The 72089-nt window shown below is 39.9% G+C and overlaps 3 protein-coding genes across 4 annotated transcripts; all 3 read right to left on the reverse strand.

Moving 5' to 3' along the window:
* Positions 1–12214: 12214 nt before the first annotated feature.
* On the reverse strand, positions 12215–42894 carry STX7 (syntaxin 7). Of its 2 annotated transcripts, none has more exons than XM_082756506.1 (10): positions 42784–42894; positions 35853–35998; positions 23133–23202; positions 21586–21676; positions 19741–19878; positions 18989–19041; positions 18148–18238; positions 16779–16851; positions 15809–15891; positions 12215–13629 (listed from the first exon to the last, which is right to left on the reverse strand). In XM_082756506.1, exons 2-10 carry the CDS (start codon positions 35932–35934, stop codon positions 13537–13539), a joined length of 774 nt encoding a protein of 257 aa, XP_082612632.1. In that variant the 5' UTR covers positions 35935–35998; positions 42784–42894; the 3' UTR covers positions 12215–13536. The 2 variants fall into 2 exon arrangements, with proteins under 2 accessions (XP_082612632.1, XP_082612633.1); XM_082756507.1 differs by lacking the exon at positions 42784–42894 and adding an exon at positions 37605–37706.
* A 7196-nt stretch (positions 42895–50090) lies between these two features.
* LOC309876182 (trace amine-associated receptor 5-like) lies at positions 50091–51225 on the reverse strand (the record flags this gene model as incomplete). The annotated part of the gene is made up of 1 exon (XM_082756181.1): positions 50091–51225. One exon carries the CDS (start codon positions 51223–51225, stop codon positions 50197–50199), a length of 1029 nt encoding a protein of 342 aa, XP_082612307.1. The 3' UTR covers positions 50091–50196.
* Positions 51226–64509: 13284 nt separating this feature from the next.
* On the reverse strand, positions 64510–66825 carry TAAR2 (trace amine associated receptor 2; the record flags this gene model as incomplete). The annotated part of the gene is made up of 2 exons (XM_082756182.1): positions 64510–65198; positions 66471–66825. 2 exons carry the CDS (start codon positions 66823–66825, stop codon positions 64510–64512), a joined length of 1044 nt encoding a protein of 347 aa, XP_082612308.1.
* Between the last annotated feature and the right edge of the window lie 5264 nt (positions 66826–72089).

Genomic DNA, 72089 nt, shown 5'->3' on the forward strand with positions numbered 1-72089 from the left:
AGGGTTCATGTACTAAAAAGATATTTAAGAAATTGAAAATATACAGGTGATTACTGTAATACTCACTGAAGGTCTCGGGTTTTGGGCTGCTATAAGTGTCCTATTCTTACTGAATCTGAGCAGGGTAAAAAAGTTACTGCCGCAGCCAAGTCCCAGCTACTCACCATCACTTTCCTAGTCAGGAGTTACCACTGTTCTCCCTACTCTCCCTTCCATCTCTATGCTGCTTGTGCTAGCCCTTGAAAAAAAAAATATTGCTTTTAAAATCCTTCAAGTTAGCCTACCACATTCTTGTTTTGACAACCCCCCCCCCCCCCCCCATCTGTTATATAGTTCTGCCCCATATTTGTGTGTGGAAGTCCGCCCTATAATCTCCTTGCAGTGTCACCACTTACTTCAGAGTAAAGCATGAAGCTGTTCAGACAGAGGTCTGCACCAGGTGGTTTGGGACTATAAGGGAATGTCCTGTCTAGTAAAATAGGCTTGGTCATTTACATCTTACTTTAAACAGACTTATTTATAAATATACATTGTTATTCTTTTATACTATAGCTATGTTAAGGATACAGTGTCATCAGTACATATTATTTTTGAATCTTTGCTCTTTTTTCAGAGACATTATGCAAGTGTTGCAGAAGAAAGAATAAGTATCATTAAAAGATTTCTAGACTCTGAGAAAGTTTATGTCTATACCACAGTGGATCTCAGACAGTTCTTTTAAACATCAGGAGAAAACAGCTGTCAAATGCCCCCATATGAGCACTAACTGTAAAGATTTTCAGCCATCTGATGTTCATAGGCAGAAATATTTTCAAGTTAGTGCTCACTTCAGCACAGTTAGTCTTCCAAACAAAACAGAACAAATCATTGCATGTAGCACACCATACCAATCCAAAGCATGCATACATATTATTTCAATTTTCATTGATGACAGGTTTGCAAATATACCCATGAGACCAAAGCCCAAAACACATACTCATATAAGCAATCTTTCTACATGTGGCCGTACCAGCTGGACATGACATCCAAAGACCATTTGCAGAGACTCCTGGGTGGAGCTGTATTTAACACTTTCTGGTGGTGGTATGAATATGGGTCCTTGTCTGCATTATATCCCCTCAGATGACTGTAGGTATGGTAAACTGAGAGAGTGTTAAGGTCTTCACAAAGATCATTGGAAGCAACTGCCTGTTTGCTGGCTTTTATTTTAACTGAAGCTCTAATTCCTTTTTTATTAGTCATAAGTCATGATATTAACAAAATATCATAGATTATCCCATTATGTCAAAACATTGCCGGATTGCGGGAAAAAGAAACTACCTCTTCCCATAACTGAGCTTGCTCTAAACTTCCAGGAAAGAAAAAGTATTTTACGAAAATGTTTACTTTTAATTTTGAAGATCAACACTACTCGATTGCTAAATTTACTTCAGGTCAGGTTGTGTGGTTACTTCACAGTTAGGGGTGGGAGAAAGCAGGGAAAGGTCCCACAGAAGTGCCAAAGCAGGGCCTGCCATTTACCCCCTCCCAAAGAGTCTGGCAGAAAAGCATACAGACAGAAAAACAGCTCTGATCCCCATTCCCACAGGCCTTTGGCTTAGAGCTGGCCAGGCTGCAAGCTGTAAATGTGCTGGAGCACTACTTTGGCAGAGCCAGAGGCTGTGGGGGGCACGCTGGGTGCTGGGTGAGGGAGACATTTACCTTAACTGCACACACAAACTAACAACAGTGAAAATATCAGAGCAGTGCCTTTTGTGCAGTCTGGATGTGGGAATACATGTGTACAAATCTGTCGTCTCAAATCTCCCTCACAATGAAGGGAAGGTAAAAGGCATCCCCAAGCTGCATTTTTGCAAAGGGCTGCTTTAACTAACTGTGTGCCTGCTCCACTTAGGTGCAAGGATTTCAAGCAGTTGAGTTTGTTGCTGCTATAGCCTGTGAAACATCTTGCAAGCAAAATTCTTCCACTGTCCAAGATTTCTTTACAGCATTTTGAAGACAGTGATACATTATTCGTGATGAAAACCAGAGTTTTGTTGCCCCCTGCCCTCTCAGTGTTTTCCAAGCTTCCTTTAAAACACCAATACCACTACTGCCAGCAGACCACGAGTTGTTCTGACACTGTGATGCTTCAGAGCTTGCACACCTGGACCCACAGCAGCTCTGCTTTGGAAGCAGAGCTCACCAAGGAAGCCATGACTTCATTGCTCCTCCTCAAAGCCTTTGTGGGAGCTGAAAGAGGCGGTCACTGTACACATCCGTCTGTGGCTACAACCTCAGAAGTCTCATGTGATACCAATGCTGCTGTTAAACCCTCCTTTCCAGCCTCATTGCACAATGTGTAATTTTCAGTAAGTAGTGGCATTTCATAGACTTTAAATCACAATGGCTTTTCTGTTTAGCTTCATTCATCTCTCCCTATTCCTATAAGCCTGACATCACAACAGCCAGGCTCTCAGCTTTACATTGAACAGATGATCTGCAAGTAATGAACTTTGGTTCATCAGCACAGAACTGTAATTTTGTAGTGCTAAGCACAGATCAGAGTTTGACTCCTCAGCATTCTTCAGGAGCTTCTCAATTATTTTAACACCATATCCTTGTTATGTGTACTCCAAGCCCCTGGTAGGATAGGAGGTTACATTCCCAACCCAAACTTCCCTGAAAATTGCCTGTTTACATGCTCACAGCCTCTTCTCAGAGATTTCTCTGTGAAGTACATCACCACTATTTGAAAAAGAAAAAAATAATAATAAAAAAATCCACTGTTACTTGCTTGTTCTGACAAATCTTTATCAAGACTGATGATGTAAAAAACAAACAAAACCCACCAAAACAAACAAAAACCATGAAGATTTCCTAGCCATTGTTTAGACATCTCGGGCCTTTCTCCCCAGCCTTTCCATCACCAGTCTGGTCTCTTACAGCTTGGGGAAAAAATGTCATCAAAGCCTGATGGCTTTGTAGATTGTCCAGGTTGTATTGAGCTTTGAGGGAAAAGACAACCAAGATAGGAATGCCCACAGATTTTCAGGCTCTATTACTATTCTGCTGCCTTAGTTTCAAGCAGGGTTTATTTATTTATTTATTCATAATAATCATTTTCTCCATCACAACTGTGGAAGCAGCACAGTTCTGAGGTGCAGTTGTCACCTCTTTATTCTCACCTGACACAACACCTTTGCATGAGCCCAGACCAGTCCCAGCCTTGCGCCATCCTGCTAAACCTATTTCATCCCATTGCTCACAGCATCTTAAAGTAAACACTCAAGGTACTTTGGCACCCATTAAAAGCAAATCAGTACTACTGGCACTCTGATGACTACTAGCCATTAAGTACTACTCAGCACAGTGGGAAGTATTCTGTAATGCACATCCACAGAAAATGTTACAATCCTGGACAAGTAGGAAAAAAAAGTCATAAAACAAAATGCTCTTAAAAACAACTTGTGCTAGAGGCTGTGTTAAACATTGTTAAATTTGCATTCTCCTGTCTCATGTTAATTTACAAGTCCCATACATTTTCTTTTTTTCTATAGTTTAGAAATTCTTGATCAAACAAACGGTTTCATAGAATCATTAGGGTTGGAAAAGACCTCCAAGATCATCTGGTCCAACCATCCCCCTACCACCAATATCACCCACTAAACCATGTCCCTAAGCACCACGTCCAACCTTTCCTTAAACGCCCCCAGGGACGGTGACTCCACCACCTCTCTGGGCAACCCGTCCCAGTGCCTGACTGCTCTTTCTGAGAAGAAATGTCTCCTCATTTCCAACCTAAACCTCCCCTGGCAAAACTTGAGGCCATTCCCTCTATCACTAGTTACCTGTGAGAAGAGGCTGACCCCCAGCTCCCCACACCTTCCTTTCAGGTAGTTGTAGAGAGCAGTAAGGTCTCCCCTGAGCCTCCTCTCCAGACTAAACACCCCCAGTTCCTTCAGCTGATCCTCACAGGACTTGTGCTCCAGGCCCTTCACCAGCTTCGTAGCCCTTCTCTGGACACACTCCAGGGCCTTGATGTCCTTCTGGTAGTGACGGGTCCAAAGCTGAACACAGCACTTGAGGTGCAGCCTCACCAGAGGATGCAGGTACAGGGGGATGATCACCTCCCTGGTCCTGCTGGCTGCACTATTCCTGATGCCAGCCAGGATGCCGTTGGCCTGCTTGGCCACCTGAGCACACTGTTGGCTCATGTTCAGGTGAGTTTCGATCAACACCCCCAGATCCCTTTCCTCTGCACAGCTTTCCAGCCACTCTGCCCCAATCCTGTAGTGTTGCATGAGGTTATCATGACTAAAGTGCAGGATGGTATTGTACTTTTTGCCTTTGTTAAAAATTTCTGGGCTGAATTTGTTAAAGAAATCATCAAAAGGTCTTCTACATATCTATACTGCAAAGTCTAACCAGGAAAAACTGGATCCTAGGATTTTTTCTCCTTCTAGGTATAGGCCCTAACCTCAGGGCTACAGATTCATGCTCCCCTAGTCCCAGGACTTATTTGGGGTGAAAGAGCCCCAACTAGGTGTCCTAAGAGCAGTCTCTCTTCAGAAGAGCATCCAGATTTCCAGGGACAGGCAGCCTCTCTCTAGTGCTTCCAGTAATTTCTTCAGCCAGTCCATAGTTCCACACACTGGCTGGGTGCTCTGAAACCCATTGAGAATCGGATTTCATATCTTTGCATCACTGTGGTATTATACAGGACAAGTCATCACCATTTCTTCTTCCTTCATCACACATAGAAACCATTACTGCTACATTTTTGGAAAGGTCACAAGCTGAGGAGCTTCCTCCCTTTTTCCTCAAGAGAAACTGTTGACAACCAGCCCAAATTTGAGGTTTCATAAGTCTTAGCCACTAGCCTGATGCCAAGGAAGCCTTAAGTAATTGGAAGAGTAGCACATCTTGTAAGCGTGGTACCTCATCAGTACCTGCAGTGGCATTGTGAACATACGTTTCATAAATCAGTCTTGCCAATGTTTCAATTAGAGAACACAGTTTGGGACATGGCTTTTGCTAGAAACATCCCAACAGAACAGCATAGGAGTAGTACAGGGGAATCATAGCAAAAAGCCCAAACGAAGAAAATATCTTGATAAATTAGACATCTGGGCAATTACCAGCCAGAACAAGAGCAAGAGTCACATTCTGAATCTGGGAAGGGGCAACCCTAGCTGTAGGTAAAGGCTGGGCAGTAAGAGGCTGGAAAACAGCCCTGCAGAAGGGGATCTGGGGGGTTCTGGTTGATGGCAAGTTGAATTTGAGTCACAGGATGTTCTCAAATGAAATAGATTTATGCCACTTGAAATTCTGAATCTGATTTAATAAAGCATCTGACTTGCTAAATGTCTAAATTTTGAGTATGGTATATATACTTTTTAATGGTAACTCATGCACAGCGAGACTGAATTATGCCTCTGTATCTCAAATTTCTTGACATCACTACAATGCATTTATTTTGGTCCCCTTAACCTCTTACAAGCCTTGCAAACACATTTTGCCCCTGTTCCAGTGCTCTTCATGTTTTCACTGAGAACACAACCACCCGAGAAAACAACATAATTGGGAAGCCAAAAAAAGTTCAATGATCGGAACATGCCCCTAAACTCATAGCTAAAATGATTTCACCAGATTACTGAAGCCTTAGGATACAAATGAAGCACAATATGCAGAGCAGCTCCCGCTTTTTTCCTCACAGAGCGGTAAAACAAGAAGAGCAAAGATACATTTTCTGGCTGTATTAAAGGATAGCTTTAGAAGGCTATTCATAGTAGAGCAATTTTCAAAATTTGAGTCATCTGTATTGGGTGACAGTCAGCCACCATCTACTGCACAGAACAATGTTGCATAGTGTTTTCAGTACAGCCCTCTGCAGTTGCATGCAGTTTCTCAGACCTGCAGTTGTCATATTTATTTCTGTTCTTCTCAATAGTACAAGCTATAGAATGATCCCTTTTTGTCTCCTCTACTTCATCCTACCCTCTCAAATATTTTTCTTACTTTCTTTTAGTCTTGCGGTCTTCATGCAGTATTTATTTCAGAGCTCTTCTAGTCTATGCGCATATGTGAATGGTTTAACAAATATTCCTTTAGCCTTTCTATCCAGAGCTGTGTGTGTAAACGGATGAATCACTTTTCAAAAAATAAAAAATAAAAAATAAAAAACCCACAACCAAACCCATGAGGTTTGTAAGTTCTACTGAAAATCCAGAGATCTACAGTTGGCTAGAGGTTTTATGCATTTCTTACTTCTTTGGGGAAAGAGAAACTTTAGGTCAAACTTCTGCTGTCCTAGCATTGTTCGGAAGAAAACAGTCAGGGACAACAACAGACACAGGCCTGAAGGGTGGAATTGCAAGGCATTTCTTGGTTGCAGGTGCAAACCCGCCATAAAATTAGAGCTGTAGGGATAAAACAAGCAACAACAACAACAACCCCCACCAAGAGCCTCACTCCTGTGTCTTCCAGAAGAAACAGAAAGAATTATCTTTTTCACTGAGAAGATCTACTGTGAGGTCAAGGCTATCACTGATTGAGAAGTTCATGGAAGTTACTGAATTGATCATGCCAAAATGATCCATCACTGAATGCTTTTGAAACTGAGTGAACAAAATGTTTGCTCCTACTCTTGAACTACTGGTTTAGGTTAGATGTTAGGAAGAACTTCTTCACTGAAAGGGTTGTGAGGCACTGGAACAGGCTGCCCAGGGAAGTGGTGGAGTCACCATCCCTGGAAGTCTTTAAAAGACGTTTAGATGTAGAGCTTAGGGATATGGTTTAGTGGAGGGCTGTTAGCGTTAGGTTGGACTCGATGACCTTGAGGTCTCTTCCAACCTAGAAAATTCTGTGATTCTGTGATACTGGATTTGCAGAGTAATTTTGTAGTCAACATAACTAACCTTATTTTAAGAAAGAAGATTATCACAACAGGATGGGCAGGACCTTCATGGGCTTCCAGGTGAAAGCCGGAGCAGGGGAAAGTTGGGTCTCAGTCCCTGTCTGGCCCCCTCTGTCACAATCTGTCCCAAACCAAGGGTTATAAAAATCATATTGAAACAGCACATCTTTCCAAATGTTGCTTGTCTAAAGTTATTGCAACAAGCAATGAAAAAAAATCTTATACGCAATTACTCATGCATATACTTATATGCAAAATATGCAAGTCATATTTTTTTTGTTTTGTTTTGTTTTCTGGATACATCTAAACATATAATCCACCACCCTCAATTTATATGAAACTGAAAGTAAATCTGTATATTTCAAAATACATTTTATATTACAAATATATTTGTAATTAGGAGACGGTGATTTCCACCTTTTATTGAAACACCCAGATACCAAAACCACGAAAGAAACTTCTACAAAAGGAATACAAAGCAAATTATTCTTCACTCATCTCAAGGCACCACAGATTCTCAGAAGAGTGATTCCAACACCCATCTGCAAAGCAACTATTAAAAGAGGTTATTGGCAAGAGACTTTTGTGTATATTTTCTCATTGTAATTTCAGATTGTTCAGATGCTCAAACACTCAACTTTATTCTGATTTGTAATCGGTAGAAACTTAAATATCTTGCCCCAGCATGTGATGGCTGACCAGGCTGCAAAAGAGACACTTCCCTGAGTTCCAGCTCATTCAGGCATAGAGAGAGGCACACATCCATTCTTCTTGCAGTGACTAGTATTTAATAAAATTTCATCTTTTAAAGGAAAAATCCACTTTTGCCTTGAAACTTGAAAATTAATTACACCCTGTATTTCTGTCTGGCCACTGTGGTGCCAGCCTGCCCCTTTCAAGGGATACAATTGAGTCTGCAGTAGTTAAAAAAAAAAAAAAAAAAAAAAAAAAAAAGTGTGAAAGGATAGTTGGTTATTCCTGCAGAGACAACCCCTGTAAAGCTTGAAGATTCACAGTTCTCCACTTGGAGGTTTACAGTTTGTAAACTGAAAGAAATCATGCAGATCAGGGACGAATCCTCTAGTCTTCTCCATTTAAAATTCTCTTTTTATTATTTTAAATAAAGAATGATTTGCTGAAGACATCAAAACTGAGGATGACAAAGAAAGCTTTAACTTGTTTTATCAACTTACAGACAGCTTAAATCTACTTTTTAACAAGCATTTCTAATCTTCAAGCTTTTTCAGCCTAATTCTCACTGACAACACAGTGGCTAGTCTCCAAGATTATATTTATTCTTTATCTGGTTGAAGAAGAGCTGTCAAGGAACAGCAGCGTACAAGACAATGATATTTCTTGCTATTTTGGTGACGCTTAGCAGGACAGTTCTTGAAGAGAAAGAAAAGTGAGGTCTAATTCTTTCATTTTGTTGGGTTCCAGGAACCTTATTTGGGGTTTTCATTTCCTTCTCTGCAGAGAGAACATTTGAGCTTATGTAAGAGTGGGTGGGAGCACGCATGATGCAGATGGTAGGGAATATATTTAACTACCCTCTCCACAAGGCTAATGTCCTCCCCTAGAAAAGAGGAGATGCTTTGCTTGTCTCCACTCACCTCTCAGACAAAGATCCACCTGCTGGGCAGGACTCAGGAGCACCTGCAGTTGCAGCTGAGGCACTCACCGTGGGTCTTGAGTAGAGGTGAAGCCTCTCATAAGCTTGGCAATTGCAGTAGCTTCAGCAGGTTTTTGAGTAAAGGCAAGGAGGAGTATTATCATTCAGACTTCTTGGATTACTTGGTTTGCCTGCTCCTTCCCACCCTTGTTACTACAGGATTATTCTTCAAGCTTCAGTCTGCATTGCCAAAGAGCAAGTATCTTCTGCTTAAACATTGAATAAAGGAAAACTTCTTCATAAACCAGTCCAGGATGAACCTTGAAAAACATTGAGGGTGTGGGGGGAAGAAAAAATGAATCATGCTGCTAGCAATTTATTCCCCTCTCTCCCTCTTTTTGCAAGGCACGTTTGAAAATGTTATAATAATAAAAACAAAGCTGCAATCTGATTTATTATCTTGTGCTAACAAGCCTTTTAATTTATTTTTTTCTTAAATCAGAAAAATATCAGTAGTAGCAGAAAAGCACTGTATTTGTGGACAAAGACATGATTATTAAAGAGCAAACACTGTTCAGAGTATTCTTACAAATATCAGCAAGTGTGATATTTTCCCTTGCCCTTGCTACTTTCCAAGTAGCATTTGGAACAGGAGCAAAATCACTGCAGCTGTGTTCAAGCCTAGACATTCAAATCCCCTGTGGGAAAAGTACACCAGCAATTGTATAAATATCAAGTTATGGCATCATTTAGTGCTCTCATGATGTTCTACTTGAGTGAATACAACACATCTTTCAAAAATGAATATTATGTAACTTTTTTCTGGTTATTTCTGGGTTTGTAGAGTCCCTTACTATTATGCAAACACTTGGCTTCCTTGATCACCCAATGTGTTCAGGGCACGCAAAGAACTAAGCGAATCCTTCAGTTCTAGAAATTACTGCAGCTTTAGGAGCAATGTCAGAGGGAGACACGTACAAGGACAAAGGTGCCTGAAAGCTGATCATTTTCAGGTATTTACTCTTGAAATTGTACATTGCAATAGCACCAAGAGCAGCTCTGCAGGTGGGCACCTCATCAGAGAATAATTACTCCTCACTCCAAAACAGCTTTGCGTGAGATGCTTGGACTTAATTGCAAACTGAAAGGAAAGCTGCATGCTATTCTCTTAAGCATCACTTACCACTGCAGGTATCCTAAGAAACAAAGTCATCAAATGTTGATGTACGGCAAAACAAGAGGTCTCTGCTCTTTCCTCTCTCACTAACCTTCTGCTCCTGAAAGCACCCAACAGGTTCAACCAGGGCTAAGAAGCAAACCAAGTCTTTTCCAAACATGACTCTGAGCAGCACAACCAGTCCTTGAAACAGCCCCAAACAGTGATCAGCTACAAAGAGCATTTGGTCTTTCTAACATCTGCTGACAGATAATGCACTTTTATCCCTTTGCCCTATCTCTTGACCCTTTTCTTCCCAAGATTAAATATTGTTTTGTGGTTTCAAACTATTTTGGATGCCCAAAATCCACCTTTATCTCTGACATCAAACATTTGCTGACTATGCACGGTGGACGTGAGGGTGACCTAAGAAGGCTCTTGGATATAGTTTGGCAATATTGTGTACCCTGTTGATTATCAAGAATGATTTCCAAGGGGGAAGGTACAGGAAAACAAACAAGAAAACCACAAAACAACCAAAAAAAAAAATAAAATAGAAAGCCTTTACAAAGCTGTCTGCCCCTGTGATTTCCAGTCCTTTAGAAAAGCAGGAAAGAACAGAAAGGCACCCCTGGTGTGTGGTTTAGATAACTACAAAGGAACTATTCTTACCAGGTTCCTTCAGCAAAATGAAGAGTGCTTTGATTGCATTTCTTTGGCCTTGCTAATCTGACAGATATTGATGGATAATTTGGAACAGCCAAAATCTTTGTTCTAAAAACATTGACTCATACATGTTGTATCCAGATGTTTTACTAGATTTTTAACAGGTATCAACACTTTTTTTTAAATACTTGGAAATTGCATTTTGTATAGATGAGAGCAAGTATGCACAAGAGGGAAAAGACAGAGAGGAGCTCCGTTAAGAGCAACTTAAAAATGAATACTTATGCCTCCCAAGATGGGCATGCTAAGCAAAAAAAAATCAAACAAACAAACAAAAAACAACCAAACACACACCACCATAACGCTTTCTGCCTAAAGAAGACTGAAAATTAAGAGCACCAAGCTTCTTAATGAGCAATTAAGGCCTTGTGGGCTTCTCTTTCCATCAGATACAGGAGCCTGCGTGTGAACACTACGGTGCTGGCTTCCCCCCTACCTCCTGCCTTGCACAGCAGCAGCAGAGGCAGCAGCAGTCTAGCCTGCCTTGCATCAATTCCAGAAGTAAGGGCCTCCAGTGCTCCCCCTCCACCAGAACTGAAGAAAGGAAGGCTTTTCTCTTGAGGAGTGTGTCAGGGAGGGACACCCACCCAATAAGCTGTCTTTATGAGTAGGAGGCGTTGAATGAAGCAAGCAAGACACGCACCGCAGTTTGCAGCAGCGCTCTCTTCTCCCTGACAGTGCCTAAACTGCTAAGACAGGAGAGCAGCTGAACAGATCAGGCACAATTTATCTGAAAATAAAGCACCCACTGCACATGACAATAAAGACATTCAGACAAATCAAACACAGAAGAGCAAGAACACAGCATGGATATGAGAAATGCAATGCTGTGCAACTCACAATCTCTGTGACTCAAAACTGCTGTCCCATCCTGCGTGGCTCCTACTGGGTGAAACCTTAAGCATTGTCTATTCTGCTTTCCAGTCGCTTACTGCTGGATAAACACAATTTGCAAAATGTGAGCAGATCTGCCAGGAGTCAGAGCTGAAGAACTGCTGCTGAAGTGCTGCATTTCCTCACCAAGTACGTCAGTGTGTTCAAACAGTCACTGACAGAAGCATCACATTTTGCCATAGAGGAAAGGATCTCCTGGGCAAGTAGGATCAGGCTATTCTTCCCTGCAGCTGTTTGTAGTAGCATAAAGACTGTTAAACATTAAGGCCAAGAAACTTCCAAAGTCAGTTTTACTTCACTAGTAAGGAAGCTATTCAAAGTGCTGACTGCTCTTCTAGTTCAGACCAGTGGGGCCTGGAACCAAAGAAAGGCATCAGCACAACTACTGCTAGCATTGCCACGGCTGCCAGTGCCCCAAACCATATCTGATGGTTACTCAAAGGTACGTAGAGTCCTCGCCTCACTCTCAGCACAAAGGCAGCCACACAAGTACAGCAGCTGGGACCACAACCCATGTCCATACTACAACTTACATGAAAATTAAATTCCCCGTTCAGTCTCAGAGGTGTTTTCCACGTTAAGTAGACCACAGGTCCACAGGACTTATTTTTCCTCCCTTGCTTTTGGGATCCAAGAACAGCAGCACAAGTCTTCTTCCCAGATTATGGATTCCTGTCCCTCCAAAGCTTCATGCTGTGCCAAAGGATAACTTAACACCCGTGTCAGCAGCCATATAGAGCAAGCATCCTTCCCTAATGCTGGGGTCACAGAGGTGGGGAGGCAAGACCCATTTCTATTTCTAAGTGAAGAGTATCACAGGAACAGCAGAAGAGCTGGAATTCTCTCGAGTTGTCAAGAGATAACATTGAAGACAAAATGCTTGTAAAGACAGATTCTGAAAAAAGGAGCTACTAGAAAAATGTACTCTTTAAAAGACCTTTATTTTGGTTGCACAGTTACAATTCCGAAGTCTATTTACGCTTACAGTTAGATTGTTCCCAAACAACATTTCATAGTTCACTATGTAAACAGTGCTTTCTCTATCGGTCGAGTGTACAAGAACTTGATAAAATACAAATCGATTTTTTCATCTGTACACTTTTCAGATTAGTTCATCAATGTCAATTAAAAATGCAAATAGATCAATTGGCAGAAAAAAGTGTTCAGTTACATTTTTAATATATTAGTACAAAATGGCACAAAAGGAAAAAGGTCATATTAAAGGCTATAAGCATCACACTTCTTAAGCAGTTTGAGTAAGTTCAACTGATTAAGAAATTATATTTAAATATGACCATTGAACTTGGAATTTAATTTGTAATCTTTTCTTCATCTGTATGGAAGACCTCACACAACATCAGATCTGTTCATGGAAACTGAATCCTGACAGTTTCAGAACAGTAACATTCAAGTGCAGTTAGGAAGCTGGGAATTTCTATTCTTCCCAGTAAATTAAAGAACTCACAGACTAGAACTTATTTTCATCTAGCCAAGCTCATTGATACACACTTCAGATGCAAAGATATCAGGCGTATGCACATAAAACTTTATTTTTAATGCAAAAACTGAAACAAGAAATCCAAAGAATCACATCATCCACCCTACCTACCTTTGCAGAAGGCTTCCAGGCTTAACCACACTTAATGTTGAATACAGAGATATATGAAGCATCTGAAAGGTTAGAGGCAAACTGAAGGCTTAATTTGAAGGCTTCAGTTAAAAAGGGAGATCACATCAACTTCAGCAACCCACATTTTGTTTTTGAACCACCCATATCAAATGGGCAGGTAGGTGAGATGGAACAGAAAAAAAGATGGACATTACTAGCTTAAAACTAAATTCTGAGTTGTGAATTAGTTGCCTCAAGCAACAATTCAGGAGTTTGTTTTGGCAGCAACATTTAGCAATATCTCAAAGATAATCCACTCCTCCCCCACCTTCCTTCTATACAAGTTACCAGGATTTTGATAAAAACCTCTTAAACTTTAAGAGGTTTTCAAGTTAACGGAACAGTTTATGGCGCTGACTGGTTTTACTGGTAAGACAGCACTCACATCCAAGAGGGCAGGTAGTTATATGGACAGTAGAACTGAGAACATTACTTCTTGGGTTAAAACAAAGTCTTATAAAAATAAGTGTGATGAAGTACAGAAGAACCATTATTTTACTTAGCTACACAATCAGCAAACCATGACTGCAGAAATTTCCTTTCATAATTTAAATATCAATTACAACACCTTCTCCAGATACTTATTTTAGAGAAAAATATAGGCCAATTACAAGAATCAATGCTCCAACAGCAAGTATACTAATGAGGATGCACATCTTCTTTCGAGATCTTTGCTGTAAATAGAGAAAAGAAAGTTGATTGAAAACTGCACTACAGTATTAGAAAACAACTCAAATGTCTTTATGGTCCTGCTGCTATTCAGGAAAATGATTTCAATAGTGTTTTCTGGCATAAGTAACAAACTAAGCAAAGAGAATGCAGTAACTTAGACAATGAACATTTACAATTATAACACTTGGGAAAGAAAATGTGTGAAAACAGGTGGCCTTGTACAGAAGAAAATGGACAATCCATCTGCAGGAGGAGGCAGAAATGGCCTTCTATAACAAATATTAAAAGAGTATAAATGTATATAAAGAAGGGGACAAAGGACTGCAGTTTTAGACTTTCACACGATTGACTTTGCTTCTATTCACAGTTATTTAGAAGTTGTTTTTGTGAGGTTTCTTAGGTTCAAACTGCTCAAAAAAAAAGTTGTGAGTAAGAGACTCAACTACAGAGGTGTCATTACAATATAGAGTAAGTTTTAGGCACATCCAAAACTTTGTCAAAACTTTCATCTCCCACACAGCATATAGCTTGAGATTCCAGAGCAGCCAGGACCAGGAGTAGGTTATCATCCTTTATCTGAAGCAGCAAGAAATTAATTAGAATACTTTACTAGTGGGTTTTGCAAGCTTTTGCTAGTAGCCAAGGGATGATAACAAATCTTGGGATTCTAGGTCACAGCCCCAGAAGCAAAGCCAGGCTCTGCTCCTTGTTTTTAGCAGAGCTTTATGTCTGCTTTTCTGTTGTTTTTCCTGCAGAAAAAAAACTGTGCCGGTTTTTCACTGGAGTAGCAACTTCTCTGCCCAGTACCACGCAGACTACTAAGTTTCTTAGTTATCTGTTCTCTTCTGCTAATCTTGCTGTGTTGCTACCACTTCTCCCATTGTCAGCCTAAGATTTCTCCCCCTCAGTTGTTTAATTATTTAACTTGTTAGAACTCAGCCCTTTGTTAGTGTCCCCTCCTTTCCTCATCTGCTGCCAGATTCTCTCCCTACAACTCTTACACTCCTGGTTTCTTTTCCATCCTGGAGACCACCTCTTACCAACACTGCATAGAAGGAAAGCATTTTTCCCTGTAACACTACTTAGTCAAGGTAGTGAAATAAAGACATGGAGATCTTACTTCCTTGTACACCTTGTAATGTTCAAATCCTAAGCATACTACACAATTCTTTCAAACCCAAGCCAGTTCTCCCATGTGACAAAAGCTTGTCAAAAGCCTTGATAACCTTCCTTTCAGGTCAAAAGAAGTTCATCCTTTCCTCTTCGAGGTACATTAGCACAAAGTTTTAATTTTCAATTTCAATCCCAAAGCTAACACTTTCCACAGAAAATTTTGACTGCTACTATTTTTTTTTTTTCTTTATGAATTTTGTCATTATCAGAAGAGCCACCAGTCACACACAATGATGCATTGTGCCAATTACTGCCACCTGGAATACAATTCAAGGATGTGAATCCTTCTTTCTCCCAGAGATCTGCAAGCAATCCTTCAGACATTTTGTCATCAATGTACTGTCCTAGCTACTGCTAACACACAAGAGGATTAATAATAATAATAATAATAATAATAAAATCATCTAAGGACTAACTTTGACTAAAGAGGGAAGATTTACTTGAAATAATCTTATTAGTAACAAGTGTCAAAAATGTTAGAAAGAAGTCACATTAAAAGGTCTTTTCAAAGGGGCTTTTCAAACTCTCAAACTTTTTTTTTTGAAATGCTTTTTGTAGCATCACCATAGCAATTAACAGAATCAGGACATACACAGCTTCAAGAAGATTTTATACAGCAAAAATTAATGCTAGCTGGCAGCCTCTTCAGAGGACTGCTCTACTCCTCCATTGACCTTTAGAGACTCATTCCCCACATGAAGGATCTTCTTCCTTATTGAGTTGTTAAAGGATTTTGTTTGCTTGTTTTTAAATAACAGTAAAATTCCAGGTGTTCTGAAACAACCTAGCTAATTTCACAGGAAACCCAAACTTTCAGGTCACTGACTTTTGTTTCAGTGACCTAGCAATACCATCACAGTCTAACAAACACCTTCAGGAGAGCTTTGAGGAAAATGAAAATCAAATTCTGAACTGCAAAATTAAGTTTAAATTGTGACAATTGAGAAAGAACAGTTAAACAGAACTAGCCGTTGGTAGTTCTAACCGATGTAGTTCAAACTACATTACCTGGTAGTTTGCTGCTCTTGACAGCTGCTGGTTTGCTTGTTGCACATGTACATCTGCATTTTCCACATTGGCTTCTATGCTGTCTATATTTTAAAAGAAAAGATTTCAAATTTTTGTTAGTCATATCCCAGTCAAAGGTTTGGAACGCTGAAATACACTTGAGAGCACATGTCACAGCTGCCTCCACCCCCCAAATGCCCATTTCTTCAATATCCACATTTTTAATCCAAAAATCCAAAATCCAAAGTTTTTTCCACTATGGAAGTTGGCCTTTCTTATATTTACGCCTGAGTTCATTTCTGAAACGCCCAGGTTGAATTCATCTGAGTAAGAGCCCCCTGTTCTACAAGCTAGGCTGAGACTTGGAAAACTACCAGAAGAAAAACTTTCAGTACTTTTCTGTCATCCAACTTGCTACTGACTTCTAACCTCTACTCAAAAAAAAAAAAAAAAAAAAAAAAAAAAAAAAAAAAAAGGAGGGGATCTTAAAAATACTATGGGATAAGGTGACAGAAAATGCCCAGCAAATGTATTCTGGGTTTAGAAAACAGCATGGCTTAGCAGCAAACTCAGAAAACAAATTTTACAATCGCATTTATTTAAAAGAATAAGCTTTTCTGCCTGGAGTGTAAAGCAGGAATTTTTGCTGAAGCTGCAGATCACTAGTCAACACACTAAAATTCCCCCCACAAACTCTAATTTCATGAACACACAATTCCAAAAACTAAACACTTCTTATACACATTTTAAAAAGACATAATTAACCATGCCTTTAAACTGTTTTAAAAAAACTTTTTAAAGTTGATCCCCCATCACCTCAGCCAGTCTACCCATTATTAGGTTGCACCTGATTTGCTTTAGCATTAACCTTTACATTACAGGAATTTTTCCAGCAAAAGAATGTACTACACTGCTGCTTCCCAGAGACAGAGAATAACAACTCTTCAGAGAATATTTGAATTGGACTTACCTATCACATCACCTTGCTCATGAATCATCATTCCTAAGTCTTTGAAAATTTCATTGATGTCCATAATATCAGCCTGAAAGGAAACATCACATTAATTGTCATACCATAAAACAAGATCTCTGTAGGTCTAGATAAAAATGCTGTTCCTTTTCCTCCTGAATATGTGCCCAAGGTTCTTTACTCTAAATGGGAAAAAAAAAATAGTACTTATTTGGAAGACTTTTTGTATTATGAGTCAACGTTTATAATAATTAAACCAACTGAAGATGACCGTGCACAAAGAATACTTCATATCACTTCACAAAGAGGATCTCTCTGCTGTGGGCTCGTCTACACACAAGTTTGTCTCAGGTTAACTGAAAGAACAGGTACATGCCAGCTTGGCTTAATAGATTCATTTTGATTAAACTGGTATAAAAGCATATGCATTGTGTTTTTTTTTTTTGCATTAGCTTTAGTATACCCATTAAATACACACAAATGTCATAAGCACCACAATTTATAGAAATTGCCTCTATGCCATGAAATCAGGACACTGTAAGCATGTGACATTAACCTATTGCCATCTGGTTACAATGAATTCATAAATGTCAACTTGCCACTGTGCAATCTCTTCTCAACTAATGACTGATATATATTTATATGAGTGGCAAGGGAGAGATTATCACAAAGTTTATTTTTAGAACAGAATGGAGATTTGTATGTCTTGATAAATCCCAGTTACAGCATCTTTGCTGTTAAGACTAGAGATGTGCATTCCAGGTCACCTAGAAAAGTTCCTTTTATCTTCACGGAAGTCTCTTGATGTCATTATTTCAGCACGCATGACAATTGGTGTACATTACAACTTGATGCTATTTTTTTTTTTTTTTTTTTTTTAATTTTTGGATGAGCCCTTAATTAAAAGTTTGAATGAAGTAGCACAACTGTTTACAGAAGTGTTCAAAGTACAAATGAACAAAAAAACTTAGAAAATGATGATGAACAACACATTGGGAATAACTGGATAGAAAGGCACAGCTTTGCTTCACTTATAGTTTAAAAAACAACAACAATACACAACAGCAATAATCCTTTTCCTCATAAACAAACAATCACATTTTAATCATCAACTGAACCACTGAGGTTAGGCACAGTATCAAAACCTGGCTTTTCTACAGTAGATTTCTAATGCACATTTCACATACCATATAAAAGACAGTATTTGTAGATTTGAAGAAAAAAAATACCCATAAACAGTCCCCAACCCCAATTCCCCAAGGATTTATTTATGCCTGCAATTAATGCTTATACCAGTATAAAACTGTTTTTATTTTGTTTTGTTTTTAAAGCATATTCTGAGATCTGCTGTAAAACCACTTACACTTACCTCTAGCTGCCTAATGGAAGATTCCCTCTCCTCAATAAGACGGAGGTCATCTTCTGTGATTTCTTCATCTTGCACTTGTGCTTGAGGTTGACTGTCAAAACAAAAACCAACCAAACAAACCCAGAAGTCACCATGAGAAATAACTCAGAATAAGAAGAATAAGATGACAGGCAAATACATACTGCACCAACTTTATCAGTTAACAAAACACACTTTTTTAGCCTTGCATGCCTCGCCAACAGGGAAGGTCTAACAATCACATCTTTGATAGAGGAAGTTGCTGCTGTAGCAAATTTGCACATAGCATAGAGCTAGCTCATTGGAAATTCCAAGCATGAATGCAAGGACAAAGTTTCATCTGAATTGCGAAGTGCAGAGTTTAAATCCATTTTAGGCAAAAATAAAATGACCAACACCAACAGAATCTGAGACTGCCGTGTAGTTCTTGTAGAGTATGAAAGCAACAGGAGATCCCACATGATCAACCAAAACTTAACAGTTGTACTCTATTCACAGACTGTGCTTTCCTAAGTTTGGGTGTCACAAAGCCCAGACATGGACTTGGGGAAGCCTAAGGAGATGTTTGAAACTGAAGCTTGGAGAAAAAAAAAGAAAAAAAAAAAGGGGGTGGGAGTGGAAGATAATGGGAACTGCTTGTTTTTCTTCCCACCTATCCCAACGAGAAGACTTCTCCACACTTGCCCTGTGGAAGAAAGCCCCTGACTAAAAACCAACCTATTCCTACTCCCTCCTGAAAAAGGCAACTGATCAGAAAGTCAGCAACTCTTCCCTGCAGGCTATTTATTAATTTGAATTAGGTTAAGGCTTAAATTCAGCTTACGTGTCCCAAGAGACAAGTGTTCCTTCTTTGTAGTTGTCTTCAGGAGCACCGCCCTACAATTGGTGTATGAAAAAAAAAAAGTAAAAACATTATGGACCTGAAAGGAGCACTGTCAGCATTTCGACAATGAGAAAATATTACAAGATTTATAAGTCAACTACAAACTGAAACACGATTTAACATGTTCATTGCCCAATTTTGCTTTATGCATGCATAAAACTGAAGTACAAGCAAAAACATTCAGCTCGCTAAATGCCTGTTAAAATTTACAACTACAGCAGCATGTATTTGGTACATAGTAAAAGGGCAAAATTGATATGCTAACAAGGAATATCTCAGCTTCTCAACACTTCTTCACATCAATACTGCATAGAGATCCAGCAGGTGGTTCTTCCTGGTAGGAAAAGTCCTGATATCTAAATGTCCAGCAAAAGTATTTCAAGATCTACTGCAAGGCTAATGTACAAACATAGGGGCAGTCCTTGCTTTTATGTGATAAAGACAAGGAAAAAGTAAAAAATTTCAGAAGTTATCGTTTCAATGCAATTCAGCCTTTACTATAAAATGAAATATGTAACTCAGCTATGCATAGAAGTAAGCAACAAAAGCCACTACGCTTATATTGCACATGTTCTGCAGTATCTGCAGTCAAATATGAGCCCTTGTAAAAAGCATTACAGAGCCAAGTTTGACACTGAACACCACCAACACCACCGTAAACAGAGCATAATAGCATATTTCCCAATACTTACAGATACCCTCGAGCTGGCTCTTACTCTGGCTACAAAGTCTTTTTCTTTCTCAGCAGCTTGCCTTTGCAGCCTTTGGAAATTTGTTAGTGCTGTGGTGAATTCCCCCACAAGACGATCTTTCTGTATTTTTCTTTGACGCTAGATGAGAGAAAGTTTTACAAAGTCAAATGAGCTCAGGCTTTTCAGAACTCTGCCATTTGCAGGCTGTTCAATGCTAAGTTACAGACTCTTTTTCCTAAATGGGTATTAGGGAATGCTGCCTACAAAACCATTTTCATGGACAAACCTTCCTTCCCTCTGGAAGCATGCAACTCTGCCACAATTTAAGCCATTTAAAGAGTAAACCCATGATGTAGTTTCATTTAACAGCTGGACATGGGCAGGGACAGGTCATACAGTACTCCATATGCTGATACAGGGAAACCTTCTACCTTCCTTATTATCTCTCAATTATTAAATTAACTCAGTCATTAAGTGTGAAATATTTTCATACTGTGAATTCTAAAATATGCAGAACAGACTGAATGGAGGCAAGGGTACAAAAAAGAAAAAAGGGCAAGGGCAGAGCACTACACACCTGTTTTACATAAACACTGGAAACGTGTATTGAATGGCATACTGAAGTGGGTTCACACTCCCTTATAAGTCCTTAAAAACTGTTCCAAAGATACATGTTCTAACTTCTAGTTTTGTTCTTCTGAGGAAGATGTCAGGGAGGGAAAAGGAACACAGGGCATTCCAGACAGCCTCAATTTCCCTAAATACATACATCACACCAACCCTTCCTTCCAAATTTGTAAGAGGCCTTAACTTTCCATTCATCAACCCAACATCTATGTATTTCATTGAGTTATCTTCAATGAAAGCACTCATGATAAAAGGAGTAAAACATCCCACTGCCAACTTTTCAGTTTCAAGACAGAGCATAAAGCCTGAAAATGCCATAAAGCATAAAAATTAAATGTCTTAAAGCATAAAACCTCTATGCCTGAACTAGAGGTTAATACTAAAACCAAGTTATAAAACCATCAGAAGTTCACAACTTGACAGGCAGAACACGCACAGAACACAATCTACCATTTGAAAACAGTTTTGGGACAATTCATTTTCCTAAAGGCTCCTTGATAACAAGTCACAGACTAAGCAAGTTGGTTTAGTGACAATAATCTGCATCTATGTTTTCTGGGATCCTGTTGGTCTTCCCTTATTTAAGCCATGGATTTCTTTACAATAAGAAACAAAGGATGGTAGTCAGGAGTGTGCTAACAGGAGCGTGCCTTTTCAGAGATAATCTCCTGCCTGAATTTCACACAGACCTGGGAAAGAAGCAGCTTAAAGACTGCAGAAATTGGTTTAGTAACACCTTCTGCCCATTCACCCTAAGAAAGGAAAAGCCCATGGACAAGGCATAACATCTATGCTGATCTGAGATATAAAGGGCAGAAATCATTTGTGCACAAATTATTTGGATGGTGTGCAAATGTATCCGCCCACCTGCCTCACAGTTATGGCAAGCAACAACTCCTTGCCACTGGAAGCATTCAGAGCACCCAGTGAGTCAGAGCTGGCATCACTGCTACAGATTACTAAGTGGCCAGCTACCAAAAATCATAGGCACAATGCACGGTCTTGATTCCTATCCTTTCAGTGAAACTACCTCATTCCTGATACTTAAAAACAACTTTTGAACAAGTCTGGGCTGCAACAAAAATACTTGTGTTGTGATTGTCTCTGTTTTGCAAATGTCATGACCAGCTAAACACTGCTTTGAAAGCCTGAAGTCACTCAAATACTCTACATAAGCCAACATGATAGTCAAACAAGCCATGCTCTTTGTTTTTATACCTGTTCACTTGTTGCAGGCAAAGATCCAAACTCTTTGATGTATTTGTCAGTTTCTTTGGCAAGCTGGTTTGTGTACTGCTGCTTTTGTTGCCTAAAACCAAATGCAAAGTTTCATTAGAGGCTGCTGGTTAAATCTGTCTGAATTTCACCAGTTCTCAGAAACCGTGGAAGTAACTGTTCACTGAAGTACATGAAGCCATTTTATTCTGCTCTTCACTGCGTGTGACAATAGATCACCACAGATTCCAGGTGAGACAGATGCTGAAGGAATGTTTCTTGGTTTGACAGTACAATTGCTCACTTTCTTCACTGTTCTTTTTTTTTTTTTAAAGGTTTCTTGATTGTTACTCTAACATGTAACAACAAGGTCCCAGTTATTGTGAGCATCTAAACATGAAATATGCTCTCCCACTGTCTATCTGAGGCTGTCAATAATTTGAAAGCACATGAAAGGAAAGGCCAAGTGTTCAGAAAAGTGAAGAAGTGACATATGAAAACTCAAGGAAACTTAGCACACGTTACCTTCATGGACGGATTGGAAAGAATCCTTCAAACATTTGCTAGCATTTTTAGTTGTGAAATTGTGTCTAGATCCTGCCTGGTTACTGCACAAACTGTGTATGTTGATTCAGTCCCCAGTAGGGCATCCACTGTGGGTTGTACCTGGCTAATGTTATGAACCCTGAACTCAGGCTACCACGAAGCAATTTGGCTGTTCACACAAAATGAATGCAATGCCTTCAGTCCAATACACACTTCCTCCTACTATTCAATGGCCACAGTGCAGCGTTAGCCACACTGAAGACTGCCAACTTTCTCACCCACAGGGTTTGCACAACACATCATTTACTTGCATTTATGATGCTGAGATTAATGTGGTAAAGGAGGTCGATTAAAAAAAAAAAAATCATACTAGTTTGTTAGACTGAGCTGAGAAGTAGAGAGCAGCTGACTGGCATATTCATGAAAGCCCACTTTTAGGTGACTGAAGTATAAAGCACAGCATCTGTGCTTCAGTTTTATTTCTTTTTTTCTTTTTTTTTTTTTTATTTTTTTATTCTACAGTATCATTTCTTACTGTAACTTTCCTTATTACAAAGACATTCCCCTTTCTCCACCAGTACTGTATCTCAAAAAAAGCCCACAAAAAATGAATACGTCACCTTGTGAAACTGATATAGACAGATTTGAAGAGCTGGCTGTGGAGTGGGGTGGAGGTTTGGGGGAGCGCTTGCTTTTTCAACAGTGATATTGCTTTCTGGTCCTGCTGCTTTTCCTTTGCTGACATACAGAATAAGCTTTGTACATGTTTTGGTACTGCAGGCAGTGTACACGGGTAAGCCACCTGACTAGTGTACAAAGGCTATCCAAAATTAATTTAAAGAAAAAAGAAAAGGCTTCTCAACATTTAAATTTCAAATATTTCTCTATACTTAATTTTCTCAGTGAGATCAAGCACTCTGCCTAACAAAAAAAAACACCTGATCACCTTCCAGGAGATTGTTTACAATGCAATGAAATTAAATGTTTTTATGTGAAGTACTCACAGCTGTTGCCTCAACTCATGTGTGTCTTGTGGTGTCCCGAGCTGATGTAGTATCCTCTGTATTTCAGCAGCTGTTTGTGAAGAGGAAGAGAAATTTTAATGGTGCACATAAATTTCCAACTTATTTTTATGCATTTTTGCTTAATGGTTCTAAAACAATAACAGTTGACAGAAACTGATATTCAAGACTTCTTTTTAAAACCTACTAAAAAGATTCCACTAAGAAGTCCCAGAACAGCTAGTAAATATTTGTGCCAAGTCAAAAACAAAGCCTAGGGTTTCTTACAAAGGAAGGGAATATATTCAACTGTCTAGGTAGAAATAGGCAATGTAAAGGTCAGCAGTTTTAATGCAGTTAGTATAAATCAGGCGTTTTAGTTATAATTTTGTAAATAAGTAGCACAATTCTTTTCTAGTTTAATCATATTTTATGCATGTCATTTTGGAAAGCCAAATTAAAGACTCATAAGACACCACTGTACAAACAAGTAATTCAGAACCAGTGCATCAATGAAGAGGTAGCAACAAAGCATTCACAAGCCTACCACACTTTAAAAAAAAAAAAAAAAAAGTAAATAAGGTATCCAGGTTGAAAGTTTAATTTTGAGATCATTGTTCTCGATATGTACTTACATTTTTAGATGTGGGATATAAACCACTTGTGATTTTTAAGTGTATTTCATCCAATGCATTAGTTTTGAACTACAGAAGGAATGCTACATCTAAGCCATTTTTTCAGGTTACTAAATTTACTCTCACATGAAAAAGCCAGGGGGAAAGTGGGCAGTCACTTCAGGACATTGAGTTTTTATCACACTACAAAATCAAAATTCTCAGTGTGCTCTATCTTGGCTTAACACCCTCATATACTCCAAAAAGAGAGAATACATATACCAAATAACTTATTTTTGCTCATCCACAGTTTGGATCAGACTTGTCTTCCTTGTATTTCTGTGGTGCTTTCCAGGCAGACTGGTACACCTCTACCACTGTGCACATCCAGGTAATAAAGATACAAACATAATGGGGAAGTTGGTAGTCAAGTTCTATATGAGTTTAAAATCAAGTATTTCAAGACAGAAGTCTTTGGGGGAAATTGAGAGGACACAACTAAAATTTAATCAGAGAAACCGCACTGTAAGATGGGTTTCACACAGTTTTCACTGTTGTTGAACTGAAAACCACCAAAACATAAGTGAAAATTCTTGAATGCTTTCTACAGTCAAAACCTACCACCAGGAATCAGTTTCTCCCTGGTACCTGCTGGGGCAAGGAAGCTCTGTGCAGCCTCCTGGACATCAATGCTTCTGCACAAAGCATTGTGCAGAATTGAGCCCAAACAGGCACCAGTGGCCACGTGTACTGGTAAACAGCTGTTTTGACTAATTAAGCTTTCTTTTTACGTTAAGTATTTTGACTAAGCTTTCTTTTTATGTTAAGTATAATACATTGTTTAAAATTTAAAAAATGTGACTGTCCGCTTATCTTTTGAATTCAGTGATAAGCTTTAGCATCTGTAAGCTTAGAGAGTAGTTTGCTTTCAGTTGTATTTGATCAAAGACATTCTCCCCTACGATTCAAGGGCTCAGTCTGGTTGTGTTTACACACGGCGTAAAAACCACCTGCAAGCACTGTCCTAACATCAATTTTTGCAGACAGAAAGAGTAGCGTATTTTACTGCCACCTAGAGGTATTTAACTACAAATGGAAAAGTGAAATTTGTTTTAAAAGAAGGGCTCACACCTGAGAAATGCTCTGAAAGAAAGCCTGCATTTAAGATATTTTCATATCAGCTTAATTAGATATTTACCCTATTTCTGAAAATGAACACAAGTAGATGATTGAGAGGAAATTAAAAGCCAGCACTTGGCTGGACACTACACGGTTCTAGGCAGGGGGAAGTTCATCCCGGTTCAGGTCTCGTGATTCAAGAATTCAGCACAAAATTAAAACACGTTTTTTACCAAGAATCCTGTAAGCAGCATCAAGAAACATCAAAATAACCAAGTGCTAACAGGCTTTGTAATTTGTCCGGGAAAAATAAAATAAAAGAATGTACATATCAAGGACTGAACTGACACCAATTTTTCTGGGCTTCCTTTAATTTAGGATTTTCCTCCTTAACCTTTCACAAGGATATTATTTAGAAAGAAAACAAAGAAAATTTCTTTTTCAACCTTTCAATCATGGGAACTATACAGCACTTTGAAACATGAAACACTGCTTATACAAGTAAGCCTACAGAAAAAAGGTAAAGTAAACTTTTGCCAAGTCTTCAGCAGCAGTCTTGACACTGTCTTCGTAAGAAAGCCAAAAGTTTGTCGTGTTGTACGGCCACTAAACAAGTTGGTAGGGAAAGTAGAATATAGAAAGCAAAGCTGACCTAACCTTCCTGCAAAATTTACAGTACACACCTGCAGGTTTACAAGGTAAAGAAATCCATCCTTTGTACTCCTTCACATTAATATAAGAAATAAGTTTTTAAGCTTGCATACACTGTAGTTTTTCTTATATTGTCTTATAGATTTTGTTATTACAGATTTCTTACTGTAGCTAATTCTCACTTTGACATTTCATACATTATAGATATAACTGTAAAACTGCCTAAACCACAGACATTTGTCTGGACACATGAACTCGTACAAATTTATTGATAAAAAACGAATTTGAAATAGATTAAGACAGTGCCACCTGGATCATAGAGGTGAAGCATCTTGTTCCTTCAGACATACACACGGTGATCTTAGGAGAATTTGATTTTAAGCAAGAACTAGCTTCAGAACTTTCAGGTAAAAGTCACCATCCCTTCCCTTCCTCAGCAGGAAAGCGTGGTAGCCACAGCCTCTCCTCCTGAAAGCCAGAAACACCTCTGCTGTTCTGTTTCGGAAGCAAGTACCGAGATGGCCTTGGCACTGAAGAGGAAAAGTGAAACTGCTGGAAACTTAGCAGTACTTTTTGTAAATCAGAGGCCCCTAAATTTCCAGCTTCACCCCTGATCACAGCATTCATAATGCCTTCCTTGTTTAACCAGCTTTTTGCCCCTGTGCAGGGAATTCAGGGTGGCAAAGCACCCAGCTGCTCCTTAGGTGCCTCTCATTTCATCGGCTCTGACACTCAGGTGTCCCTGAGAGCTGAAACACAGGCCTAAACCATAAGGCCATAGGGCCTTATATACACAAATACACTGATAATCATCAGAAACTAAAGATACAAGCACAGTTTTGACTGGCTCCTAGGTGACCTCATCCCTCAAGGTGTTTTTCTTTCCCTACTCCCTGATTGTTCCAGCTTCCCACACCTTGTGGCAACGACCAGGAACTTGTAGTCAAACAGGAGTAAATCTTTCTACCAGAGGTCCTTTCTGCCCTTCTGGGCACTACCAATCCCATGACAGAGCCTGAATGGATCTTGCACACAACTTGAATCCATTCCAGTGCAAAGCTTGATGCCTTAGCTCGTGCTCCTTGCATATGCAGAAGTAGCTGCTGGACTTTGCTCTGGAGCTGCAGAAGCACACACGCTGTGTGCACACAGTCATTTTTTCAGAAGTCGTCAGAGGCAGGCTAAAGACTGCGGCCAGCCCTGCGCTGAAGGTCGAGGTAGGTGTTGGCATGGAGGGACGCCCAGTGGTTCTTTCAGAGCTCACACAGCAACCCCAGGGGGAGCAGCACCTTGTCAGCCCAGGTTGGCAGCAAGCCACCGAAACCGGGAAGTCCTGCAGGAAGCAGGCTGCACAACACCACTTGATCCAAATGCATTTTCTCCAAGCAATTGCCATCTCACCTGCCAAAGGAAGCAATCTTTCCACCTCACATTGAGGTATTAGAAAGTAGCAATACTATATTAGTAAGATTTTTCATTCCTCTTCCAGCATTCCTTACCTGTACTTCCTAATATGTAACGATTACCTGTTGAGAGGTACTCGGCCACTCTGAGCAGTCACATGCTCAGGAACAGGTCAGCCATGGTTAATGATGAGCCAGAGGAACAATTAAGACCTAACCTGAATTCCTATGGAGAAAATTACTTCAGAGCCAGCTCGTGTTTACTTTTACTAGGCCAAACAGTGGTTCCATTTATAGGCAGCGGAAGATCTTCCTCCAGGTGAAGAGAATAAAAAAAGGGCACAGAAAAGAATAGGAATGCTGTTTAATTTTCCCTATGTGAATTGCAGGGGTATTGAGATTTACAGTGGAAATATGTATGTATATTTTTATTTTTTGTAAAGGTAGGATTATTTGAGAAGCATGCTCCTGACAGATTTGCAACACATGGTATTTATTCCATAGATAAAACGTATTTCAAATATTGGATCACACACCATACTTGACTAACCGCTGACTTTTAGCTGGCTGGGGAAGAAGAAAGTCTTACCTCCTTTCTCCTTGCCTTCCCTTATTTTTCAGATGGCTCTGCAAAATCTTTTCCATTACTCCAAGTTAACCCACACAATTGATTGTTCTGCTGCTTGAATGTGATAATGTTTAAAATCACATAGGAAGTTTCAACTTGAAATAAAAATAAATAAATAAAACAAAGATCAAAATGTAGACAACTTCTTGCCTCTATCAATATAGGAGCAAATGCAACTATCCCCAGCTGAGAACTAACCATCACTAGGCAGGCTGTAACACCAGTGTATTCTTGCAGAAGGAAAAATAAATAAATAAATAAATAAATAAATAAATAATAAATAAATAATCCTTGAGTAAAATCCTAACGTTGTAAAGGCCTTCATCCACTGAGAGGGGAATGATGAGAGGACAGCAGGTCACCCACCTTCTTTGGTAAGACTGAGAGATGTCCAAGCACTACACTCATCTCTAGCATGAGACAAGGGACGCTGAGGATGGTCCTGAGTTCCTGGTGGTCCCTAGATGGTCCCTAGTGCTCCTGAGGAGCACTAACCAATAACTCCGACTACAGGAGAGATGCCTTCCCAACTTACCTATGATCAGCCACTTTCCCATTCAGTTTTATGTTACTCAGTCTAGCATTTAGAAAACTAAACTTTAAAACCCTCAATTGACTGTGAACATCTTCATCTTGTTGCAGCTTCACAGCTGAGAAGTGAGGTGTATCAACACAGCCCACAGAATCCTTAAAAGGAAGCCACAACACAGAAACGTAAAACTGGGGGAAAAAAATTACTTAATAAGTGCTGCTTATTACCACTTCGCAGCCTGAAACTCACTTCTTATTTGGATCACACACCACTGCATTGTAGCCATGGAGCAGCAATTTCCCTAAGTGCTACAGTCCAAGCCTGAACAACCACATTGCCGGATTTAATAAAGCTACTGCCTAATGATTCCACAGGATGTGCAGCGCCCACTGGGCACGCACGGAAAAATCACGAGCAGCAAACACCAGGTATCAGCCTACAAAGAGGACAACAACCAGCCAAGCAGGCAGGGCAGGAACAACGAAATCTGCACTGCAGAACAGCAACGCCTAGGACCCGTCACAGGAAGAAGGAGCGCTGTTTCAGCCAGCACCTACAGCTGCTCCTGAATGTGAGCTGTAACAGTGAGGGGTCACCCCCCTGCCGCTGTCTTTTACTAAAAAAGGGGCAGATTGGGTTTTAGTCAGTGCAGAGAGTTCATAGATCTAAATTCAGAAGGACTGAAACTATCAGTAGAGATTTAAAGTCACTGATTTTTAGTTATTATTCTAGCTCCTGAGCCCAAAGAGAATAAACAGGATCAGCAAAGCACTCCTTCGTACACACAAAAGGGAAAGTCTGCTCCACATGAGGCTCTGGCTCAGCTACGGCTTCACGGGGCAAATAAGCACGGTGTACAACAGCAGCACGCTTACCTTTCAGAAATGCATTGTCAAAGATCTTACACACAACACCCGTGGCTGGGTAACTATGAAGAAGTTACCTACTCGTTTCCAGTCGACCAAGGGAGTCAACAAACAGCACACCCGGTTGCAGACTGCGTGGAATCCAATCAATTCTGGAGTCACTTCAGAGCACATTATTGGAACAGGAGAATTAATTGTAAAAATGACACCACTACAAATTGTTTAGCTTTTGCTTGGGGGTGACAGACTTCCTCAATTTATTCAAATCCAATTCAATGTGTTTTCCTTCTGTGCTTTGACTGAAACTACTTGGCTAAGGACAGATACCGCAAAAACATTCGTGGACTGATCTTTTATAAACCCTGTTGCATATAACAAACAGCCTGGTGTAGTTGCAATAAAATCAGCATATTGGAGTTTGCTGCAATGAGCAGAAGTACCTCTTTAGAACTATTAGTGCAGTTCACATTCACTGAAGATTTCAAGTAAACCAACACTCCTGTGCCATACATCTTGCTAACCCTACTTTGCCCATGAGTAAGAGTTCAACAGTAATTAAAGCCAAAAAAACCCTAACCTAATAAAAACCAACCCACCTGCTCCAAGAGCACACTTAATTGCAATTATCTAAAAGTCAGCAATTTGATTTCAAGTTATTTATCTAATTCTGTCTTAACTGAATGTATCACACTGATTATTTTAAAACAGAGTAATACATCAGTGCAGAGGAACAGTACCTGAAGTATTTATGTAATCAAATGAGGGATGGAATGAAGATTGTCCTCAGAGCTCTAAGGACTGAGGACTTGATTGGTACAAAAGAGTGAGAAAACACTAAGTCTTCTACCCTTTCCTCTTAGGTTTTATTAGCTTCTCACATTTCTAAATAGAATCATGCCCCCAAGTGACCAGAAACATACATGTAAGTAGCGGTGTCTGGAGTTGAGGATCTGCCTTCAGTTCTTTCAGTTGAACTGTAATCATTTCATGTAGAGTACCAGCATTTCCAATGGTCTTACAAAGAAACCGTCAAGTGGGATTGAAGTAATGCCTGTTCTCCTAATGTGGGTGTAAAGCACACTAAATGCACATTTTTGGGTAAACAATATTTGACCATGTGATCAATCATTACAGCTCAGCTGAGGGGAAGTCATTAAACCAAGCTGCAATCACTTAGTATTCATAGCCTAAATTCTCCCTGGAAACTCCCTGAAACCCCGAAGTCTGAACTTTTCTCTAAAGAATAATTTATGTTTTGTAAGTGATGCGCTATTCTGCAGCGTCCAATAGCTGCACAAACACCATAACCCCAACCCACCTAGGCAAAGAAAGCTTGTTCATTAAGAGCTCAGGCCATTAACACAGGAAGCTTACTCAGGCATTGACAAGGAAGCTGGGACACGCAACATCACCGCCTGGCCAGCACAGGGAAATACCTGTCACTCAGGGGGACAATTACAGCCAACCACGGCCCTGGGTTTATTCACAGCCCTTACAGATGGGCAGCATATTGCACACCAGCTTTATGGGACATTTGATAGAGGGCTCTCTGGATAACCAAACTGCCATGCATTCTCCTCTTTTCTTGCCCACAAAGGAGGAAAATCCAACAGAATTGAACTGGATGAAGTATTTTAACTACCTTAAAGAGGCTCTGAAAATGGACTGTCAAGGGATAGGAAGGAGCATGAGGAGCCCAGCACCAGAAAGACACTGACCTGCTGGAGCAACAGTTGCTCAGACAAAATTGCAAATGTCTCCACCGATCATAGTGCTGTTTGCAACTGCACAGTGATTTTACAATCCCTATTTAAATCACTTCCAAATTAAAATGGCTTAATTTACAGAGATCTTTCTTCCCCACCTTCCCTAAACTAGTCAGCTACGGCACAGCAAAACAATGCAGGACAAGGCAAATTCTGCCTTTTCTGCACACGCTGACACAAATAGTGCTCTGGGGTCTACATGGAAGATCCATTTTTTCCTCTATTCTGCTACCAACATAAATAAATCCCTCTCCCTCTTGTGCAGTCATCCACATAAGGCACAGTTTCATATGCCATTTTCCCCACAGAGCCATAATGTTTTAACAAACAAGACAAAACGTAGAACAACAAAAAAACTCTCCAAATCCATAAACAAATCTGTTAGGCATACTACAAATATAAAAGCTACTTTACACCGAACAAAGCCTCTAGGAACAGCAGACACACAATTCATGCTTAAAGTTTTCAGAGATGGTTTGCTTCTAAAAGAACTGTGAGGCTTCATGACTTCACCTCATTACAGAAAGAAACACATTTAGGAAGATCTCAAGTATCTGAATCCCTCCTCCTCCTCTTACCCTTTACATTCAGGTTACGATTTGGATATAGCAGATTCAATCAAGTTCAATTCCTCAGCTTTGGGAAAGACCACAAAAGGAAATGCAAAGGACCACAACTTAACCTCCTTAAGTAACCAGCCTTTTCCTGGTTTTACTGAAATCAGTTAAAGAGTGAAATTTCACCCTAGATCCAAGAAGTCTTCCTGATGACAGCACCAACAATAAAAAAAAGGTATATTTCAACTAATTCCCACAAAGTCCAGTTCTCATTAACTGCAGCTAATTGGAAATTTGTAGCAATACCATTGTTATAGTCTCAGCAAGCCCTACTTGCTTTAAAATCACACCTGTACAAAACCACACTGTACACATAGACAAAACAGAATTCTGTTTTCTTACAGGCTGTGATTTCAACACCTCGGTGATTTTATTTACCTTTCACATGGCCATCTGTGTCCTTCTTTAGCTGAAAAATATTCATGTGAATCTGTTGGTGATACAAACATGGTGGAAGAAACAGTTTCTCATGAATGTTTCAGCCTGTAAAAGGCATAGAACAGAACTCTAATATTCCTCAGGGCTTAGTCTATGGTTATGATTTTCTACAGTTACATAAAGCAAAATGGAAAGTCATATGATGCATGTAATTCAGCTCCTATTTTAACAACATCCAGTGAAAATACTGGCCTACAGAATGCTTGGGATGTACCAGAAATTAGACAAACTTGCTGTCACAGGAGAGGCATCACATGATAAAAGAATCACAGAAGGCCATCTCTGCCAGTTGAGGTCGACCTTTTGGGAATGTGTTTTATGCGAACTGATGATTGTGCTGCCTCAACAAACAGAAAATAAGTAGTCAGCTGAATGCAAGAGTCTTTATGAGAAAGAATCTCTCAAAGCTAGACAGACTCACCCCAGCCATATCTGATTTTGGCTACTGAATGACTATTATTATTATTTTTAAATCATTTTTGGTGTGCTGAGCACGTGCTTCTCCAGCAGGGCTGATTTTCAGTGTACAAGAACAAGTCAAATACTCTATCGCTAACCTTGTCAGAACCAAGCAAGGGTAGATTATGACATTCTTACCAACTTCACAGCTACTGTTGGGCGAAACCCTACCGCAACCTTTATGAATTCGGGGAGCTGGGAAGGGAGGAGCAGTGAGGGAATAGGAGTGCCTCAGCTGCACTGGTGTGAGTTCTGTATCTGTTTGATTAGCTTCTGTACCGGAAATTCCCCTAACTCAAAGACTGGTTGTGCTTTATCAACACCAGGCTTTGTTTTGAGCTCTCTATCAAAATGCAGCATGCTGCTGTACTGCCTCGAAAGCAACAGCTCCTAAGCACAGTCTGCAGACATCAGTGGAGCCACAATAGTTACCTACGTAGCCCGTGCTATTTTTGGTCTTTGGGCATTGTACAAAATTTTGTAGCTCTGTGCAAAAACAAACAAAAACGACTTAGAAGCAAAGCAAAAGCACAGAAGTCTGCTTCCTCAATGACCCACACATAGGAGAGAGGCTTGAGAAGAACGTGTGTGTGTGTGTGGGGGGAAAACAACACAAAACCCACAGCTAGCTACTTCATCTTGCATAGTCCCTGTCACAAGTGCACAAATCTCTCCAGCTGAGAAGGGGCACCTACTCCTTCAATCCTATCTTTCCTACTCTTACAGCTGTGCAACTGCTCTTGTAAATTAATGCAACTCCCAATCTGCTTCAATTTGGAGCTTGTTTGAAAACCAAATGTTTTCCCTCTTTTTGCTACACACAAAAAAAATTATTCCGTCAGATTCAAATAACTGTTGACCTTCATCTTCACACTTTCAGGAAGCCTGAAATAAACATATTTTAAAGCTTTTAAATTAGGCTTTTTGTTTTACTTATTTTAATCTCAAGTTTCCATTTGCTGAAAGATCAGATTTTGTTTTGTACTGAGAAAAAATTTTAAAAAATCACAAAATAGACTCAATGCTCTCACCTTAATAGGCATATCCCTATTATATCCCTACATCCCTGGCAAAAATCTGTAAGCAGGCGGGACTTGGTCTGCCATAAAGAAATATTTTTTTGCTGGCTCATCTCGCTTCTGTGAATTACTCTCTTCTCTTGTCTATCCAGTTGCAGTAAACGAGCGACCAATACGAAGTATTTGAGAGTGGTACATCCTGAAGGAAGATAAAAAGGTTTTCCTTACGTTATAGCAGCTGTCATTATGCTACCATGTAGGTGAGAGTGTGACCTATGAAACCACGTTCTGTTATTACTGCTCCTTCAATAAAACTGATTAAAAAACCTTGATAATAGGTACACCACTTGCAAACCAGACAGGCTGGAGCTCTCTATACCTCTCTGCCTCTTCTGCCTAAGGCCTGCCACTCTGCACTGAATACCAAAGAGAGCCTTGAAGCCTTTATTTTTGCAATTCCAACTGCTTTTAACAAACAGCATAGAGAAATGCTCCAGACTAGTTCCCTCAATCTCAGCTCACAGACGGTGCTGATAGGCAAAACATGAGTTTGGATCTTTTCAGGCTGAGGAAAGTAGACTCCACTCCCCAGACGTTGTTATGGGATGTCATAATCACTTTTTTCTACAGAAGTGTTGGAAATGTAAAACAGAGCAAGGATCCTTGCTTTCTAAAGAACAGCTGAGCAAATCTTTCCATAGAACCTTCTAGAGGTTGAGACATCCAGCTGCCTTCCTGGCTTAAGTTTCCAAGAGAGTTTATAGCTTCAGGGTCCTTAAAAATCACCAATCAGTGCACTCTTTCCCAAGGAAACTTGGAGAGCCTATTACAACCAGCATCAACTGTACCAATTTACCAGCAGCTTATTCAAGGCAAAAGCAATCTACAACTCTTAACACGCTTTCAACATAAATCAACTGCATGATTGGATCAACAGATCAATAAAATCTGTTCCTTAAAGTTAAAAGAGTGCTAAGCTAACCCAGCTGTTACCTGATTTAAATGATCCTCTCCATTAACGCAGAACAGCCCAAACCAAAAACAAATACCTCCAGTTGATTTCACTACTGGTGTGCTTAACCAGCACAGACCTTTGTTGGTCAGTAACAGTGGGCTAACGAATTAGGAAAGACAGGAGGTAAGGAACACAAGTATCAATATAGCAGCGGTAGCATGCAGATGCATTACGAAGTGCTTGATGTTTAATGTATGCTTTTGATCTTTTATATGTGTGGTATATTAAAGCCGGTTAACCAAGAACCAGATCAAACGCATTACTTTTGGCAGGGCTAAACAATTCAACCTAGAAGTTGTAAAGTACTACTGTAAATATTTTAATTCCAACCAATGCTGCTTCCTATAAAGCTGTTTTATCATGAAACCTCTGAAGCACAGTACTGCCTAAATCAGGAATATAGCTAATAGTAATAATAGCTAAAAAAGTATTCAAGCCCTTAGATGGCCCAATCTAAACCTGAAAACAAGTAGATAATTGAGGGGAAAGCTAAAAAACAGAACAAAACAAAAACAATAAAACGAATGCGTCTGCCACAGGCTGGAAGATGCCTCTGGAAGAAGCCATGATGCTGTAAAGTGAAAGACTACAGAACCGACTGAGAGGATTTCAGGAAACAAAGCACAAGGGCTTACAGAGCCAATTTTTAGTTGAGGGAACAGAACCCGAACGTACAGAAACTTTTCAATAAAGCAAAACTAAAATTTTTCTTTGTAAAAGATTTAATGACTTAGGAAATAAAGATTTAAAGAAATTTCAGCCCAATCTGTGTCACCAAGCTGTGCTACAAGTACCAACTCCTAAAATTTGTCTAGCAAAACAAAGATCAAAGTTTTAATTAAAACTGATACACTTAACTGATCAGACTTCATCTGAAGTTTTAATCCTACACACGCATGAAGTCCTTCAAAACTTTACAACCACGCATGCCAAAACCTAGCTGTTGATGGCTAGCTCCCTTACGACAAACAGTACTCTTTGCATAATTCACAAAATCAATTTATATTTACTTTTCATATAAAATAAACCTATCAGAGAGATAACTGAAAATGGAGAAACGGGGATACAACTGAGAACCCTAACTGCCCTAACTTACCTCTAACTTTAACACTTTAGTTAGGTGGCTAAAACATTAGGTGGGATGAGTCTGAGCAAAGGCATGTTAACGCTTGCATAACCTTACTTGCACATTAAGTATGTATTTCCAAGGGCAAGCTGTAAGGCCATGCCTTCAGTCTCTGATAGGCACTTCAAGCTCCAGCAAATATTTGAGGCAATCCTTGTTCAGCAAACACCCCAACCTACAATCTTAAGGTGCCATGTAACTGGCCAGAACAAAACTGGCTTTTTACCAGCAGCTGTCTTACTAATTATACATTTGTTCTGTGAATACAGAGTGATGCTGCACTTCTCCAGTGCACATCACATTCAACCACACATCTGAAGGTCTCCATCTGCGTTGTGGTGTGCCACAAACATGTCAAATGAGCAGGTGAGGTCAAGGAGTGAATTCCCATGAATGAGTCTGAGAAACTAACATAGAACGTGGGGCGCCACTATTGAAGTTTCGTATCAACATGCATAAATTCAACTTACAGCATTGTGTGATCTTCTGGATGTTAGAAGTTATGCGCTGGGCTAGCTGATTAGGATCCACAAAGCCGGCACTGTACGACATGGCTGAGAAGATTTACTGTCAAGATCATCCACGATGGAAATGGGTCTCCACCTGTTAAGCACACCTAAAATCACACCCAGAAAAGAGAGTTACGTTTTGCTCATTCACTTACAAAGGTCTTCATCAGCATAAAAAAAAAATATAGCGGAAAAGATTAAAGAAAACTCCATATACTAACATTTACCCTCTTCTGCAGAGTACTTCAAAACAGAATTCAACAAAACTTTTCTTAAGTAAGTGCTAAATACAAATGTGACACGTGACATCCTTTTAAAATTTCCCACAGTAAGATAACTGTTAAGTTTATTAAAATTCACAGCTTAAGATCTGCAATTACTCTACAGCTGCTACATCACAGAAACTACTTCTGTTGTCAAACTTCTAACATTTTCCCTGGTGTAAGCAAAGGAAAAGTATGCGTTTTCATTTGTTGCCATTACAGAGAAAGTTGAACTTTTATTCTGTGAGTGCCAAAACCTCTGAGGAATTACGCCCCAAACCAATTGCATGGTTACTTCCATACCATATATTACTTATCCCACCAAAACAACACAGCATGTTAAATTGCTGCGAAAAACAATGGCATTTTCTTGTAAGGTATGGGAGTGAATGAGGCATCCTGTGTCCTCCTACCACCAATGACTTTACCAATTTCAGTTTTAGCTGTAATTAGTTTCACTTGAATTCTGTGAATTGCTATATTATACCTTTTCAGCTGCTGTATTTCTCAAGATGAACTCATTTTTTTGCAGTCTGGGTACACAAATGCATTTGTAGGGGTGTCTTTTGCACCAAGGACTATCATACCTTATTTTAAAAGGCCAAAAATCAGTAACACAAATATACTTACAAATACATTTGCCCTAAAAGGGCACACAGGCAATTACACAGCATGTAACTAACTGCAAACATCCCAGTCTGCTTTCCTTCATCACAGCCCCAGTTCCAGCCCAAGTTCAATGATGCTCTAAATCCAAATTAGCTAAGGATACATGTGCAAATTGAAACTGGCATTCATCCACTCTGCAGTGAGGACGCAGACTAATCAAGCATATGCACGCAAACCCACAATTTCAGACAGGTCACGCCTCGTTTATTTCACCCTTTCCAATCCTCTGCACATCACATTCACTAGTTTAACATTTTAACCTCGACAGTTCCCTGCGTTTCCCACTGTTTGACCCAGACCGTGCGCCTTCTATGCAGAGTGCTCTTCTCCTGGGCTATCAGCTTCTCATTAAAAGGCACTGCTAAAACAGAGTGAGAAAGCCAACTGACTTGTCAAGTGTGATACCGGCTGTATGGTCTGCAAACTCAAGCCACTCAAGTCCTTACAAACTTTTTAAAGAAAAAGTAATACAAAACAACAGAACACAAGAAGCTAATTAACAACTCTTGATGCCAAATGTAACTTTTTTCACCTTCAGAAATGCCATATATTAATACAGTGCAGCAAAACCCCAGTTGTTTTACAACAGGCCTGTTCTCACATGACTGTCTGGGAGAGCAGCTGTGGGTGAAAGAAAACCAAACCTTCCTGTGCTCACCATTCCTGGCAGAGTTGCCAAGAGATTGCACTGGTCAGCCCCACAAAACGTCCCGTGCCAGAACTGCACCATGGATACAACTAGAGGCTTGGCTCACAAGTGCTGCCCTGCAGGGCACGTTACCTGTGCTAGATGAATGAGCTGCTGCTACCGTGCAGACAAACCCTCCATGTCCTTGAGAAGGGTCCCAATTCCTGTCTGGAGGCTTCAGGCTCTGAAGTATCCCCTAGTAATAAACAATCTGCCTGCAGATGAAGAGACAGCAAGAGTATTTGCATTCTTCTACGTACTTGCTGTACAGTCACCCACAAGTCACTCTGCAGTGTATTTCCTATCTTAGTGTGTACTGCATGCAGATGCAAGTTATTTTGGGTCACAGGCTAAAGCTTGAAGTCAGACAGCCTAAATCCCACTTGTCTGGACCAAAGTTAGCATAACAACCCTTGATCTCTTTGGAAACTCCAGGCAATATTGCATTGAATCTGTATTTTAAGCCCAAACCCTTGTAAAATTTATAGCAAGTGAGTGGCTCGACAGCTTAGTACATTGTATTTCCCACTGAAATTATAGAATTTCTTTACTTAGTCAATCACAGACATAAAATCCAAATAAGACACCTAAAAGATGTCGGTTCAAAAAAAGAGAAATTCTCTAAGCTGTTGACACTGCTTTTTCTTTTTTGGAAGTTACAACTGTTCCTAAACATGTTAGCAGCATGCTGACTGGAATGCCAGTACTGGCTAAAAATACTTTTTAGTTAAATATTATATTTAATGTTAAAAGTTAAACATTAAAATGCAGTTGCTGAGCAGAAGAGCCAGCAAGAGACCAATCATCTTGTGCAAAAACATTGCAGAACTGAAACAGTCCTTTAGGGCTGTTTTTTCTCCCCTCACATATGTATTCACCAGGCAGCTGCATGTAACTTTTTTTTTTTTCAGCCATTCAAGCGTTGACAAAAGGAAAGTGCTTGACTTTTTTTGTCCTGAAAATTTCTACAGCTGCATTTGGGTATCTTTAAAGAAGCTGCATTGCCCTTTACTGTGGTGCTCCATCAATATACAGATTATAAAACACACAAGGCTTGGAGCTTTTCAACTTTCTGGCTACACAGCTGGGCAGCCAAACAACACATAATGAGAGGATGTTCAGATGATAATACTGTGAAGTCCACAGGATACAGGTTAGCACGTGTAGTCCTCTCTAATGAAGAAACAGCACCCTATCTAGAATAGGTGAGAGGAGTAAAATTACAACTGTAATTAGATTACGCTGTATAGTACTGAGTCTGTGACCCACTTGTAACTGGCAGCTGAACATCTCCACTGCTATTTCTATAGTTCTCATTTTAACAACGCACAAAATGATAACAGTTGACCCAACTGATTTGTATTTTCTAAATGGAACTTGGTATTTAAAAAGCTTTCTGCTTCTCCACAACATGAAACAGCTTTGGCTTTTGACATACAACTGCAGGTAGTGTGACAATGTTTCTAACAAAGCAACTGTATGTCTAAAATGCGAATATTCTTTCAGTTTCTCAAGTTGCTTCTTTGAGAAGTCCACTGGGTCATTTGAAAAAGTTACAGTAAAAAGAAAAAGGAAGGGCATCGGGTCGGGCAAGGAAAAACACTTATATTTATAGTCATGTTGTAGGATAGCAGTGTGAATTCACAGCTGTCTCAACTCATACAAACTCTTCCACCCGCAGTGGTATTCCAGAGCACAGGAATAAGACAAGTTGGTGGTAGGGTAAGCTCCTGGTCTCTGACAAGTCTGAGGAACAGACGGGAAAGAGGGGTTCAGTGGTCAGCCATCAGCTTTCATCACTTCCCAGCCACAGAACAGGCCAAAGGCATGGAAAAATTTCTATTTACTTTTATTTAAAACAAAAAACAGCCCCCACCTCCCTCAACAAAAACACACCCACAAACGGGAAGTGTGAGCTTCTTCCTCATTCTAGTTACAGCAACTCAGGCGTCCGTACTGACCGACCCCCACCTCCACTCACGCACCCCTCACTTGTTAGCCCCGAGTTACTCACACCCCTCCGAAACACCGACAGCTGACCCTGAGGAAGTCAAGGGGAGTCCTGCCAGTGGCAAGGGTCAGGATTTCAACCACCAGGGAAAATAAACTAGAAGGAAGTACCAAGCACTTCCTTCTAGACAAGGGCAACGGGAGCCTTCATCAGGGTTCTGCATTTCCATAGAAATTATCCCTTTTCGGTTCCACAATGTTTAACTACTCCACCATGAAGCATTTTGGTATTACTGCTTGCATGACTTTTTAAATGGGAACTAATAAGATGGTGCAGATCAGGGAAGTACACTTTGCATTCAAACTGGAACACAGCTACACTTGTGGCGGTCTTCAGTTCCTCTAAAAGTTTCAGCCTGGTGCGAGACTTTGATTGTACCTTTTATCTTCTGTTTGCCATCTTTGTTTCTGGTTTTGATCATGCTTAGAGGCAATGAGGCTTGTCAAACCTCTGAAAAAAAGTCCAAAGAATTGAGTCTGATGGTACAAGTGAAAAAAAAAAAAAAAAAAAAAGAATCAGAACACTTACTGCTTGAAGCAATACCCCGCTGTACATACATGAAATTTAAAGTATTCAAAGGACCAGTAAATATTTTTCCTAATTTCTACATTAACGAGTTCCTACTTATCACAGTCATTCCTACTATCCCAACCCACTAATGCACCTTACTATCGACTTGCTTTCTAGAAAAGTGATTATCAGGCACAGAAAAAATCCATTTTTCCCTTGGCTATTTCCAGTAAGATCACTGCTGATTGCAGAGACTTCTTTCTGCTGACCAAAGAAGTGGGATCTCTACAACCAAGCAGCTCCCTGGCGCCATCCTTGAAAGCTTCCTCGGGACAAAATGATGTGATTTGACGAGCAGAGGATGCCCTGGAGCTCAGCAGCCATCACCCAACTCCACTACAGGCTCTGGTAAGCTAGAGTTAATAAGCATCTTATACAAAACGGATTCGCTTTGCATTTTCTCCATCAGATATTCTAACAGTTCTCCTTCTCCTACAAAAGTTACCAATACACAACATCAAGATAAGGAACATTTAAGCAATGGTTTTACTATTTAAGCAATACTTTAGGATCAGGACCTAGAAATGTTTACACGGATCTTTAACTTTCAGTATGCAAAAACTACATTTTGCATTCAATTAACATGTTTGAAAATTTAAATATGAATTAGGATTTTGTGCCTTTAAATATCTCAAGACAAGTCATGTGGATTTCTTAGATGTGCTTTTGTTTTTTAAACAAGGTCACAGAAACAAAGCTTTTCCTAAACAATTCCTAAATGTGCCTTCCTTTGTAAACTACTCTCTGCCCAAAAGGGGAAAAAAAAAAAAATAGTTACATCTTTCAAATAGGGTGAAAACACCAGTCTGGACCAAACAGTCACAATGTTAGCTATAGAAGACTTGTATCACAGTAACAGCACCAGTTAGTAAGATTTCCGCGCTAGGGCATAGCTCAGCCCACCCCACCTCAGCAGATTTTACCAGCCAATACTGAGATGAGACAGGATGCATCCACAGAGTGACTCTGGCTCCTCTATAAGGCAGCCCAAAACACATCACGCTCTTTAGAGAGCATCTTTGCTGACCTTGGCAGTAATTCTGCAGTAAAATTAAATTTATAAAACCAACAACCGTAAAGCTCTTGTACAAGGGACAGACTGTATACTGTAAGGTATGCTGTCACTACTGGCTGTCACTACTTTCTCCAGGGTGAATGAGTGAGGTAAGTTCATTGTGTCTGGATGCATCTTCTCCCCCCCGTGCTTGGACTAAAATACTTGGCGAAACAGACCACGTTTTCCACTTTGTGTTCTACAGGTCCTGACGTGCTGGATGCCTGGTCCCACAGAGGCACTCTGGGGGCTTCTGTAACACAAAACTATGGAGCATAACGAACGTGCAAACAGAACAGCACCAAGGTTAACTCCTCTCTGCCTGCTTAAAATAAATAAATAAACTTTCCAGATTGTCTTTTATCATCTGGTTTCAGGTAGAAGTAAGCTTAAATCCAAAGAGGGAACAAAAAAGCAAGCAAAGTTTGATTAAAATTTGCTTCTCTCTAATGCGGCAACACTCACACAGAAGATGTCAGAAAGTACCTTCCTATCCCAGTCTGCCCAACTCCCTCGGCCTTGCCTCACTAGTCATGCTGAAACACATCAACAACAAACTTACACCACGACTACATGTATTTTTATGTTTTTAAGATAAAAGAGAATTATTAGACTGTGTAAGCGGTCAGCGCTATGGTCATTTCCCTAGAAATAATTCTCTTCCAACAAAGACGTAAGAGTTACATTTACAGCATAAGCGTTAAAACTTTCCGGTGTAAAATAAAATTAGGGAGGCCTGGAATACTGTTGGGCCTCTTGGACCATACACGGCTAAAAAAAGAATGTGCTTATCGTTGTCCGATTCATCCAGATCAATATTTATGACGAACTAAGTAGAGGAAGAGCATACACGCATACATAGGAGCTTAGTAACACGTTAGTTCTCAGGGAAATGCCTCAGCAGAGGGAACTGCGTTTCTTAGGAGCCAAGAGGAGGCCGAACGCCGGGGACTGGAATCACACCGGTGGGACCAGGAGGGATGAGAAGGGACCCGAGAGCTGTCACAAGGCAGCAAGCTGCTCGTGCTGGAGAGAGACACGCAACACCTCACGGGGAGCCACGGAGGGACCGGCAGCAGGGATCAGCGGGCTGCACGCCCTCAGCTCCCCGGGGGCAGCCCCATCGCTGTGGGCCACACGCTCACATCAGCCCCATGGCACTCCATGCCATGGCAGGCCTCTCCATGGCCTACCGGGATGCTGAGGATGAAATATAGCTCCTGATATTTTTTATTTTTTTTTTTGAGTTTCTCTCCACTGTCAGCCACCAAGCAGCAGCATTACTTGGCATTTTCCCGCAAGGCCAGCAGAGATGCCTCTCGCTACCTTACCAGGCACACGTACAAGCAGGACAGGGCGACTCTCCCTTTGCCTTCCATCGCCAGCACCCACCCCAAACCCGGCGCCCAGGGGCTGCCCTGCCCGCCCCACCTGCCCACCACGGGCACGACACCAGGGCGGGCACGGAGCCCCCCCAGATGCCACCCCCCTACCCCGGGCAGGAGGCAGCGCAAACCCCCCGAGGCCTGACCGCCAGGCCGTGGCTCCCCGCTTCCAGCCTCCCTCCCCGCCGCTGCCCCCCCGGTAGCCCCCCGGGGAAGGGGGCACGGAGGCGGCCCCGCTCCCGCTGCCCTTACCCGGCCCCGGCGAGCCTGGTCCCAGCGGGCACGGCTGGGGCGGCGGAGGGAGGACGGGCGAGCAAGGGAGGGGAGGAGAGGGGAAGGGAGGGAGGACGGGGCCGGGCTGCCCTGCGCCGCCCCGTCCTGCCGCTGGGCGGGGGCCCGACATGACGGCGGCGGCGTGGGGAGGAGCGGCCGCGGGGCTGGGCAGGGCCCGGCCGAGGAGGAGGAGGAGGAAGGAGGAGGAAGAGGAAGGAGAAGGGGACGAAGAGGAAGGCTGCGGGCAGGGGGCGCTGCCGTGTGGCCGCCTCAGCCCGGGTGGAGGGCGCGGCGAGGGGCGGTGGGGGCAGCCCGCTTGTCACCCGTCACACAATGTTTGTAAAGACCAAGGTTTCCAGTTTTTAGCATCAAAAATAAATAAAATATATGTATCTGACTGATTGTAGGCTCGTAGAGAGTGTTTTGATCTAACCGGGTGGGAAGGGATGTCCAGCAGGCCGGCCTCATGGTTCTCGCACCTCACACAGTCTCAGGTGTGTAAAGGACGCTCCACAGAGAAAATGCACTCGTGCACCTCGCCAGCTTCTCCATAAAGCACAGTCCGGCATGAGTGGAAAAGAAGGGGGATGTGAGAATGTAAGGTCAGGAAAAGATGCATCAGGAGTTCTGGAGAAAGTGTGCACAGGGAAACAAGCACGCACTGTCATTAGGCTAGTTTCCTGCATGACCTTCAGTCTTGATCACCACATCTGTATGGATGTATGGAAGTAGGTGGGCACTTAGATGTAAGATGAAGGTGAGCGGGAAATAAAAATATGTTTAAAGATGCCTAAAAAAGCTGAAGCAATGGGAGGCAGAGCCAGAAGCTGGGACATGGGGCTGACCCAGTTACCTGAGAACAAGCGACAGATGAGCCTGTAGGCCTGCACGGCAGCTAGGAATGCTACTGGATCCTGCTCTGCTTTTCAAAGGGAAAATTACAGGATCGGATGTTCCCCAGAGCCCCACAGGCTGGGCTGCTTAATCTGTGAGATGCTCTCACACATTAAATGCTGCAGAGCAAACCACACAGTACTGGTGTCAGGGAATGCCATCTCCTCTACAACACCCAGCCTGGCCTGAGGAAGTTGGAAAGTGCACTCCTCCTCCTCCCCTGGAGCTGCACCACAGGCACGGGAGTTTACTTCTGCTACACCACAGATCTCGGTCATTGCTAACATTTATAAATAACTTGAGCAGTGAAAACCTTAATAACATTGTGACCAAGTAACACTAATAAAGTCCAATAAAATACAAACACAATGCAGTGGAAGTAAAAAGTCTGAAAAAGTACCCTTTACATTGGTGTTTTTTAATGTTTCTCAAAGAATGCTCAAATGAAAGACAATGTCAACTCCAACACTAGTAAGTCTACATATATTTAAGTTAATTGATGCTTGGAAACATCTAAAAACATTGTGACGTGCCTGTCTTCTCATTTGATGCAGGACTATATATAACTTCATTCTAGTTATAATATGCCATTTTGATTAGCAGTGCTGCATTGGAAAATTTACCCCCACATTGCTGAAACACTGGAGATTATCCAGGATTATCCCACTAGATGGTGCACTAATGAGAGTGTAATGCACTTCCCTTCTGAATTAAGGCCTTGCCTTTATTATTATCTCCAAGTTGCAGTCATAAAAACTCTATTGACCAAGCCAGGCCACTCCTGCTTTGTGAAGCCTCAGCTGGGCTCACTGTCAGTTTTCCCCAGAAAACAATACATCTTTTACTATCTCATTTCAAATATGTACTTCCAATATCAATAATAAAATAGTAATAATAAATGGAGCAGAGTGCCTTTATGAGTAACAATGTTTTATCTGCAGATCACCATTTTGGTACCTCTTTCTGTAGTTTGGAGGTAATACACAGTCATAGATCAATGTTCATTCTCTATGGAAATGCTTTCCTAGAGACACTGGGTGTTTTATGTACAAAATGTTGGTTCTTACAGGGTCTTAGTTCACCTAGTATTCACCTTTTATTGTTTAATAACTAAAAATGTTTGTGATGTTATTTGTTATTCTTTAATGTAACCAGTTGCTACAAAGATATTACAGGTTGGGAGGGAAGCTGGATTATAATACAACCTTTCCATAACAACATTGTCCTTACTCTGAAAATATTTAAATGGCCTCTATAATAGAATCATACAAAATAAGATACAGTTAAGAGACCAGCCAGAAGGTCCTATTTATTGACTGAGTACTGGTATAGATTGGGTCCTTAAAACAACACTGGGAAAATGTTATCTGTTTTCTGATTTACCCTTTTAGCTAAAATGGCAGTATATTCAGTTTTTGCATAATTTCTTTTGCTAGCAAATACGAGTGTTTTCACTGGTGCATAACGTATGGTCAGGAACTGTGAAGAAGCCATTGCTAGGTGTTATATTCAGTGCTGCAAGAAAGGAGTGCTGCTACACAATTTTATTTATGAACTCATGCCATTAGCGTAGTTCCCACAGCTCCCACCTCTGTGTTACCTGAGTATTGAGTTCAGACCACATGTTCACCTACTTACAGAATACATTTCCTACTTCTTTTGGAGCATGATCAATTGATTATATGAAATTGGGAAAGGCCTGGAGAAAGAAGGGACAAATGTTGAGACCATGGCATGAACAGACACGGCGTGGAGGGTATTCTGAATATTCAGCAGATACCATGGAGGATGCTCTGGATATTCACTGACTGTGAAGATCAAAGTATATGCCATTTTTTATTCCTGTTATTGCATGTAAAACTGAACTAATGGGGTATCATTTCAAAAATATGCTATTCGTATTTATCGTGGTATATGATATTTGAAAGTGTTTTAAATTAGACCAAGACCAACGTAGTGTGATTTGGAAATGACACCCCTTCCTCCTCACCCAGTGTCTGAGTCCATGGTCTACTCCACCTTCCTGCCTCCATCCTGGCGTCCTCTTGCTCCTACAAGGTGTTGTCCCTGGGTGGAGGGTGAGGGAGCACAGGGTGGCAGAGGCGTCAGAGCTGCTTGTGACACAGGGACTTAGCAGCTCTTCATGCCTGCATGACACATGACAACGCAACAGGGAGGAAACCCAACCCTGTCTTTGTATTTCTAATGAGTGTCTTCTCTCTCAGGTGTGAGTGGTGTGTATGCGGTGCATAATTTACCTTATGGGCAAATGTCATTCTCTGCTATCACATTTCATTCATGTGCCTCTGACGTTAGATATAGAGAGCCATGCTACCCGTATTTGCTACCTACGGCAAATTGTCTAGCAGGCCTTCTCAGACAGTTGTTGTTAATGCATTCCATCAGCACGAAGAATTCCTGTTATTGTTGTTGTCTACATTTGCTGATTTAATTATGCTATCAGCTTCAAATCCTGAAATGAGATTAGGTTCCTGTTACACCAGATGCTGTTCCAAATTTTGGCAGATGACTGTTTCCAGCCTGAGCAAGCTTGTGGGCTAATTACGTCGCAGAACGGCCTATAAATTTGCTTAAAAAACTCAATTGACCATTTGCATGTTAATTAGACTGGTACTTACTCTCAACAGCAACAGCAATTAACATATAGTACATATTTTAAATAACCAGAGAAAAAAATCTGTTCCCAGCACATTGATAATGCTTCCAAAAAGAAAAGAAAAAAAAAAAAAAAAAAAAAAAAGGTTTAAGAAAAGGTTTACTAGCAACTTATTTTTAAATCTTTCTTTGCCTTGCTGTTTAATTCTCAAAGGTCACAATATGTTTGTATCTGCGCTAGTGAAATGAGCTGACATTATTATTGCAAAGCCTAGTCTTTAATTAACAGGGGTTCCTGGAAATAAACAGTCTTTCTCTTCAGCCAGATTGTTTCAAAATGATAAAGAGTTATACAAGGCATAAAATTAAATGATAATATTTTGTTTGGATAAAGAAACACAAATCTACAAAAGAAAAGATATTGAAAAATAAAATCTATGGACTTTGAGGTTAGCAACTGACTCTGATACAATCTGATAGGTTTTCATTTTGAAAATGAGGTCATTGTTGAGCAACCAATCTCCATCATTTTACAGCTCATCATCATTGTCATTTTAAAATTTATAATTGCCTTCATTGCTTTTCAAAACCACAGAGAAAAATAAACACAGAGAGGAATCATGATAAAACTAGGCTATGTAAACATCAAAGGCAAGGGGTAAGAGGTGTGGTTATAAAAATGTCACTGCTTTAAAATGCAATGACCGAAGAAGAGGACAGTGATCATGGCCCCTTCCAGATCTGCCTCACCTGTTTGCCTGGCCACTGTAGTTACCAATAGGCTGGGTTCTTCTCCCTCTATCCATTGTCCCAACCTGTTCTTTAGCCAAAAAGGAGATCTAGTAACCATCTCCTCGTAATGTGATAAACCTTCTGCTGCAACATAGGCAATGGTAACCCATCAAGGGAATGAGGCTCATCCACTTTCATACAAAAAAGAAAAATATAAAGACAGATTATGCCATGGGACTCCAAAAAGAAGTAGCCAATTGAATCCATTTATGACAGTAATCTGTTGAGGACTGGTAGAAAACATCTCTGAGTCAAACAAGCAAACAAACAAAAACCAACAAACGAACAAAAAAAAAAACCCTCAGTAAACTCAGTGGAAGTTCCCTTTCTCTATTGCTTTGGCTGCATTGAATTCAAAAGAAAAAGGTGTCAATGAAAGATGGTTTTAAGATACCCCTATGACATGGTTCAATTTAAGGCTTGCAGATTTCTATCTAGCTAAATGTCTAAATTTCTACGACATGCAATGCTTAAGCTAGATGCCCCAAACATGGATGTCTGGTGCCATTTTAGATGATCATATATATTCTACCTGGCTCCCTGTTGCTACTTATCCCTGCTGAATGCCAATCCTGTGTAGTCATCTCAGGTTCACTAAAGCATTTTAAGTGCCACTAGGCAAGTGATTCATATCCTTAGATGTCCACTGACTACAGCCAGAGCTTAAACAGCCATTCTGGCTATAACTATAATCAGTTATATACATTTTACATTTGCTGTAATTATAGACACCTACCTATGCACATTACATTGAAGAGTTTAATCTCGAAACTCGTCTCACAATGTTCATTATGTTATTCCACAACAGTGCATTAAAGATGAACTTCAGATTTTGTATATATTTCTATGGTAATTTGGCACCTGGATTTCTCTAATAGCCTGCTTCTGTTTCTCTCTTTAGCTTGGATTTGGGACCTTTACCATAGAAAGTCTACAGATGTGTGCAGTAGGGTTGAGGTTTTTACCTTCTGCTACAGCATGAGTAGAAAAGAGAAGAGTCTTTGGTTTCTGTCCTAAGAAACAATGAAGATTAATATAGCAAATGGGGGAGTCTCTCAGACACTGAGAGACTGAAGTGAGATTGCAAAATACTCTAACAACAGAAGTAAGGCTACATAAATGTCTCAATTTAAAAACACAGACAATTTATGGTCAGTCTCCATTTAGGACATCCCTGAAAATAGCACTTAAGTGTTCTTTCTCTTTCATTCCTCTAGACATATGCTTGAGCTTTAAGTGTTTTGAATACCATTTTTTGATTTTTTTGATTGATTTTTTTTTTCTGGCTGAGGTCTTAAGAGTATAGACAAACCATAAAAAGATTTGAAACAATCAGATGTCAGAACAGATTACAACATCCCAAAACAATAGCTCATTTTCAATTGGTAGAGGAAACCCTTCTTACCATGAAAAGAGCTTAACAATATGATAAAAAAAGAGTGAAAAGGCCTTCAATATTTAGTTTATTTTATTACATACATTAAAATATGCAGATGCAATCACTTAAATCTCTTAAAAATAATCACTTTATTACCCTGATTTCCTACAGAATATCTCCTCTGCAACTTCTCTTTTGTTCTTCTACACATAGGCCTGATTCAACTGCCTACTGAATTTAGTAAAAAATTAATCATGCTTTTCAGCAGGCTATTGGGTCTATGCAGGTCTCTTACTATTAGTTACATCCTTTCTGTAGCTGTTTCCCCTTTTAGTGTTTAGAATCATAGATTCTATTTCTAATCTAATTCTAATTCTAATAATAGATTCTAATATCTGTTTCTTCTCTTAGTGTTTGTCACTCAGAAAATATGCAACTGAATATAAGATGACTATAAGAATGACTTTTTTTAGAAGGCAGTTGCACTGTAATTTGAAAAATATTAAAAACTAATAATAGTTTTACATACCATTAGCAGAATAAAAAGATAAAATCTTTACAGTTATTTATATGCTTTTTTTTTTTTTTTTTTTTTTTTTAACAGAAGAGTTACTGCTGCTGGCTACATTTTTTTTTTTCTGATAAAATATTCATAACAGTGAGGTAGAAAATAACTTGATTATGTATAGTACAAAATTTTACCATGCAACTTGGTGTTGAACAAAGATCTCAACTTATCAGATGTCAGTTTTAAAATTGGCCTTATGGAATCACATAAACACAGCTGAAGAAAACTGAGAATCTGTGTTGACATTTTATGCTCAGCACAAGAGCATAAGCATATGTTATGTCCATAAGCAGACCCACTCTGGAAGCAAACAAACAAACAAACAAAAAAGCATATGGAATTTTAGGATTATCAGGGAAAATAAATTCAAAGAGCAACAAAAATAAAGTCATAACAATTATTATCTAGAGTTTTAGTACCCTGTGCAGTTCCTGTCCTCCCTCTCCCCCCTTCTTCTATTTCCTTTATGCAGTAGGATCGAAAATGACACAGAGAAGGGCCAAAAGGGTGTTCAAAGGCATGGAGCAGTCACCTTGCACACACTGATGAAACAGGTGAAGTTTCCATAGGACTGAATAGATACCACCAAAGAATTTAGGGTGTATGTCCCATTTGTAGCCTTTAGCTCAGGAGCATATCACTGTGGGCTAGGAAAATGATGTAAAAAATACCAGATTAATCTTGTTTTATCATCTGCTTTTGGCCACTACCTTAGGTAGGCTTTGATCTCACCTGTAGTTGCATCCTTATTCTCTTCGTTCTTAAAAACTGGCATACACCCTATGTAACTTGCTAAGTCAGCACCACCTGCTTTGCTTAAATGTATATATATATATATATCTTCAGAAACAGGCAGGAACAGTATGGAAAAAGGAATTTTTTTTATTTTTTTTTCCAGCTGATTACAACCAAGTTTCAAGCATTTGTCAGCATCACATAGCAAACACAAGACCTTAACAAGGGAAGGTCATTCATACAACAGTGTGTCTATTTAAATCTGGGATCTGCCCAAGCCAGATATTAAAAAAAAAAAAAAACAGAAAATAAGAAAAACACTAGCTGACTGGATGTTAAATGATAACCATGAGAAATACTATGATATAGCTTACAGTATTTTCTACAGTGTGTGCAAAAACCCTGCTTGTTATTGGTACAAGTCTACTTTAGATGTCCTGGAACAAAAGATTCCATGAGTTAAGACTAGTTTCATGGCTTTCCTGAACCAATGGTAGGAAAACACGTAGATCAAGGGATTGCAGGCAGAATTAAAGTAGGCAAACCAAATTAGGATGTCAAACAGAACTGGGGGAGTAATGAAATCCAAAAGACTGTCTACCATGGTGTCAATAGTAAAGGGCAGCCAGCACAGCAGGTAGATTCCTACAGCTACCCCAAGAGTCTTTGCTGCTTTCCTTTCACTCTTAGATGCTCCTATGTGTAGCTGAGACTCAAAACCTTTCTTCATGTTGCTTATCAACCTGGCTTGCTTGTTAGCAACAGCAAATATTTTTACGTACAAAACTATCATTATGAAGCAAGGGAAGAAGAATACTGGGAAGTTCAGCCACCCCCAGAGCTTGTTGAACAGCAGCTGACAGCTACCAACACAGGGCTTATCTTGCAAAAAATGTCCCAGCCCTTCTGCAATGGCTTTAGTGTACAGGAAGACAGAGGTGTAGACCATAGGGACTGCCCACCCCACCCCAATGTACATGCAGGCCACTCTTACGGTGAACTTGGTGGGGTAGAGCAAAGGGTCACAGATTGCACAATGCCGATCAATGGAAATGAAACAGAGGTGAAATATGGAGGTGAGGCAGAAAAGCGTGTCCAGAAAGGTGTGCAGCCTACAGAAGTCATCTCCAAAATACCAGCAATTCTCTACAGACCGGATAGTGCTGAAGGGCAGCACGGTCAGCCCCAGAAGCAGGTCAGCAAGGGCGAGGGATAGGAGCAAGAAGTTGGTGGGGGTATGCAAGACTTTGAAATGGGAAACTACGATGATGACAAGTAAGTTCCCAAGCACTGTGATCAGCGTGCCCAAGGCACAGGTCAGATAAATAGACAGCTGGACCCCAAAGGGATGCATGGTCTTGTAGCAGGAGCCATTCACCTCATAGCACAAGGCGATGAGCAACCCCTCCTCAGCACCAGGGCCCTGGGCTGAGCTCATGGCACTCCCAGTGCCTTCCCCAGCTTTGCCACAAGCCTGGAAAAGGAGTTGGCTTCCAGCAGAGGTGCCGAATCACTACCAAAAAAAAAACAAAAAAAAACAAAACAAAAGGATAAAAATGCAGGTTAGAGGGAGAGATGCCTTTTAATCAAATATTTTTATTAAAGCTAGTGGACCATTTCCATATTCTGAGGGGAAAAAAAAATAATAAATAAAAGCTTGTTTTTTCTGTTTTGTATCTCTGTTGAAGCTTCAGATCAGTGTGTTGAATTTTGGTGGCATCATTTTTTTCTGTATTTTTGGCTTGATTTTCTTCCATCCAATAGTAGTAGTGCAGGGAATGCAGCAAATCCAGAGGTGTGTGAGTAATCAATAAGTAAAGAGAAATTCTGCCTTAGAAGGAAAATTACTGCGGAATAACAGGCATTGCAAACCAAAGCTCATGAGGCATGTTAAAGCTAACTTTAATATAATAGCACACTGATTCTTGTGAATTTCCCTGGAAATTAAATTCCAATTTAGTTACAAATCCTTTTATTAAGTCAAAGTTGTGAAGAGGTTATTACAAAATAAGCAACATCTGATTACAAAGGAAAAAACTCTCAGAGCAAGTTGCTCATGTTATGGTGTCTTAGCTATGGGCATATCCACTTGAGTGACAACAAATATTGAAATATTCAGCAAGGCAAAGAGAAATATTATACGCCTTAAATATTACCATTGCTTTTTACTTATGATAATGCTATTTAAATTTTATGTTTAAGTTATTTAAGTTTTAAATAGAGCTTTAAGAAATATAAGACATTAGTGGATTATAATGGATTATTCCAGTAGTCTTTTAATAAATCAGATAACTGAAAGGTATGATTTTTAACAGTAAGACAGCTACAGTTAAATACATCACATTTTTCAGTATTTTTTTTTCCTTGAAATGACTGGTATAATAGCTGCACATTATCCTCACTCTTCCTACCCTTCCCAGCAGCAATAAAGCTTTTTAATCAGGAATACTTACAGTACAAAATCTCTTTTTGTGTTGTAGGTGTTGTGCTGCAGTGTACTGAAATCCTCTTCTAAGTACACGTCTATTGTCTGAGTGGAAAGCGTGAGATCAGTCAACACCTTATATAAACCAGATGGGGAGAGTGTCTCTATAGATGACTAATATACCTCAGGGGCAGAGAGACTGTTGTGTATTGGGCAAAAAATGCTGTTTTATAAAAAGCAGTTCAAATGCATGCTCAGCTGCTGCTGAATCTCTGACTATTTATCTCAAGATTTGTCTGAATTTTCTCTCTTAGGATGTCCCTGAAAGAAGATGCAGCTAACACCAGCACATCCTGGGGCACTGCTGACCTTCACCCCATGGAAACGTTCCTGGCTAGCCTGGACATTAAAAATCCCAGTGCAAAAAGGTGTAAATTGGGACTAGTTCAATATAGCACTGTGCTTAGTTGGAGGCTGGCCATAAAACTTCAAAGAGATGTGTTTCTCCTTCTCCTATTTCCCCATTTTAATAAATGAGCATTTATGTTAAGATTGTCAGAGGCTTTTGGATAGCTCTTGATACTAACAATAGCTCCTTTGTCCCGGGTGCTCTGACATTCTCAGTAGTGTTCATTCTTCCTGTATTATATATGTAATAGAATATCATTCTCACTCAAACATTTTGTCATTCAAATTTGAAGTACAGTTGTGACCTTGTCAAAATACATCCTCCCTCTAGCTAGCTAACCATCATGATGCTTCTGAAGTGATTATCATCACCCTGAAAGAGATGAGCATGTAACGAAAGAATCTCAGCTTGCCATTCCTGCACACATTATTTGTTTGAATTTGCTTTGCTTTTTCCCCCTCTCTGTTCATGTGGTCATGTGGAAAGAGATGAGTTCATGATTAAGAGAAGGCTCAGATGGTGACAATGTAGGTCTTTACAGTTCGGAACAGGAAGAGCTTTTTAACTTGTATCAGCTCTGAAAGAATATTATCATAAAATGGAAAATGCCAATCATTCTCAAGATGTCCTTTCCCCTTCCTCTTTCAGACAACATTTCTGGATGTAATCTCAAACTGAATTCTTATCAAATGCACTACACAACCTAGTAATCAGCAGGAAAACACACACACAAAAAATATGAAAGGAAAAGTGTACTGCCTGATATGACTCAGTCTCCTGCAGTGAAGACGTACACAGACCACTATCTTTTTTATTGAAACTGCTGTGCATAACCTCTAAGATCTCAGTTGCTCCAGGTAACCTCGAAGTCTGTACTCCTTAAAATAGGACAAGGCAGTTTTGAAGGTTTACAGACTTTCTAGAATAGCCTTCATTGGTGCCCCTTTGCCCATTTTTGCTCACAACTTCAGAAAGAGTCAGTCTGTGATCCTTAAATAGAATATAATACAACGAGAAGGTGATGGGCTTACTACGGGCATCCATTGAGCTAGTGAACCTAAAACTCCAGTCTTCTAGCTATAACAACTCTCCTTCATCATAGTGAGCAGTGGTCATTCCTGAAGAAGTCAGCATATCATATGTGAGTGTATTACCATTACTGCAGATTTTTGATAAGTGTAGGAATGTATTTAGTGTAAATACTCACTAAGTTATTTAAAATCTTGCTAAGTGCCCTTCCCTGCAGACAGGGGTCTCCACTGGGTACTGCATTTACTTTTTCTTCATTTTTCTTATACAAATAGCAGCGTTTGGCCTTCAGTTTTATAACAATGGAAAATTCTTCTCCATGGCCCTGACAAGAAATTGTTCCACCTGCTGCATATGGATTTAAGTTGTTTTTGCTTTTATGCTGTTTTGTTCTTGGTTATGCTGGTCCATGTTCTGTCCACTCAAGTGCTCATGTAGAACACACCAGCAGATTCAGAAATGGTACCTCTGTGATTTAACTGTGACATCTTCAAATGTATTACATATGGAAGTGAAGATAGAGGGAGAAGAAGTCACTGGCATCTGTAACATCTTTGTTCAAATTAATCAGATAAAGGATTAAAATCAAAGAGATTGTGGGTTAGAGAATGAATAATAATAATAATAATAATAATAATAATAATAATAATAATAATAATAATAAAAGTTATCTTAGTTGCGAAGTTAATAAACAAAAAGTGAATATCTTTGAATATTTTATCTGTTTTCTTTGAAATGAACAACTCGTATATTTGTTTTATTTTTGGATTGTCTTAACCCAAAATATATTGTTTTCTTTTAGTTTATTGGTCTTGTTATTCTTTTATCATCTCCTTTTCTCTTTGCACCAAATATGAAATGAAAAAAAAAACATGATAATAAAGTTAAAAGGGCCATTAGTTCATCATCTTCAAATATTTCCTCTCATCATTTTCTTCTGCCCAAGCATTTTTGCTGAATGTGATGCCAAAGCATAATTTTAGTGAACTTAGTGTTTTGTGATGGACAGAGGAATTGCAAAAGATATAACAGAACAAGGTAAAGACCAGGCTGCATGGGGCTTTGAGCAACCTGACTTGGTGGGAGGTGTCCCTGCCCATGGCAGGGGGGTTAGAACTGGATGGGCTTGAAGGTCCCTTCCAACCCAAAACCATTCTGTGATTCTGTGAAAAAAGTCAAAATACTCACTTGGCCAACTGAAAAAAAGTTGTATGTGACACACTCTAGTTGAATAGTTTTCTGAAGAATTCATTAATAACAGGTCTTAAAGGTAGTCCCAGGTCTGCAAAAGAGGGCCACAGGTACAACTGTTATAGCTCTTCCCCAGAGCTCCCAATTCCCTTTGCTGTTGTTTGCAGTGAACAAAACACATTTCAGTTGGGAATAATCTAACTGAAACCTCTAACATGCTAATAGAGCCTGTTAATTCACATTTTAGAAAAATAAATAAATAAATAATAGAAACTTTAGATATCTGAAGCTGTCAAAAATGGAAGAGAGAAGGGGAAATGAGGTGCTGTGCTGCAAAGTACCAGCAGAACAAAATGAATTAAGAATTAATACTGAGATGAATGACAAATTAATACTGAAATACAAGGCATCAAGAGTCCAGCCTGTGAGAAGCATCAAATGGCTTTCAAGTTTCTGGATGCGGCCCATGCGAAGCTGACTCTCTGTTGGACAATTTTTCTAGTGGCACAAAGTGAGCAGAGGTGACCAAACTCCCATGGACATGGGCAGCTCTGGGTGGAGCAAGGAGCAGCAGAGCACACGTTCTGTTGAAGAAAACTTCCCCATCTCCTGTCAGCCCTTGGTTCAGGGCCTCTGCACAGCTCTGGCCTGCAGCCAGACCGCTGATCCCAGACCAGGCAGATATTGCTCGCTTCCTGCAATTTCCACCAAAGGAAGCAGAAGTGGCCAATATAACTGCACACGATTTCTTCCTTGTTAATGCATTGTGCAAGGCTATGGGGATGCTCTGGTCACGTACTGCTCCCTGGGCATCAAGCATCACTTTCATACCCTTTAGAAACACGCATTTTCTTCCTGGCAGACCTGGTAAGGTCAAATGTTGGTAGTTTTACTTGAATGAGATATTGTTTCTTGATAACTTGTCACAATGAGGAAAAAAAAACACAACACACTTTTCTGCCCACAATAATAATAGAAATGCCAGGTGTGCTGGATTGTTGGGGTCTTGCTTCCCCAAGTAGGAGCATGCTCTTTTGATACCTACCCAACAGAGCAGCTGCATGACAGACATTTCACAATTACTTCGGTGTCCCAGCTGTAGGTAAAGGGCAGACAGAATTGAAGTTTTGCCTATGAAACCTTTGACAAATATGACCCCATGACAAGGAGATTTTAGTTGTAGTAGTAGTATTTGATTTACCCTCTTTTTTTTTAAGTACTCTCTTTGTTTTAAGTTTAACCTGTGTTTCCTCTGGGTGAATCTGCCCACCTTCATAGATAAAGAATTTGATGAACAGCTATTTTTATTAGTGATGGAATGCACATGGAGAGAGGCAATTTTTCAGATGCTAGAACATCATACCTTAAATTAACCCGATTTACAATATTTTTCAGTTACAAATTGAAATTTTGCATTTATTTAAAAAAAAAAAAAAAAAGGAAAAAGAAAAGGAAAAAAAAAAAAAGGAAAAAAAAAAGCTGAGGTTAGTTTACTAGTGCTTGTAATACAATGTCCACAGTCCTGTGACTAGATAAGGACTGTGGATTATTTTCATCTGGAAAAAGTGATTTGGCTCCATTCTGTGCCCCTTGCTCATTCGGAAAGTTTGACTAAGAGCATGACTTGGTTGCTAATTGGTTGCAGGCAGTGGTATCTAAATAATTACCTCAAGCAGCTTAAACTTGAGAGTTCACACTGGCCCTTGGGCACAATGGTTCCTCAGTGTCATGCCACATAGCTTGTGTCTCTGTACACACAGCAGAGAATCTGCTTAATGCATCCTGTCTTTTTGTCAGTATGCTGGGTTATTTCCTAGCATCCAGACACAACATTTCCTAGGATATTGTACTATCTTGCTAACTGTAAGTCCACCCGCAGGCTACTTGATATTTTATTTGAAAATATATGCAAGTATTGTAAAGATAAAAGAACCCATGTAAATATTTTCAAAGTTTTCTGAAAGCAATCCCAGAAGTTGCTAATTCATCTATAAAGAGTGTGACCTGGGAACCAAGTTTTTACAGGGAGGCAGCAGAAAGAAAACTGTGAATAGAAGAGTCTGAATATTGACAGTTAACCTGCCATAACAATTTTCAAAGATTTTTTTGGGGAAAAAAAAAAAAAAAGGGAGAAAAAAAAAAAGGAGAAAAAAAACACACATAAATAATGTAGGCAAAACTGAAATAATGCAGCCAGCAGGCAGCATTGTGCAAACACTTAGGTGCTGAGAAGTTAATAAAAACCATAAGCTTTGAAAAATGGGGCATCACCGTAACATACGAAAAGTTGACATAATACAAAACTAGACTTCCAGGCTGCTTGTAGGTGAGTGTCTGTGGGGTAAAGATTTGGAGGTCATCAACCCTATCCTAAATTTGTGCCAGTCTTTCAGTTCCTGAATTGATCTGGAAGCAAATGGATCAGATCAATTCAGGAAAAAGATGGACTACTGTAAGAAAGGCAGCTAACAAAGAAGACAAATATCCTATGATTACACATAATGTTTCTCTTACTTTGTTCTGTTTGTCAGAGGAAATTTTTCTGGAATGTTTTCTTGCTGCAGAAAATGTATGGGTTCATACTTCTATCATCAGTGTGCCTGGAAAAGATTAAGCAAGGGGAGAAGCCTTTACTCTGAAGCATTTGTCAAGTATGAGAGAAACACAGAAGCTACTGCCAGCAATGGATGCCATATATTCTCCAATAATGTCAACATTTAACTCAGAAAACCATGCTAAAGCCAAACGAGAATAGAACTGACTAGCTATCTAAGAAAATTCCTTCTATGTTAGGCATGGTCATTCTGGTCATGTAATGCAAAGGGTCAAGCAAGGTGTAATTATGATCAAGAGAGAGAAATCGGGCAGAAAGGAGAGGTCTACACACAGTTGTATCACAAGATGTTGCAGAAGAGACCATGACTGTACCAGCATGATTTGGTAGATCTGGCTGTACGTGGCAGGGTGTAATGTGACTGTCAGAAAAAAGTCTTTTTAGACCACGTGTAGAGACAAATGTGACAAATACAAGTGCAGGCATCTGAATTGATGGACATGGGAACAAAATCTATCTCTTAGCTCCACCAGCATCAGGTACCTGCAGTGTACCTCAATGTACACTTGCACCTACAGGCTTCACCTTCCCTCTCCAGACTATGCTGAGAGCATTCAAAGATTTCAATAACAAAGGAAAAAGAGTGCCAGCTTAATGGTCTACATAGCTGTTAAATTGTAGGATAAAACTAATTTTACAGTAGTTATTATTTCAGAGTTCTGGCCTTTTTTTTTTTTTTTTTTTTTTTTTTTTTTTCTACAGGGCTTTAGTTACTTCCATACATCTAGAGACAAAGTATTTCATCTAATCTGTCTGTGCTTTATGTTCTCTGCAGCACTTCAAGCTTTTTTTTTTTTTTTTTTTTTCCTTTATGCCAGTGTAGTTTCAGTTAGAAAAATATCCTGATTCAGAGCGAGCCAGCAAATGTGTTTAAATATCTGTTCTGTAATTAAAATCCAAAGCTTCTTTGGTGCTCTTTTTCTAATTATTGTATTTTGGAGGAAACATGCAATTAAAACACAGCTGAAAACATTCCTTTCTCACAAGAATAACTGGAATGTTCTCAATTTATATATAGCCAAGAAGACTCATGGCTGTCTCTTGTGAAATTACATATCTTTTGCTATGTTGGTCTAATGCCTCATCAATGCTTTGTTGCTGTTTGCAGCCATGAAGATGGACTCACAACCAACCCACTGGGAAAATCATAGAATCACAGAATCACTAAGGTTGGAAAAGACCTCTAAGATCATCTGGTCCAACCATCACCCTACCACCAACACCACCCACTAAACCATGTCCCTAAGCCCCATGTCCAACCTTTCCTTAAACACCCCCAGGGACGGTGACTCCACCACTTCCCTGGGCAACCCATTCCATTGCCTGACTGCTCTTTCTGAGAATAAATGTCTTCTCATTTCCAACCTAAACCTCACCTGGCACAACTTGAGGCCATTCCCTCTAGTCCTATCACTAGTTACCTGCAAGAATAGGCCGACCCCCAGATCCCCATACTTTCCTTTCAGGTAGGTGTAGAGAGCAGTAAGGTCTCCCCTGGACCTCCCCTTCTCCAGACTAAACAACCCAAGTTCCCTCAGCTGCTCCTCACAGTACTTGTGTTCCAGGCCCTTCACCAGCTTCGTCACCCTCCTCTGAACATGCTCCAGGGCCTCGATGTCCTTCCTGTAGTGACGGGCCTAAAGCTGAACACAGTACTCGAGGTGCGGCCTCACCAGAGCAGAGTACAGAGGGACGATAACCTCCCTGGTCCTGCTGGACAATTAAAGATGATATTTGGTTGCGCAAAAGGGAGAATAAATGAATTACTTTCTGTTCACATCTGTACATGCCCCTTTGTCGGGAGTTTCATGGAACAGTTACTTTCATTTATTTAATTTACATAAAGCTGATTGAAGCACTTATGGGTTGATTTTTGTGTGTATGTGTGTGTGTCAAAAAAATTTTTAACTTGGACACTGATTATTGTGCATTAATCTACCTGAAACTATATGACTTCTTTAGTATATTTTCATTTTTCATACAAAATATTAATGTCTATAAACCAAAAACTTTAAATTAAATATTGAAGATTTTACTTTGGAAATGTAATGGCAGTGTCTTTGGGGAATTGCCACTTGTATGTTTTACGTTGTTTGCCATTTGTATGTTTTATGTTGTTGCTCACTTTCTTCACCTCCAGAACACACCTGCCTCCAGAACCACAGTTATATCTGTGACCTGATGCTAAACACTTGCTATGTGCTCTGCAGTATTAAGGTACAACATAAAACCGAGCGCAGACCTTGAAAAATAAATCAATCTATTTATCAGAAATTTTTCGTCTCGTGTTTTGCAACCCAAGTATTTATTTATTTATTTATTTGACTGCATAAATAATAACAAAACACAGCTAAATAAAAACATCATACGATGGGTGAGCAATTGGCTAACGGGCAGGGCCCAAAGGGTTATGGTAAATGGGGCTGCGTCAGGCTGGCGAGCGGTCACCAGTGGGGTCCCTCAAGGCTCCATTTTAGGGCCGGTACTTTTCAATATTTTTATAAACGATCTGGATGTAGGAATAGAGGGTATTTTGAGCAAGTTTGCTGATGACACCAAACTTGGAGGAGTTGTGGACTCGAATGAGGGTGGAAAGACCTTGCAGAGGGATCTGGATAGGTTGGAGAGCTGGGCGATCACCAACCGCATGAAGTTCAATAAGAGCAAGTGCCGGGTCCTGCACCTGGGATGGGGAAACCCTGGCTGCACGTACAGACTGGGCGATGAGACGCTGGAGAGCAGCCTAGAAGAGAGGGATCTGGGGGTCGTGGTAGACAGCAAGTTGAATATGAGCCAGCAGTGTGCCCTGGCAGCCAGGAGGGCCAACCGTGTCCTGGGGTGCATCAAGCACGGCATCGCTAGTAGGTCAAGGGAGGTGATTGTCCCGCTCTACTCTGCGCTGGTGCGGCCTCACCTCGAGTACTGTGTGCAGTTCTGGGCACCACAGTATAAAAAGGACATGAAACTGTTGGAAAGTGTCCAGAGGAGGGCTACAAAGATGGTGAAAGGCCTGGAGGGGAAGACGTACGAAGAACGGCTGAGGTCACTGGGCCTGTTCAGCCTGGAGAAGAGGAGGCTGAGGGGAGACCTCATCACATTCTACAACTTCCTCGTAAGGGGGTGTCGAGAGGCAGGAGACCTTTTCTCCATTAACACCAGTGACAGGACCCACGGGAATGGGGTTAAGCTGAGGCAGGGGAAATTTAGGCTTGACATCAGGAGGGGGTTCTTCACAGAGAGGGTGGTTGCACACTGGAACAGGCTCCCCAGGGAAGTGGTCACTGCACCGAGTCTGTCTGAATTTAAGAAGAGATTGGACTGTGCACTTAGTCACATGGTCTGAACTTTTGGGTAGACCTGTGCGGTGTCAAGAGTTGGACTTGATGATCCTTAAGGGTCCCTTCCAACTCAGGATATTCTATGATTCTATGATTCTATGTATGTTGTCATTTTTTTAAAGCTGCTTTTGCGTGTAGACTCCACAAGGGGGTAGAAAACCCTTTCACACGATTTAGGCTGTGACACAAAATATCAAACCAAACAAACAAGCAAACAACAACAACAAAGTGAACAAAAGCCAGTGAATTGAACTATTCTGACCACAGTCAGGCACTGAAGTTAACAATTGCCAGTTGGTGAGTTACAAACCACTTAAGAATAAAAAATACAGCAATTATTTGAGTAAAAATCACCAAATTTGAAGATGTCTCTGAAAGTTGCTGTTAGATGCTGAACAAGAGGGAGGCAGAGTCTGGATTAGCTGGCCAGGATGCTCTTAAACTGCCCTGCATGTTCAACCTGGGATGTTCCAGCTCTCAGGTCAGGTTTGCCACCTGGATGTAGGAGCTTGAACTCCCTCCTGAATGAAGGACTGCAAATATATCCTCCGAGGCAATGTTATCTCTTGATAAAATAAATAAATAAATAAAAATTCTGAAGCTTCTGGTTGCTGTCCTGAGGAGAGGAACACTGCCTGGATTTGATATAGACTACAATTCATGCTAAAATATGAAAAAAATATATTAATGAGTGACCATGTGTTTCATAAAAAAAAAAAAAAAAAAAAAAAAAAAAAGCTTACCATGATATTTAAAGAGGGAAAAACTTGAAGAGATCTGCAGTTTTTGTATCTGAATATAAATGTGTACCAAATTGAATTGACTGTGGTGAATGTTATAATAAGAACCACAGACACTAGTTCTGTGCACCAGCAGACATGGTCTGCAAAAAACACTTGTTACTCTGCTGCCCTAGGTTTCATGCAAAACAGTGCTTTGTTTAGCACCAGGTTTAGGACTACTGTAAAGTTCAGGAGCAGGTGGAACAGCATGGCATTCTGCAAAGTCATCCAGGAACTAAGCCCGACCCTATGACAGATCTGCAAGATATTTTGGCCAGAAAAACTGCTCTGGTAGGTCAGGTCCAGCTGCAGCCTGAAAGTTGTGTAGGAAGGCTGACTAAGCAGATACTCCTTAGATACTCCTTTAACATCCAAGGGCACACTCTGGATGATAAAAGGATATGACACACTGAAGCCTCCTAGATAACTGCAAGTCATTCTCTGAGGATTTGCAGTCTGGAAGAAATGCTGTCTTTGTAGGAGAAGTAATGTAATGGGCTGACTATGAATGATTTATACTACATGTTAATGAAGTAATTTAATCATTACTTATAATGTCTCTGACTGCATCATGTATCACCAGCTAGGCATATAATATGTAGGAGAATTTTCAGAAATGTTTTAACGTGGACCTAAAGACTTAATTAGACACCTAACTTTAACTTAATGCATTCCTGTTGAAGTAGCAGGAGGGATTCAAACTCACCTGCCAAATAGTTGAGTTCAGTGGTGATCATTGCTGGCAGCAAACATCGTGAAGACACTTAAAAAGGGTCTGTAGTTGCCTTCAAGTCTAGTGTTACATCACATGTTTTGTGGTATGTTTCATATTCATTCATATTCATTCAGGGAGGTGGTGGAGTCACCATTCCTCGGGTTGTTTAAAGTAAGGTTGGATATGGTGCTTAGGGATGTGGTTTAGTGGGTGACATTGGTGATAGGGGGATGGTTGGACCAGATGAACTCGGAGGTCTTTTCCAACCTTATGACTCTATTCTATTCTATGATTCTGTATCTGAAGCATGACTTCACTGTTGGAAGGACATCAGGGACCTTCAACATTTGCTAGTTTTCATTGTGAACCTCTCATTGACTTCCGCCTGTGCTATGTGCAGGTATGCACTTCTATTTTTACACAAAGGGTGATCTGATGGCAAAGAAGCTTGTCTAAAGAAGCCACATGCAGACATGACCTGGAACATCTGGCTATGACACCAGCTTTGTAATGTCCCCCATTGCCTGGCATGGAGCTCCCTCTCCCTGCCGACATCAGCACACTGAGGACTTTCTATATTGTCCCTAAACACTGTGTATTTCATGGGGCTCAGCAGTAAGCTCCTGCTGATAGCATCCTAGATGGTACCCTGGCCAGTAAGTTATCATGTAAAATGTTTGCTCTACACTTTACCAGAGCTGCCCCAGAGCTGACCCTCAGGAAAGAACTGCAGGAACAAAATAAGATTAAGATGAGTCTAGACAAACCTGAATGTCAGCACTGGGCTGTGTTTAAGAGATCCAGCTTTCCAGAGCCATTGGCCATAAGCAAACTGGAGCTCAGCATCGTTATTCTCCCTGGGTACCACTCACACTGCCTCACTGTTTCATCGAGAGGTCTGCATTGCTCCCTGGACACCTGTCGAGCAATGACATGGGGCAGTGTCTTATCCAGCTTCTAGATGCCTCACTTCTTTCTGGCACTAAGTCCTGCTCTGTTCCTGGCTCTAACTGTTCATCTAGTTCACAGAGAGAGCATTTGTATTATCTGTAAAGCCTTGGGGCTTATGTTTATTATCAGGAAAAGTTAGAGAGAGCCTTACGCACCACCCCAGATAAGACTGCGAGCTTCCATGTCCTTTCTGTCTCAAATGTTTCAAGGTGAGGGTGAAACTGGGGTTTTTCAGATCCAAACAGAATGTGTTCAGCAAAAAAAAAAAAAAAAAAAAAAAAGAACAGCTATTGCCACTATGCTATACCAACACAGCTGAGATAAACCAACAAGTGATTAAACATGGGAGTGGCTTATTGGTAGTCCAACTATAATAAAAGTATAGTATGCACTGTACGCATTTTGTGAAAGGCACGTTGGAGGAAGTGTGCACAGTAAAGGGACTGCAGTAGCTGTGTTCAATAATGACAGCTCAGCCTACCTTGCTTGAAGCGTTTGTTTGATGTGAACTCTTGCAGTGAGTGACTCCTTACTGACTTCGGGGGGAGCTTAGCATGGCAAAGACCTTACTAGAAGCTCCAGTTCAGTGCTCATTTGCTGAAGGGGATATGAGGTGAGCTATAAGCAAGGATATTTTATAGCATCTGGAATCTGACATTAAAACTAAGAAAGCACAAGCATGCACATACAAGTGTGAGTAGCTCTCATTCCTGGGTACTGCACACACTGAGGATAAGGGCTGCAAACCTGATTCTACTGATTTCAGGAGAAAAGAGCAACTTTAAGCCAAAATTATACTGAAATTATATCTGCTTGGGAATAACAGCAGACTCTATACATCTATGTATTAACACTCAAATCACAAAAGGATGGCATACACTATCACCATATCAGTGTGAAATGTATTCAGTTTAGGAGATTATTGATGGTGAACCTCAAGAAAGATTTGCTGTATTCATACATAATTAGGTGAAGTATTGAGTTTATGGACTGTATACTTCCTGAAATAACAAAACCATGCATGAGGAGATTCTAGAACAACTTAACTTCTCAAACACTATCAAGGCAGTAAGAGTCAGCACAGGTGGTAAATAAATATCAAAATATAAAGAGTCTGATTTTATTAAGGAAATAGACATTGAGATAATTTTACAGTACTGTCTTGCAAAATTCAAATTTTATGTTTCAGACTGGTCACTGAACCATGAATACCCAATAATCCACTGTTTCTTTTTCACCTTTAGACCGGCTGTCAGCTCTAGAATCTACTAGTGTGACTGCTCCTCAGCTACAAGTTTTGTTGTACGGAAGCGCGAATTGAATATTTTGCCTGTTACAATATATTTAAACGCTTTCCGAAACCATGGATAGAAAAAGCCGTATATTAATGGATTGCAGAGAGAATTTAAATAACCAAGCCAGGTTAGAGCATCAAACAAAGGTCCAGGAGTAGAGAAGTTTAAAAATGGATCAATTAAGATTGCAAAAAAACAAGGAAACCAACATATTAAGAAACCCAGCATAACTACACTCAAAGTCCTGGCAGCTTTCCTGTCTTTACTCTTAGAAAGCTCATTTTTCATATCACTTTTTGTGTGCTTGTGCACTTGGCTCAACTCACATATGTGCTTTTGTGAGACTACAAAAATTTTACAATAGATCCCTATCATAACACAAGCAGGAGCAAATAGACCAACTGTAAATAAAACAGCTCCCCACACTTTGTTGAACATGACAGGGCACAAGCTTGAGCATTTTACCAAATTTTCATAGCCCTCAATTCCAGAAGCATAAGCTTCTGAGAAAACAACACCAAAAGCAAAAGCTGCGGGTGCTGACCAGCACACTGCTATTATTTGTTTTATGGCATTCATGGTCATCAGATAGGCATAATGCAGAGGGTGGCAAATTGCATAAAAGCGATCCACAGCAATGGAACAAAGGTGGAAAATGGAAACTGTTATAAATGGCTCAGGATTCAAATTAGGATTAAATAAAAAAATAGGATTTATTGAAAGAATATAAAGGAATAGAGGTAAGCAAACAGCGCTGGGTGCACCGGGAGTCTCCGCTCCACCAGGACGCACACCAGTTACATCAAGCAGCTGATTTTTATGCTCCTAGACTAATACATATTCATTACTACTTCTAAAAAAAATAGATTATTAAAATTAGCTTCCGGGGTGCAGTCCCTCCTACTGGAGCATGCGCGGTCTCCTCTGGGGTCTCTTCTGGGGGTCTCTAGGGGTCTTCCATGCTGAAGGCTCGCAGTCTTCCTCTTCCCCTTTGTACTTACTGGGCACCATCCCAAGTTTACAGAACACCTTCTTCAAAACACCTTCTTCAAATCTTGTCTCCCAGCCGCTTTTCAGCTTCTTTCTCGGCCCCCCCCCTAACCAGATACCAAAGATCCACATAGTATCCCATAACAGTCACTAGTTGTTATCAGTTGTTCTGAAACTCCCAGACACACGGGTAATTAAAACATTCTTCCCCAGCCATTCACAGACACATCTATAGCAGTGTTAGAAATAGAAGTCCGGAATAACAAAAGCAAACAGGTTCATAAATTTAAGAAGTGATAAATTGGCTAGAATGAGGAATGAGGGGGAGACTGGGACACACTGCAGCTGTGGTTCAAGCATTGAATTGCCAGTGCAGGGCCCAGAGGCAGACAGGATTCAAACATTTCAAACAGAATTGTTCTTTATGGACACGAATTGTTAAAACATTCCTCACAATCCCTTATCTTCTTTTCAATATCCCCAATTCGTGTCTCTTCTGTTATTAATAATTGGATTTCATCAGTTTGTTCTTGGAGGGTCCAATTCTTAAACATCATAATTGACATATCCCCTTCCCTTTTTAATGAAGTTATTACAAATGTACTATTTATCACCCGGTGTATTAATAATGTAAGACAAGGTATCATACAAGGTATATACAATAACATAATTACACCACATGACAATAAAAATAACACTCTTTTAACCCATGGTCCACCAGGCAGCCATGAAAATAAATCCCATTCTATATCCTTCCAGGTTTGTGTTTGCTCGCTCACCTCCCCCCCTTCCTTCTCTGGGATGGGAGAGAGAAATGGGAAAGTGAAGCCTGTGAGTTGAGATAAAAACAAGAAAATAATAACAATAATAATAATAACAATAATGATGATAATAGTACTACTAGTAATAATGTGTACAAAACAAGTGATGCACAATGCAATTGCTCAGCAATAAGCACAGCATCAGGTCAAAACTGTAATGAACTTTGCAGAACGCCATCCCGAAATACCAGCAGTTCTCCACAGACCTCACCATGCTGTAGGGCATAATGGCAAAGCCCAGTAGGAAATCCGTGGCGGCCATGGATAGGATGAGAAAATTGGTCGGGGACTGAAGCTGTTTGAAATAGGAGATGGAAACAATTATGGCCAGATTCCCTGAGATGGTGAGCAGGAAGGCTGCAGTCATGAAGAGATACAATACCCCTCGTGCTCCAGGTGACCTGGAGCTGCCAGGACAGGACCTGTTCCCAAACTCAGAGCAATCAGTCAAATCTGTCGAGGTATTCACAGAAAGCATAATCAATCCTTGATCAGATTTTTCTGTTGGATATGCAGACATATACGTAGATACAATTTTCATGAGTTTCCAGAAGATTCCAAGTCCTAAACTGGAAGACAAGACAAAGTTAGTCAAGAGCATGAATTAAATTACTGAGGAAAATGCAGTAATTCAGAGACATGCTTTCTCTTGGCTTCAATAGAGATGAACTGCAACCTGTTATTCTTCTGAAATAGGACATGACAACTGGAAGCTATTAAAAATTCATTGCAAATAACATTTAAAACAAGGCAGTTGAAAGTAAACTTAATTACATTTTAAATTAAATAAGCTACAGGATAACAACAATTTTATTTAATTCATTCTGTTGTATCTAGAATATTTTGTAAAATACTGTGATTACATTATATATAGATGTTAATATCCATCATTTTAGAGTATTAGAAGGAAAAGATGCTTTAGTCTTCAAACACTGTACAGGAATTATTTGTCTCTTCAGTCCTAGAACACTGATGTTTTCTACAGAAGAAATGTTTTGCCAGCTCACATATCTTGGGTTTCACAGAGGTTTTAGTTAGTGAGCTATACAATTCAATGCTCATCCTATGAGTCACAAATCAGCTGCCAAAACCCCATTTTCCAAATAACTTATGATGCAACATTTATCTTTTGTGGACCATAACATACTAGCAATGAACACATCTGGTAGAAATCAGTTTTAACACGTTTTGCATAATTATCGTTCCACTTACCAAAAGGGTTCAATCCTGTCTCCTATAGTAGACTGTGGTCAAGCTGCAGTAGCTATAAATGAATACACTAGTGATTATTTTAGAGTAAAAATTTCACTTAATTTGTCTGCAGAGAACCAGATCCATTTCTTCCATGTCTATTCCTATTTTGGACTCAGAAGGAATCCATTCAGAAAGAACTGGGGAAGCATCTTAGTCCACTGAATTTTCCAACAGGTATCATCCTCAAATGAAGAAAATACAGAAACGGAGCATCAAAATATTAGAAATAATGCTTGTCAGTCAGTTTTATAGGCTAATCCTACCTGCATCCATTTTAGTAGTACCATCAATAGATGTTTTAAGTAGACATTTTCCGGTTTTGTTATTGTCCAGCAACATTGCATCTGTAAAAGGTAAACCCTCTTTAAAACTTTGCTCAGATTAATGATATGTGGAAAATTATTTTTCTTTTATGGCATTACACTTAATTCCCAGTAGTTTTTAAGTTTAAAAAAAAAAAAAAAAAAGACATAAAAAAAGCTGTATAATTTAGGGATTTACACAGACGGGAGATAAACAAAGTATCTGTATTCCCAAGACCATTATTTTTGTTTTCTGTATTAATCCCTTTACCCTCATGTATAATTTAGCTATTTTGTTGACTTGAGATAGCAATAAGTCATATCAGAAACAGTATTTGAAAAGAGAGGCTAAAGGTGGAGGTGAAGGGAAGATGCTATGTTTTTTCTTTATTGTAGCAGATGACGCATCCTAACTTGTTTTGAATAGTTACAACTTTTAATTAAATTTTGAAATCAAATATTTAATAAACATAAGATTATTATCTTTTAATTTAATGGGACACAACAGCACTTTCTCTCATGCTGGTTGTAGCCACAGCTTTTGTATGATGTACAATAAACGTTCCCTATACTTCAGTGAACAATAAAGATGGATACAAAGAAGCGTAATTTTAGAACAATCTGTCACCTGTTATTGGACAATCTATTATTTCTAAATAAATAAACAAATAAATAAACCACATGAAAGGTAGTATATAATTTCTTACAAGAAAAGACAAAATTAATTCACTACTGATATGAATAAATTGAGTCCTCTGAGATCGGAGGTGGATATTCAGATATTAATGCTGACCCTTGTGCATATATAAGGAGATGCATTACAAGTCCAAATATAAATGCTATTCAGCATAGCAGAGGCTGTGCTGAATTGTGCTTGAATTCTTATTGACTGAGAAATACAGTATGCCATGAAAACATTGCAGAAAACAATCATTGTTTTTAGAATTTAATACGGGAAATGCAAAAACCTTTAATGGAGTCTACCTTTATGGCAGTCATTTTAAAGGCAAATGAGGGAACTTTCTACCAGAAATAAAATACAAATCTCTACAGCAGAATAATTTATTGACTCAAAACAAACAAACAAACAAACAAACAAAAAACACAGTAAAACTGTCATGGTGTACTACAGTAATATCTTTGAGATCTGTCAGCATTTTTGTGACAAGCATGCCTAGAAACTTTTTTTAACTAACGATGTGAGAGATATGCAAGTTTCACACAGACGATCCTTAATTGAAAGAAGTGACTAAAATATAAACCTGTTCAGAAATCTGTGCAGACCAAATTATATTAGATTTCAAACAAATAGATGTTGAAAGAGGCTACATGTCAAAAAGCATTACCTTCAGACAGCAGTGTCCCATGCAACTCCAATTAGTCCTTTTTTCAGCATGGTGCAGCACACAGTATTGAGCAGTTTGACACCTTTCAGAAATGAAATGTTTAACAACAGCTAACAAATTTACAGGAACTGAAATCTTTATGAAAAAAGATCTACAACTGGGTTAAAGGAAGGCCGCTGAAAAGACCTTAGAAATTGTCTTTCAGAATTAGTTACACCAGGTACTGCTGTACGGGCAGTGTGGTGAGAAAGCTGTGTAGTCATTGTTTTGTTTGATTTTATTTATTTTGTTCGGTTTTGTTATAGCCCATGTGTTTATTTTGTGTTGTGCTTTGTTATTTCCATGTTGTTCATAAGTATTGGTTGGAGAGAACTATTTGATTAGTAACATGAAATATAGTTCCAATAATGTATTGTGAAGATGAATCTCTTTTGTTCCCCTGAAGTGGCTTTAGTAAAACATTAAGGATGTCCAAATTTTCTCAAAGAATTGTTTTCTACTGTTGCTAACACAGGAAGTCCAAAGAGTATAAGTCACACAACACCCTGTTTTCAGTGATCTCTTTTTAACTAACAGATAGATATCTTTTGGTCAGTATGCTGTGATTGTAATGCTTAGGAAGACTAACTTTCCCTATAACTATGGGAAATAAGAAGACTGAACATCTAGGAGTGGGTTGTAGATTTCCCATTTAACTGTGGATTGCGTGTCTTAAGAAATTAATTTGTTTTAAAAAGGCTATTGCACGGACGTCACAGAAATATTTTCAGTTACCTATATGCTATGCGGGATTTAATGCAGCAACATGAAGGTGAAAGAACTTTTTCTTTAAAAAAGAAAAATACAAAGAAGGAAATTTATTTCTGTTGGAAAAATCTAGTTATGTGGGACTAAATAACACTACGCAAAACTTAGTAAATACTCTATTTATTAAATATTCTATTCAACTTAATAGAATCACAGGACTGCAGAATGGTCAGCATTGGAAGGGATCTCTGAAGGTCATCTTGTCTAACTGCCCTGCTCAAGCAGTGCCACCTATATAGCCTGTTGACCAGGACTATGTTCATATGGATTTTGAATATCTCTAAGGATGAATTTGCAATAAATATTCTCCCCTACCTCTCTGGGAAATCTGTCTTATTTGCTTATGTGCTTAGTCATCCTCACAGTTAAAAAGCATTTCCTGATGTTCAGATGGAACTTCCTGTGTTTCAGTTTGTGCCTATTGCCTCGTGCTCCGGTCCCTTAGTCATTTTCATGGCCCTTCATTGGACTTTCTCCAGTATGTCCACATCTATCTTTTACAGAGAATTCCAGAATTGGACCCAGGCGTGTCTTCACCAGTGCCCAGTAAAAGGGAAGGATCACCACCCACCACCTGTTGGCAATACTTTGCCTAATGCAGTCCAGCATACCAATGGCCTTCTTCGTGTCAAGGGCATACTTCTAGCTCATATTCAACTTGGTGTCTGCCAGGACCCCCAGATCCTTTTCTGTCAGGCTCCTTTTCAGCTGGGTGTCTCCGAACATGTGCTAGTGGCAGGGGTTGTTCCTCCCCAGGTACAGGACTTTGCATTTCTTCCTTGTTGAAATGTATGAGGTTCCTGTCAGCCCACTTCTCCAGACTGTGAAGGTCTCTCTGGATGGCAACATGATCCCTCTTCTATCAACAATTCCTCACAGTTTTGCGTCATCTTCTAACTTGCTGAGGATATGCTCTAGCCCATCACCCAAATCATTTATGAAGATGTGAAAGAGGACTGGGCCCAATATTGATCCCAGGTGTAGCCTTTGCACCACTGATCACCACCCTTTGGGCTTGGCCATTCCCCCAGTTTTCAATCTGCTCTTTCAGTCAATTCAGTCTGCTCGACCAATTCATACCTTTGCAGCTTGTCTATGAGGAACTAATGAGAGACAGTGTCAAAAACCTTACTGAAATCAAGGTAGCCAATATCTAGTGCTCTTCCCTCATCTACCAGGCTAGTCACTTCATCATAGAAGGTTATCAAATCTAGGCTATGTCTAATGAAAACAAACTAGTCCAAAAGTGCTAAGATATAGGCATAGTAATTTTCTGAATTAGGTCTTTAGATGATGCAGTTACACTGAAGTCTGTAGATAACTAAGATGATCAGAAAAAATATGTAAATAAAAGCCTTTCATAGAATACTAAGTATCTTGTGTTTGACTACCTAGTGTTTTCTGCTCCTCTCTTCTTTGTTGAATGAGTATTAATGTATTGTACAGGAGGAAAGAGAGTACAGTCTGTACAGCCTAGAGAAGTTAATGATCTAAGAAAAGCCATACGCTTTACAATATTTACACAGTTTGAGAGCTCATTCTTTCTGTTTGAACACTGCACTAATGTATTTTTTTTATCTAGCTGTTTAAAATACTCCATTTTGGAACAATGGTTGCCTTGTGAGGTTTCAGGAAGGATTCTGCCGAGACAGTCAGTGCTCATCCTCTTGCCCTGTGCTACTGAATCTGGTGACCAAGGGGGAGTCCATGATACTCAGCTGGAGGCCATATGTATGAGGCCATAGCAGGGGACAGGTGGTCATCTGTGAGTCCTAAACTAGCTGCAAGAAACCTGTCAGTTTTGTTTGAAGCATGAAAGCAGGTGATGTAAATCTGATGTATTTATTGGTTACAAAATGAGTAGGCATAGGTTTACCAACAAAACAGATCCTTTCATAATGTTGGAATAATTGCTTTGCATAAGTTTTCAGGGAAGTTGAAACATACAAAATCACCCACTGGAGATTCATTTGTTTTGAAAAAGGTAGCCATCTGGGAAGTGTTTAATAAGGTCACTAATTAAATGGGTTGAT

Source organism: Aythya marila, assembly GCF_965140915.1.
Source record: "Aythya marila genome assembly, chromosome: 3".
Classification (NCBI taxonomy): domain Eukaryota; kingdom Metazoa; phylum Chordata; class Aves; order Anseriformes; family Anatidae; genus Aythya; species Aythya marila.

Bases quoted from the DNA above. Each gene is read 5' to 3' on its own strand.
- STX7 (XM_082756506.1), bottom strand. From the start codon at position 35,934: ATGTCGTACAGTGCCGGCTTTGTGGATCCTAATCAGCTAGCCCAGCGC. The intron at 19,879-21,585 runs GTATAAAAACAA...TCTCTCATCTAG, and splicing joins TGCCTGCAACAAGTGAACAG to CGTCAAAGAAAAATACAGAA. The intron at 18,239-18,988 runs GTAAGCTGAATT...TTGTTTTGACAG, and splicing joins ACACTTGTCTCTTGGGACAC to TCAACCTCAAGCACAAGTGC.